This window comes from Akebia trifoliata, chromosome 10 (genome assembly GCF_017979445.1).
Source record: "Akebia trifoliata isolate Shusen 1 chromosome 10, ASM1797944v1, whole genome shotgun sequence".
NCBI classification, from domain to species: domain Eukaryota; kingdom Viridiplantae; phylum Streptophyta; class Magnoliopsida; order Ranunculales; family Lardizabalaceae; genus Akebia; species Akebia trifoliata.
Window position 1 is genome coordinate 19,730,486 of NC_141384.1, and position 72,089 is coordinate 19,802,574.

Below are 72,089 nucleotides of genomic sequence, written 5' to 3' on the forward strand. Positions count from 1 at the left end.
ATTCTCACTCAATCAAAAATTTACTTTTTCATCATAGTCCGACCCAAAAATCAATGTTGTTTCCATTTTTTTTAACGATAATTCAACTTTCTGGACTCCGAAAATGATGAGTAAATACTCAATTTTCTATAACTTCTCGTTGTGGACCCAATGGTATGATCGGATTTTAAAAATTCTTGCTCTAGTAAAAAATCATTTTTTAGTCTGGTCTGACTTGAAAATCGAGGCTTTAGTAACTTTTTCATTTGAACTTGCATTTGAGTGTACTTATAGGCTAAAATATATTTTTCGACCATTTTGAATCCAATGGTGAAGTCAGATTTCATAAAAAATGATCAAATTTTTTTTAAAATTTTACCCTAAATCCCATTTTTAGAATTTTTTCAAAATTCTATTATTTATTTTTTTCCTCAAGATACGAATAAAAAACTCATGGCATTACATGGCATCTTGTATTCTTTGGGACCAAGACCCCAATCTCCAAGGGATTTTGGATCCATTAAGGCCTTTGATGATCAATAACGAGTCCATTTCAGTAAGTAAGTTCACATCTTGTAGCTTAAAACTTTTGAGAGAGCTTTCATTCTGCATAATTGTTAGTGGCTTCGTTAAATAACCAACCTCTATTGCTATCATTTCGCAATTTGTATCTTCAAGGATATCGCCTGCTCTAGCTCGTCCTGTATGTGGGATGCTTCAGCCGTGAGACTACTATTAAAGATTATAGGTGTGACCTGCTTCATTTTTAAATCTACAAGCCGCAACTTACCAGTTTCAACAGAAATGATGAAGACTTGTTGAAACATTGCACTTCCACCAACTTCTATTTCACATCAATCTAATGCATCTTTCAATCAACCTCTTGAACAGTGTACCTTTGGTTTTCAAAAATTATTGCATTTATGGTATAAACCAAATACACCACAGAATGAGCCAAGCCATTATGGATAAACAAATGCACGATTGATTCTTCGTTTCCTTCGCAACACAATCATCTAGATACTAAGTTGGGACCCCCCCTTCTCTTACAATTCAGATTGACTGGATATGCCAGATGGAAGACTTTCCATGGTAATAGCTTTATTTTAGTTCGAGCTAGAGACTTCCAAATCCTCCTCCATTTGGTATCAGGATCCTTTATTCTAATGGATTCCCAAGCATCATCCTTGGAAGAAAAATTTTCAGATTGTGATTTAATCTAGAATTTGTTCTTTCTCCCCATCGGTTCGCTTAGGAACATGAAACTAATTAGATCAATCAAAGACGAGATACTTGTGGCTTCTGAGTCTATGTCTGGTTTAAACTAAGTATTGAACTTGATTATTTGGACTTCTGATATTTCAACTCGGACCGCTCTTAACTTTTCTTCTGTTTTGCTTTGTTGCTCTAACTTTTGCCTAGATCGCCTTTTCAGATTTTCAATCTAGCGAGCTTGCTCTAACTTTTGCCTAGATCGCCTTTTCAGATTTTCAATCTAGCGAACTTTCTTTTTTTTTCTTTGATTGTTGCCAAAGTTGTCCTTTCGGATTTTCAACCTTGCGAGCTTACCCTAATTTTTGCCTAAGTCGCCCTTTTGGGATTTTCAACCTAACAGGCCCTTTTTTTTTCTTTTTTTTCTTTTCTTCCTGTCTGAACTTCTGGAGTTGCTGTCTGATCATGCTTTACTATCTTCCTTGACTTTTTGCATAGTACTTAGGAGGACTTTTATGGGTAAGCTTAGGACTGGATATAAAAAGAAAGGGATTTTGAGGTTCAAAAACCTGAATGCCCCTTGTGTGGCATTTCTTTTATTTTGCTTTGAATTTTCTTCCCCATTTTAAAGATTTTTTTTTCTTTAGAATTGTTTTTTTGGATTTTTTTGTGTGGGAAAATATATTTTTTTATTTTGATGTGGTCGGGCCTGAAGTAACTTCTCAGGTTGCCTACGTACCCCAGAATTTTGGGATCAGACCAAAACGTAGTTCGAATCTTCTCTTCCCTAAGTTAGGTGATCGGGCTGAGAAAGAAAAAGGCATTATTTTTTTTGAAAAGGCTGCAAAAGACTGAGAAAGGAGATATTGAACTAGGTAACAGGAAAATTAATTCAGCCAAATATAGCTTCCTTAAATGCAGTATCGTTTGATTTGGTCACGGTTGGTTGACTCTAGTAGTTCAATCATGATTTTGAAATCTGACGATTTTTTAAGGCAGTATTTTCTTAATGAATGAATCTCTCCAATTAGGTTTGAACTTCCCTATAAGGTAAAAAATAAGTACTCGATTCTCTTTGAAATCTGATGATTTTCCAAAGTAGTGTTTCCTTGTTAATGGATGAATCTATCCAATTAAGTTTAGACTTCCTCCTATGGTCGAGGAGGGATAGTCAATTTTCTTTGAAGTCTGATGGTTCAATCCTTGACTTGTAAGTAGTGAACTTTGACTTTCGTGCGGGTGACTCTTCTCTGATAAGTTTGCACGTGGTACAAAATTCTAAGTTGTTTTTTTTAAATCAATTTTAACTTTTTATACCCAATGACGAACCTAATCTATTTCTAACAATTGATTTTCCATCAAGACCTTGATATATGGGACTTCCTTTTCAATTGGTAAGACTGTTTCTGTACCCCCATAGTGTGAATAGTAGCTTCTCTGACTAATCATGGTGCAATTGACACATTTTCACAATAGTTATTTTGAGACTCTTATTAGTTGCTGGCTTCAACCGCTCTATTAATCTGAGGACGATAGGGAGATGATGCCAAATCTTGAACTTTGAACATAGAGTAATAATCTCGACTTTTAAGTATGACCCGTTATCAGAGATCAATTTCGCTTCAACCATTTCATTAGTCTGTGAATGTAATCTATTCTGGGAGCCCTACCATTTTGAGAAGTGTAGCACTGATACATTTTGTAACATCTTTCTTATCTCATTTTCTCAAGCCAGTATCTATTCCGTGTCAGACAACACCCAAGCTTGCACCTAACATATCCTCATCAGACCACACGAACAAGTCTTTTGAAATTTCTGGGTAAATTCATTATCCCCGTCGTATTCCTCTAGGGATATGATAGTTTTTATCTGAATTTCTCTAGGAATTATTTTCTGCTTCGAGGTCAATGACCTTTGCTTTCTAATTGAAAGTTGTTGAGTCCGACCCTTATCTTCTTGTTCAGGAGAAAAATATATCCTTGAAACCAGATTATTAGTTAATTTGTTAATGCGCTCGAGGTATTCAAAAATTTTCTTTATCCAATCAAATTCAGAAGGGGCGACAGATACCTCTATGACTCGACAAACTAACTCGACTCAACAGAAAAAAGAGTCAACTCGAAAAGAAGACATGACCTTGCTGAAAAAAAGGGACTCGAGCTAATCCAAATGACTCATGAAAACTTAAGACTACCCACAACAGGCTTGATTAAGACTGATGACTGAGACATTGCTTACAACTGGCATGACGGAGGCACTGTGATCTTTAAAGAACAACTGGAAAATGTTGAGATATTATAAAGGATTTCTGATGATTGATTTGGCGTTGACAATCGTTCTAACTGATCGTACTAGTAACCCTAACAAAACGGTGAACGATTGAGCTTAGGTGCAATGATAACCTTGAGACCCCATCAAATGTGAATCTGATCAATTTTAGTGTTATCCCATTAATAACATTTTAAATGAACCCTAAGATTTTATTGAATTTTGTGCACCAAGCCATTAAATAATTCATTTATGCAATGATCATTTCAAAAGGAAAAATAATCTTACTGAATTATCAAATATCTGATTTAAATTATTTTTTCCTTTAAAAAAGCATATTTCAGTAATTTTCCAAATTCCATGCAAAAAAATAAATCTTTTGTAAAAATCCTTTTCTTTTCTTTTGGAAAAATATTTTTTTTTTAAATGAGTTGATACTCAAATTTAGAAAAAACTTTGATTTCTTTTTTGATTTAAATGGCCCGACCCATCATGATCGTTGGATCAAGATGGATTGGGTCATTATGAATTATTGCTACATTTTGAATGGATTCTTTATTGGGTCAGTGCACCCAGTAATACAGTAGATTCAAATCGGGTTTAAACAAAAAGATTTGACCATTGAGGACAAAACCGTACATTCACATACATTTTGATCTCATCATTCACATACATTCATAGACATTCATCAATCACAAAGTCTCATTTAATGAACAACCTGGGAACACCCACGATAAATTCGAATGGTGACCTACAGGAAAGGTTTCTAAACTCTAAGCTTACTACGTGCAATGCATTTTTATTTGACCACCCTTACCCAGGTACACCTATATACCTTTCGAGCATACTTAATCAGACGGTAAGTAGTGACTTAGTTTGATATACCGTATAGGTGATAATCTAAAACTCCGACTCACTTCTCTGAAGTCAAAAACAGCCAGTTTGATCCCCAGTTGAGAGGTGGCGCACGATGTTGAGCAAGGACCCACTTAAATACCTCTTGTCTAGAATAGACGTAGTCTATCCCCCTCATACAGTAGGGTACAGCGGAGCAGGATCTCGTTTAGGCACTGGTTTTGACTAAGAAGTGCAATTGATGTACTTGGATCATCTTTGATATACTTATGAGTACGGGTCAAAAGTTGTAGCTTTCATAAATGGTTTGGCATCCCACGAGGGGATCGACCACGTACTAGTACTACGTTGGCAATCGGGACATGTGACTGTGTGGCTCACAATAGGTCAAAGGCTCAGGTCGCTCCAGCCTGGGTGCATCGATATACCTTTCAGAGTCACCTGATCAGATGGTACTGATGCCCCAGTTTGATATACCCTAAGGTACGTGACTGGAGTTGTGGTTTTCATGAATGACGTCGCATCTCCGAAGAGACCGGACCACGCACTAGTACCACGTTGGCTATATTGGGATATGCAAGCGTGCAAAACAGTAAACGTGCATGTGGTGTGTGCAAAACAGGGTGGGGTGTGCCCAGGGCGTTTTTCGGATAAATGGGCCCGTGGGCCAACTCAAGCTATTAAAACATGGACATCTGATATATATATTGATCAAAACAATTCAAAGCCCATCACATCAACATTAATATCAAACACATTAAAATGGACAATCAATGAATATAACAAAAGAATAATCAATTTGATCCAACATTGAAACAAGTACAAAGATTTTTTTATTATATATTTTTTTTACGGTCCAATCAAGGATCGCTTTGGGCGACTCAAAACAAATCAAGATTCCAAAGAATATTGAACTAAGTATGGAATGATAATTGTTGGAGATAGGGAGTTATGAATTTTTTTTTTTTTTTTAAAGAAAATTTATCGTAGGGTTTCAAATTTTACTAAGGTCATTTCACTAACGTGGTCACCTCATTGATAATCCAATTTCATAGCTTTTTTAGATTTGATAAAAAAAAGTTTGGACCTAAGAATAAAATTCAATTTTAAAAAAAAATTAATACTTAGATCCAAGGTTTAAAATAGGTGACTATGAAATCATATTAAACAATGAAAAAAAAATTGGTGATAGATAACTATATTGAAAGGAAAAAGAACTTGTTTCATAAATCATGTTCAATACGAGCTCGAAGACCCTTACCAAAATATAAATCCTACTAGATTAATGAGTTAGTCATATTTGCTTGAAACCACACACAAAAAAAAAATTTATGGTAAACAACAAGGAAGTCGTTATTGCCACATCGATTATTATGTAAATCATTAAAAGGATTGCAACCAATTGACGTAGAGTTAGTAAAAATTGGTGTGGTGATAAGAGTTCTCAAACAAAAACAAAAAATTGTTCTTCTGGCACAAAGCAGCAAACATAGTTCCATGGATTTCAAAGCGTTGGGGCTTCGGATGATTATTGAAGAAATCAACCAAATCGATCTCCGAAAAGGGTTAAAGGGTGTCAAAATCCCCGGTAAATTCAATCTTCATGATCAAATTTTTTACTTCATTAGCACATTGAAGGATGGTGCTCACAGCATCCCAACACCATTGAACCCCCCTCTAATGGACAAAAACTTTAGAGCCTCAAGTTTCCCAAAATCAACATTGTAAACTCCACCTGTATTATTGGCTATGTAGAGATTTTTTAAGCAATGGGTCTGATTTTATTTCTATCAATTTCACTCTTTTCTTTCGAATCGAAGCCCAATTTGTTTCCACGAAGGATCGTTGTTACTCATCCCATCCTCTTTTTTATGAACAATAGAGCAGCCGAAAGGTCCCCTATCCTTAGCCATCCTACCATAAAATTTTAAAGTTCTCTCATGTTTTCTGAATCTAACAAAGCCATTAATCAAGATATTGTTACAAAATTACACTAGGTTTTCCCCCAATTAATTTTTTCATATTTTCAAAGGTGATCAAGACCTCGTCCAATCGATCAACTCTTCAACAAGAATTGATGGCAAATCTGAATATGGGCTCAGTTCTAGGGCAAAAGAAAATTTCGTTTGAACAAGAACAGGGATTGGAGATCATACCTTCGAGGACCGAATGAAGATTGGAGAATCGATCAGTGATTGCTAGGGTTCTAATAATCCATTCATAGGTGAAATGATTATGGCGGAATGAAACAATCTCGGAAGTCCATCGAAATGTGCAGATTAAATCGAGTGAATTTGGGATGGTGACGGAGTTTCTTTGTGAGGAAAGTAAGGAGATGTTGAGAAGTGAATGGGAATTTTAGATATGTTTTGAGAAATTGAAGGAGTTGATCTTGAGAAGTGAAAGAGAGAGAGAGATACGTCTCTCTGTCTCTGTTTGCTGTTTTTCCGTTTTTTAAACATTGGAGAAGGAGATAAAAATAACAAAAACTATTTTCTGCTAATGGCACACCATGTGTAAAAAGAATTTTATTTTACGATTTTTTTCTGATTTTTTTTTTTTGGAATTCTCTCCTCATCACGAACAACATTAAAAAAGCCATTTTTTTTTCTTAGCGCATTACTCACAAATAATTTATTTTTACAACTCGCTGCATATGCCTAGTAACGCAATAAAAAATTCATCCAAGATTATTTTTTTTAAAAATCCATAACTCACATCTCAACCACCATCATTCCATCATCAATTTATGTCAATTTGAATCTTTCATTATTTAAGGTCATCCTAAAATGACTCTAGATTGAATCATAAAAAGTGATATTCCAAAATGACATACCCAAAATCAATCCAAATAATGCCAAGAAACAATAATACGACAAAAAAAAATATAAAATAAACCAAGTAATGAGAATGGTTCAACAACCATTTTTTCCACACTATTATCCTCTTGACAATCAACATTATTTAGGGTCGTTCCAAATGATCATAGATTGAACCATGAAAATGTGCCAAAATAAAGTATTCGGAATCCAAACAAATGATCCATAATTAAGCAAAAAAGAATGATAAAAAAATAAAATAAAAAAATAAAAAAATAAACAAATAACTAAAAATGAAATAAAAAAAAAGGTCCTACTGGCAATGCATCCCATACTTGGGTTTTTCAAGTCTGATCCTCAATGGTCCCCAGTGGAGTCACCATTGAAAGCGTCCTCGATCCGCGGGGTGCGTGGATCCGCTTTTGACTCTTGAGGTTTGGGAGTCACCACCTAGTTATTACGGTCTAGGAACCAAATATTAACTTTAAAAGGTAAAAAAAAACTAATCTACGAAAAATAAGAAACTAAGTCCAGGGATCACGTTACGGAGTTGGAAGGTGTTAGGCACCAACCCCGTCCGGCAAACGCCGATCTCTACTAATTCCCAAATAAATTACATTGCTAAAAGATCTAAGTAATAAAAAAATAAAATAAATTTATATCTTTCCGAAAACAACAGTCTTGTTCCCTCAGATCTGATAGAACCGCTCCTTGTACGGTGCTCCTCGCTTCGTTCTGTCACTGGATCTGATTTCTGATCTTCGAGGCGAGGTATCTCTTTCTTAGATGTGGATTCTTTGAATTTATTTATGGATTTCTAGATGTTTGAAACGTTTCTAAGTGTTTTTCGAGCTAAAATCGAAGTATGGGTGTTAGGTAAAGAGTTGGGACTTCAAAATTAGGGTTTATGGGAGGCTAGGGAAGCTTTTTGACCTCATTCTCTTAGGATTTATTATTTGATACGAAAATAGGTTGTAGAGGCTCTTATTTATAAATTTTAAGTACCTTTTAGATAGAGTTAAGGTTTAATTATAATTCTTTTAGAGAGAATTATTGTTTAATTATAATTCTTTTAGAAATAGTTATTATTTAATTAGGATTCTATTAAATAGAGTTATTATTTAGTTAGAATTCTATTAAATAGAGTTATTATTTAATTAGGATTGCTTAGAATTATTATTTAATTAGAACTCTTTTAGGGTTTTGACTTTTAGTCTCATTTGATTGACTTTAAGATTTTGACTTTAGTCTTACTTGGTTGACTTTTAATATCTTGACTTTAGTCTTACTTGAGTGCATTTAAGATTGACTTTAGTCTTACTTGATTGAATTTAATTTTTTGGAGAACCCCCTTTATTATATCTTTAATTCTTTGGGCCCTAGATGGATGGGTCCTTGAATAAATATCTTGGCAACCATCAACAATTTTGTCTGAGAGTCTAATTGATCGATTTTTTGGTTCAAAAATTTTAAATTAATTTTATTAATATTTCACTTTACATTATTTAATGTTTTATTTATTAATTTGAGAATTTTTAATTATTAAAATTATAAAATTATCGTTTTACCCTCGGAGAGGATTTTTTGCATTTTAAGTCATTTTTCAATGTTTCAGGTTGTTTTGGAATCGATTTTTTGTAAGGAATTCAATGAGAATATTGGTTTGTGTCATTTATAAAAAAATTTGTACGAAATGGTCGTGAACTTTATGAGGGGCATTTTCGTAGTTTTATCAAATTCTGTGAAAATTGGCAAAATGATTTAATTGGTTTTGATTTGTTGTTTTATGTGTTTGAAAAGGGTTTTCTTAAGGGTAATGTGGGCTCTAGGGATGTTTTAAGGTTAGGGTTATTTTGGTAATTTGCTTATTTTTTAGTGATTGTTATCGTGAAGTTTCTTTTTGTCTGCAAAATGATAATTTCTATGTTTCAGGGGTCATATTTTCCTAGCATAGCGTGGTTTCTATAGTTTTGTCAGTTAAAGATACCTCATCCGGATTTCTGAAACATATCTAGTAACAAATAAAGCATTGGAATAAACATCCATCATTGGGAACCATTGTAATCCGGTTAACGAGTTGATTAATTAGGCGAGTGCAAAAATGGGGTGTCTACAGACATCATCTAATTTTTATAGTTTAATTCAAAGTAATACAAAAGATATTTGATTTTAAAATTTTGACGAAAATGTCAAAATTTATGTTTTGTTTTGAAACCAAAAATTGGATTTTGATCTTTTAGGATTTGGATTTTGAAACCATTCCCATCATTTCGAAATGGGGTGGTAAAACCATAATTTCATTAAAGAACTTAAAGTAAATGGAGATATTTACTTAAATGTTTTAATGAAATAAATGGTGGAAAAATACATATAAGTTGTTAGGAGAATAAAACCAGAACCAAAATTCAAGTTTGAGCAAAATTTGTTTTTGACGGTGGCGTCATTAACAACTCGCAAGTTACTCAAAAATTTGGTTTTTCGACCAAATTTTTTGGGTTTCTTCGATAAATAATCCCACCCCCATATAACTTTGTAAAATATGATTAAAACACATCAATTATGTCGGTCTTGGCATGAATTTGAAACAAATGAAAATAAATCTATATTTTGAAAGAAGATCACAATTTCGATAAAAGTCCTAAATGTAATCTAAATCTACGCTACTAATAAGAATTGAGAGTCCCCTACCAAAGATCATGGTTGTCAAAGGTGATAAGCTAGCACGAAAGTCAAGGATCGATAATGAGAAACTCGAAGTTGGACGGACTTGGGTGTTAAACGATTGGGTTGGTTGTGGATGGAGGTGTTTTCCCTCTTTTTAGGACAAAGAACGACTCTTCCTCTAATTAGATGAAACTCCGAGTAGGTGGTATCAAAACCGACTTGCTGATTTTTGACGAGAAACAAAAGAGAAATGAAGATTGAATGTGATAGAAATGTAGTACTTGCTGACACCGACAACTTCTTCTTCGTCGAGGCTCAACGATCTCTCGTTCACAACGGAACTTGAGGTGAAGAGAGTAAAATCTCTTGAGTGTTCAATTGACCGGGGTTTAAGTCATTGAATAGAAGAGAAAATGAAATGAAAGAATATGTTTATTCTTTTATAAAGAGTTGGAGGGGCATTTTTGGTATTTTCATTTGTTTCTACTTTTGGTGGTAACTTGACTTTTTGGACACAAAAATTGGTGAATGAATAGTCTATTCTTAATAATTTTTCATTGTAGATCTAATGGTGTAATTGGATTTTATTAATTCTCACTCTAACAAAAATTCATATTTTTATATCTCACCTAACATGAAATTCGAGGATTTTATAACTTTTCCATCCAAACTCCAATTCGAGCGTGTTTACAGGCTAAAATATGTTTTTCAACCATTTTGAATCTGATGGTAGAGTCAGTTTTCATTAAAAATAAATAAAATCAAATCCGAGAGTTTTACCCTAAGTCCATTTTTCAGAATTTTCTCAAAATTTCACTATTTTATTTTCTCGAGATACGAGTTAAAAACTCGGGGTATTACATGTAACTTGGTGTCATATTCCATTAAGGTTTAAGATTCACTTTACATACCAATGTCATCTTAAAGATAATGATTGCCAATTTATTGAGATGGCTCATAATTTATGAATCTAAACTTTTTATAGAGGAATGTTAGTTTGTTATATAAATAGTTAATTAACTCACAATCACAAAGGTTGAGTGATATGATTTGGTTATGACACCAAATTTTTGTGTTTTGTGAGTAACAGTTGTAGTCATTCACTATTTCCTTTCTTTTCCCCTTATACGATCCATGTTTTTCTTATGTAGTTGATGAACCCTACTTTAAAGGGTGAGTTTCTTGATAAGGAAGTTGGTTGATTCTTGAAGGTGGGCTTACTTTATGTGCAAGAGACTTCAACCCTAAAACCACAAAAGTGAAAGGTTTTGAAGATAATGATAACATCATATGAGATCAATGACATGAAAATCACACACAACCTGGGCTCAATATTGATTTCATGAATGTGAAAAAAACCTCTAGACAAATCACACAAATGCAAAACTCTCAATCCCATAGTTTCTATAAAAAAAACGTTGTTACGTTGTGATAACTTCTTTTCATTGTTGTGGGTCTATCCGTGGCCAATAAGAGATTGCCATCTGTACATTGCATATAGGGACCCACATCACTTTAATAGAGTCATTTTTCTAGCATTATGTGATTGGTAGGAGGATTTTGATTTTGATTCGTTAGGCAAAAAAAAAAAATCACCACATTCACATCAAATTACTTGTGTTCGCCAATTTTTTTTTTTTTATTATTTACAATTTTTATTGGATCTGAACTTGTATATAATTTCAATTATATGATATAGATATTTATGACTTGTTTTTCTTGCTTAGGTACATATTTTAATTTTTTGTTAGCATCTCATGTGTGGTTGAATATATTACAATTTAACTCATATATGAAATTAATTATTAGATATATTGGGTTTCAACATTATGACTTAAAATAGAGTTGTGCTACTTGCGCCCCCCCATTAAGTTAAAAAATAAAAAAACAAATAGGAAGCTATATTTTTACCCTTCTTCTTACACCCACTGTAGACACCCAAATTTGACAGGGCCTTCGATGCAAAATGCCCCAAAATCCATAAAAATTAAAATGGGCCCTCTAAGCCAAAACCTTCAAAAATTCCTTTCTTTTTCAATAAATGGCTTAAGGCCCTTCTCACATGGCCCATGGGCTAAAGATTCCTCACCACTCCTCTACACTTATTCAACCCACCCCACCGCCCAAACAATATACTCAAGCCCAATCATCCTACCCAAGCCTAAAGATCATAACCAATCACCCAAGATCATCAACGTGGGACACATGTCACCACTACAACTCACCTCCCTTATTAAACCAACATACTCCCATCACATTTTCTTTAAAAAATCATCTACCCACATCTCAAACCTATACCTTTCTCTAACCTACCCTCATCATTCCCTACAAACCCATCTTCACAAATCAAACACTACTCCTCTTCACCTCATCTAACATTCAACCCAAATGGGTTGAAGGATCCAATCCATTTGGGTTACAAATGACTTACTTAAACCCCCTTCCACAAATGCCCTTCCATCACCCTTAATTCACACAAACCCCCTTTCACAAATTTCTAAGGGTGTAACTTAATCCGATTCAAACCAAGAACCGAACCAAATCGTGAATTTTGGACTGATTTGATTCAATTTAAACTAAGTAACGGTTCGATTTCAGATTAAAAAAAGGAATAACCGATGGGTTCGGTTTGGTTCTCGGTTTAGACTTTGTAAATAATCGAACCAAATTGAGAATTGAACCAAGATGAAATTTTAAAATAAAATATATAAAAATTCAAAATAAAAAAAACCCTAAGAGTAAGACGTCTCTTTACTCTCTTGCAAATTTCCCTCTACTCTCTCGTCTCTTCATTCTTGCAGTTGAGGTGCGGTTGAGACCTGCAAGTTGCTTCTCAACTCCGATGGCCGGTGGTTTGTCTCTTTCTTTCTCTCTTACAACTTGGACGGCTGAGTTGTAGCTGTGGGCTGCTTCTCAACTCCGGCGGTTGGCGGGTCATCTCTCTCTCTCTCTTTCTCGTCTCTTGCAAGGTTGAGGTGCAACTCTCTCTCTTTCAATGTTTGATTAATTTAGGTTTCTACTGTAAAATTAAAAAAGAATTTTCTACCATTTTGAAATTTTCAAAATATAAAAATTTTTAATTAAATGAAAAAAAAGTTTTGGAAAAGATTTGGGAAAAAATAATTTGTAAAGCTTCTGTACAATGGTGGTGGCATGGCTCACTTGACTTGGCAATATGCTTGACTCCATCACTGCATGTAGTATTTCTTTTTTGTTTTTTCTTTGTATGTAGTATCAACAGATCAACTTCTAGTTAATCTAGACCTGACCTGATTAGTAAAGTGTCATAAAATGGATTTGAATCTGACCCAATCAAGTTGACCCCATAGGTAGTCGAGTATCGTAGTAAGGTAATAAATGTCATTTGGTAGTTAGATCTAAACCCAAATAATCGAGTTCTAATGTAATGTAGATTGCGCATTTTATGGGAAAATCCATTTTTTCGCAACCCATGGAACCAAACCGAACCAAATCGAATTAAGGTCGTTTTGGGTTGGCTCGATTATAGACCAATTCGGTTTGGTTATAGTTCTGAAAGCGCCCTCGATCTGTAGGGTGCGCGGATCCACTTTTGATTTTTGAGATTTGGGAGTCGCCAACTAGTTATTACGGTCTAGGAACCGAACATCGACTCGAAACAGATAAAAATAACTAATCTACTTAAAAAAATACTGAGTCTGAGGATCACGTTACGTGGTTGGAAGGTGTTAGGCACCAACCCCGCCCGGCAAACACCGGTCTCTACTTTTCTCAAATAAAACTACATTGCTAAAAGACCTAACCACTAAAAAAAAAATATTTACCTTTACGAATACAACGGTTTTGTTCCCTCAGATCTGATAGAACAGTTCCTCGTACAGCAATCCTCACTTTGTTCTGTCACCGGATTCGCTTCAGATCTCCAAGACGAAGTACCTCCTTCTTAGATCTGAATTTTTCTAATTTTTTATCAATTTCTAGGTGTTTTTTGAAGGGTTTCTAGGTTTTTTTGAGTTAAAGTTGGGGTACGGATGTTAGGTAAGGAGTTAGGACTTCAAAATTAGGGTTTATGGGAGGTTAGGAAAATTTTTTGACTTACTTTTTTTAGGGTTTATTTTTTCATACGAAAATAGTTGTAGAGACCCTTATTTATAGATTTTTTTAAGTGCTTGTTTTGATAGAGTTAATGTTTAATTAGAATTATTTTAGATAGAGTTAGAGTTTAATTAGAATTATTTTATTAGATAGTTTTAGTATTTAATTAGAATTACATTAGATAGTTTTATAGTTTGATTAAAATTCTTTTTTAGAGTTTAATTAGAATTATATTAGACAGTTTTAGAATTTAATTAGAATTCTATTAGGGTTTTGACTTAAGTCTTACTTGATTGACTTTAATTTAGGATTTTGACTTAAGTCTTACTTGATTGACTTTAATTTTAATTAGGATTTCACTTTACATTAATTAATATTTTAATTATTAATTTTAGAATTTTTAATTATTAAAATTATAAAATTATCGTTTTGCCGTCAAAGAGGACTTTTGTGTTTTAAGTCATTTTTCAATGTTTCAAGATGTTTTGTAAGAAATTCAATGGGAATATTGGTTTTTGTCATTTATGAAAATTTTTGTGTGAAATGGTCATGAACTTTATGAGGAGCATTTTCATAATTTTATCAAATTTTGTGAAAATTGGCGAAATGATTTATTTGATTTCGATTTGTTGTTTTATGTGTTTGAAAGGATTTTCTTAAGCGTAATGTAGGCTCTAGGGATGTATTAGAATAACCATCCATCATTGAAAATCGTTGTAATCGGGTTGACGAGTTGATTAATCAGGCGAATGCAAAAATGGAATGTCTACAGATGCCCCTCTTTGGTAGAGGGTTGAAGCAAACTAGATAGCAAATCTATTCTGGTAGATAGTGCGATATCCGAATGCCAAAGCTAGTGACAGTTCATTTTACAGCCTGATTTAGTAATTCGTCGGGGCGTTCGGATCCTTGAGGGTAAAACTCTCCCCGAACTAAAATATGTCAGGTCCTTAAGCACGAGCTCTCACTGATAGTGTCAGATCCTTGAATTTTAAAAAATTCTCCTTGACTAATGAAACAAATGTGCAAGTGTGTGTACTTAAAATCTAAGATAAATCTCAGAGGGTTTAAGTGAAAATTGAATAAAATCTGAGCATAAAATGAGTATAAACTGAGCATAATCTGAGCATAAACTGGGCATAAACTGAGCATAATTCTGAGAAAATTCTCGATGGCAACTGAGCATAATTTCGAGAAAACTCTCGGTGGCAACTGAGCATAATTCTAAGAAAACTCTCGGTGACATCTGAGCATAATTCCGAAAAAACCCTTGGCGGCATCTGAGCATAATTTCAAGAAAACCCTCGGTGACATCTGAGCATAATTCTAAGAAAATCCTCGGCGGCAACTGAACATAATTCCTAGAAAACCCTCGGCGGCATCTGAGCATAATTTCAAGAAACCCTCGGCGGCAACTGAGTATAATTTCGAGAAAACCCTCGGCGGCATCTGAGCATAGTTCCAAGAAAGCCCTCAACGGCATCTGAGCATAATTCTGAGAAAGCCCTCGATGGCATCTAAGTAAAATCCAAGTTAACCCTTGACGGCAACTGAGCATAATTCTGAGAAAACCCTCGGCGACATCTGAGCATAATTTCGAGAAAACCCTCGACAACAACTGAGCATAATTTTGAGAAAACCATCGACGACAGCAAATGAGCATAATTTCGAGAAAACCCTGGACGGCATCTAAGCATAATTTCGAGAAAACCCTCGGCGGCAACTGAGCATAATTTCGAGAAAACCCTCGGCGGCATCTGAGCATAATTCCTAGAAAACCCTTAGCGACAACTGAATAAAATCCAAGTTAACCCTTGGCGGCATCTGAGCAAAATCCAAGATAACCATTGGTGGCAACTGAGCAAAATCCAAGATAACTCTTGGTGGCAACTGAGTAAAATCCAAGTTAACCCTTGGCGGCAACTGAGCAAAATCTAAGTTAACCCTTGACGGCATCTAAGTAAAATCCAAGATAACCCTTAGCGACAACTGAGCAAAATTCAAGCTAACCCTTGGCAGCATCTGAGCAAAATCCAAGAACCCTTGGCGGCAACTGAGCAAAATTCAAGATAACCCTTGGCGGCATCTGAGAAAAATCCAAGATAACCCTTGGTGGCAACTAAGTAAAATCCAAGTTAACCCTTGGCGGCAACTGAGCAAAATCCAAGTTAATCCTTGGTGGCAACTGAGTAAATCCAAGTTAACCCTTGGCAGCATCTGAGCAAAATCCAAGATAACCCTTAGCGGCATCTGACTGAGTAAAACTGGCTGAGGAATGAATGAATCTTGGGAAAGAATGAATGAATCTGGAGAAGAATGATTAAAATGAATCTAGATGATATTGAAAATGAATCTGGAGAATAACGATTGAATCGGGGAACGAATGATTAAAAATAAATCTGGAAGTTAATGAATCTGGAAGAGAATGATCGAATCTAGGAATGAATAAATTTGGAAAAGGATTAATGAATCTGGGAACGAAAGAATGCCCTATCTCCTGCTCTAGGTAAATGAGTTATTCTCTGGGCAAAAATCAAAATATGAAATCAAAAACGTTTTTGTTTGAACATCAAGGTTTTTTCCAAAAAAATTTATGAATTGAAAATCTAAATTTTAACTTCCTTTGAACCTTAGGGGTTTTTGAAAAATTATTGTCAAGATGGTAACCTTAAGTTTGAGATTCATTTTATCTTTTAGGATTAACATTGTTCTACCTTAAAAATAAAATGCCCATAGTTTGACAAGAAACATGGCAGTGGAGATAATTGAACACATTATGTAAAAATTAAAAAAAAAATGCCCCTGGTATAAGGGGAAAAAGCTACATATTAAAGAAGAAAGAAAATGCCCCTTGTATGAAGGTTTGAAATATTTGATTACCAAAAGCGCAATACATAACCAACTTTTAATTTTGATTAATTTTATTGAAGATTTTGAGTCAGGCTCAAGAGAACAAAATATTTCCTTTTGAGACTCATCATAGAATTCACCCTTATCCTCCTCAGTTCATTTGGGAAAGCAAAAATTTTCAGATCAATCGCAGACAAGATATTTGTGGCTTTTGAGTCTGTGCCTGGTTTAAGCTAAGTATTGAACTTGATTATTCGAACTTCTGATGTTTCATCTCGGACCGCTCTTAGCTTTTCAACTCGATGGATATTTTCTTCTATTTTTCTTTGTTGTTCTAACTTTTGCCTAGATTGTCCTTTCAGGTTTTCAATCTAGCGAGCATGCTCTAGCTTTTGCTTAGATCACCTTTTTAAGTTTTCAATCTAGCGAGCTTAAATTCTTCTCTTGCTCTGATTGTTGCCAAAGCCGTCCTTTCGAATTTTCAGCCTTGCGAGTTTGCCTTAATTTTTGTCTAAGCTGCCCTTTCAAGTTTTCAACCTAGCAGGCTTTATTCTTTATTCTTTTTCTTTTTCTTCTGAACTTCTAGAGTTACTGTCTGGTCATGCTTTGCTACCTTCCTTGACTTTTTCATACGGTATTTAGGAGGACTTTTATAGGTAGGCTTAGTACTGGGGATAAAAAGAAAGGAATTTTGAGGCTAAAAAACCCAAATGCCCCTTGTGTGACATTTCTTTTAAAAAATTTCTTTTTTTTTTAATTTTCTTCCCCACTTTGACAATATTTCTTTTTTTGAATTTTTTAGGGGAATCTATTTTTTCATTTTGATGTGGTCGGGCCTGAAGTAACTTCTCAGGTTGCCTACGTACCCCAGAATTTTGGGATCAGACCAAAACGTAGTTCGGATTTTCCCTCCCCTAGGTTGGGTGATCAGGCTGAGAAAGAAAACGGCTTGTTTTTTTTTTTTCAAAAAAGGCTGCAAAGGGCTGAGAAATGAGATATTAAACTGGGTAACAGGAAATTGATTCGGCTGAAAATGGCTTCCTTAAATTTAGTACCGTTTGATCTGGTTAAGGTTGGTTGGTTCTAGTAGTTCGATTCCATCATGATCCTGAAGTCTGACGACTTTTCCAGAAAATATTTCCTTAATGAATTAATTTCTCCAATTGGGTTCAGACTTCTTCCTATAGTCGAGGAAGGGTGTTCAATTTTGAAGTTTGATGGCTTTCCAATGCAGTGTTTCCCTTACTGATGAATGAATCTCTCCATTTAGGTTCAGGCTTCCTCCTATGGTAGATGAGGGGTGCTCAATTTTTTGTGAAGTCTGATGGTTAAATCCCTGACTTGTAGGTGACAAACTTTGACTTCCTTGTCAAACATTGAATTTTCTTTTTGATAAGTTTGCATGTGGTACAGAACTCTAAGTTGTTTTTCTTCAATTAAGTTTAGTTCGTCGTACTCATGACGGACCTAGTCTGCTTTTAACAATTGACTTTCCATCAAGACCTTGAGATACGGGATTTCCATTTCAATTGGTAAGATTACTTCCATATGAAAAAATGTATTGAAGTACGATACACCCAAAGTGTGAATGATAGCTTCTCTGACCAATTCCGGTGCGATTGTCACATTTTCACGATGATTGTTTTGAGATTCTTATTGGTTACTTGCTTCAACCACTTCATTAATCTGAGAACTGTAGGGAGATGATGTCGGATCTTGAACTCTTAACACGGAGTAAGGACCATTATCAGAGATCAACTCAAAAGGTACCCCCATATCTGTTGATAATATGAACTTTGCAACTCGAGCTGTAGTGAGGATAATGCTAATATATTTTGTAACATCTTCTTTGATTCCATCGATATAGACGAGTATTTATTCCGTGTTAAACAACACCCAAGCTTGTACCTAACATATCCTCATAGGACTACGTGAACCAGTCTTTTGAAATTTCTGAGTAAATTTATTATCCCCTCGTGTTCCTCTAGGGATAAGATGGTTTCTATTTGAATTTCTTGGGAATTTTTTGTTCCGAGGTCAATGACCTTTATTTTCTGATTAAAGGTTGAACCCGACCCTTATCTTCTTGTTCAGGAGAGAAATCTATCCTTAAAGCCAGATTATTAGTTAATCCGTTAATGCACTTGAGGTATTCAAAAAATTCCTTTATTCAAATTAGGTGACAGACACCGTTCTGGACTTGGCAAACGAACTCAACTCCTAGAAATAAAAGGGATAGACTCAACCTAAAGAAGACATAACCTTACTAAAAAAAATGGGCTCGAGCTAACCCAAATGACTCAAGACAAAGTACTCACAATGGGCTTGATTAGGACTAAAGACTGAGATATTGCTTACAACTGGCAGGACTGAGGTACTGTGATCTTCAGAGAACAACTGTGTAATTTTGAAAGATTTTGGGGTCATTTCTAACAACTCACTTGGTGCTGACTTACGACCCTAGTTAGACGATGGACGATTGAGCTTAGGCATAATGATAACCCTGAAACCTAACTGAAGGTGAATTTAATCAATTTCAGTGTTACCCCTTTGATAACATTTTAAATGAACCCTAAGATTTTATTGAATTCTGTGCACCAATCCATTAAACAATTCATTCATGCAATGATTATTTTAAAAGGAAAAATGATTTTATTGAAAATTATTGACAAATAATATTTTTATAACAACTTTCAACCAATCTGATTTAAATTATTTTTTGTAAGTCATTTTTTTAGAAAAACATATTTCAACAATTTTCTAATGTTCATGCAAAAAATAGATCTTTTGTAAAAATCATTTTCTTTTCATTTGGAAAACATTTTTTCTGGAAACATTTTTTTTTTGAAAATATTTTTCCTTTGGAAAACATTTTTCTTCTGAAAAACATTTTTTTCTTTTACAATGGACTGAAACCCGAATTAGGAAGGAGTTTGAATTCCATTTTGATTCAAATAGCTCGGCCCATAATGATCGTTGGATCGAGATGGACTGGGTCATTATGAATCATTGCCGAGTTTAAAATGGATTCTTTATTGAGTTGGTGCACCCAGCGACATGGTAGCTCTGAATCAAGTTAAAAAAATTAATCCTTGAGGACAAAATCGTAATTCCTTGATCTCAACAATTGACAGGGTACATTTTCAAAAAGTAAGCAACCCGGGAACACCCACGATAAGTTCGAGTTGTGACCTATAGGGAAGTTTTTAGGCTTTAGGTTTACTACGTGCAATGCAATTTATCTAGCCACCCTAGCCCCAAGTGTACCTATATACCTTTCGAGCGTACTCAATCAGACGGTACGTGGAGACTTGGTTTGATATACCGTATATGTGATAATCTAAGACTCCAACCCACATCTCTGAAGTCAAAAAGCAGCCAGTTTAATCCCCAGTTGAGAGGTGGCGCACGATGCTTAGCAAGGGCCCTCTTAAATACCTCTCGTCTAGAATAGATGTAGTCTATCCCCCTCGTATAGTAGGGTACAGAGAGGCAGGATTTCGCCTAGACACTGGTTTTGACCAAGAAGTACAATTGGTGAACTTTAGATTACCTTTGATATATTGTATAGGTACGAGTCTAGGGTTGTAACGTTCATAGATGGTTTAGCATCCCACGAGGGGACCGACCACATACTAGTACTACGTTGGCAATCGGGACATGTGACTGTGCGATTTACAATAGGACAAAGGCTCAGGTCGCCCCAGCTTTAATGCATCGATATACCTTTTCAGAGTCACTTGATCCAACGGTATTGATGTCCTAATTTTATATACCCTAAGATACGTGACTGGACTTGTGGTTTTCATGAGTGACGTCGCATCTCCGAAGAGACCGGGCCACCCATTAGTGCCACGTTGGCTATATTGGGACATGCAAGCGTGCAAAACAGTAAACATGATTGTGGTGTGTGTAATATAGGGTGGGGTGTACCCGGGGCCTTTTCAAACAAATGGGCCCATGGGCCTGATCATACTAATCAAAACATGGACATCACATAAAATCCATAGCATCGAGATCCACATCAAGACATGCACATCAAAGTGTAGAACAATCAAGATCATGACATATCTAATAGCAATCAATCAAGGAAGTGAAACAAAAAGCAATGATGATCAATCAATTAGAATAGTATGGAAATAATATCAATCATTAATCAAACATTGAGATAGGCAAAAAAAATTTCCTTATGGTCCAATCGGGGATCACTTTGAGTGACTCAAAATAATTTGAGATTTCTGTGAACATTGAATTGAGGGTAGATTGATAATTGTAGAGATAAGTAGTGATGATTCATTTATTTATTTATTTTTTTTTGAAGGAAAAAAGAAAAAAAAACTACTATTAAGGGAACCTAAAAAAAACTGTCCAATAAACATAAGATTCTATTGCCATACCAACTTATACATTTGCGATCAAAGAAAGAATTAACCAATGTTGTGATGTGCTCCATGTAAAAATTGGCGTGACAATAGTAATTCAAAATAAATTAACAAATAAATAATAAAATAAAAAACATTCTCAACATCCCAACAGAGAGGGCTGCCAGTAAGTCTCTAAAAAATTGGGGTTCAAATCGATGACAAGCCAACTGTCCACCTTTTTATTACCCATTTTTTGATTATTCAAAGCTTCCAAATTCCCAATTCTGTCATTAGAAAATAAAAATCAAGTACAGCAATGGCTCACTTGATCTTTTCCTTGGGCCCTTTCCAATTAAAATGACCACATTCTTCTACAATTCACAACCCTTGGATGTAAGCGAACGTAACACATGAAATACATAAAAAAATTGGATCTGTGAATTTACATAAAAAAAATTGATTCGATTGATGGCTCTATACCGATTGGGCTGATTTTGTATCGAAAGGACAAAGAGACAGAATCGGTCTCTGTTGAAAGATCAATGGAATTGGGTGTATAAAATCAATGAAGAAGATGGTGTGTAAATTTTAAAGGAATGGTTTTATTTTTGGCACACCAAACACATCATCATGTATTGCTATTAAGGTGGTGTAAAATAAAAAAAATCTTATTTCGTGGCACACCAATCCCGCCAACACGTCGTTGCTGTTAACAATGTTAAAAACCTTTATTTGAGGGCTGTCCATGAACAACACGACTAAAATACATACCTACCAACAAATCAAACACTTACTTAAGAAAAAAAAATTTCTTTTTATTTTTAAAATAAATAAATAAATAAAATGTTGCTGAAAAATAGATCGCACCCACCTAAAAAAGAAATTTTTCTTAAAAAAAAAAATCTACACATGTTTCTTAAGAAATAAATAAAAAAAGAAAAAAAATAAATAATTCATTGTCCGACCATTGTCATCCCATCTGCAATAAAACCATCCCTTTGAAATCTCACATTATTTAGGGTCATTCCGAATGACCCTTGATTAAATCATAGAAAATAATATGTTGGATCACATACTCTAAGTAGAACCGAATGATTAATGATTGGACCAACAAGAATAATAAGTAAAAAACCGATAATCAAACAATAAAAAGAAACTAACTAACAAATTAATTGAAAAAAAAACTAGGTCATTGGCAATGTTCCCATATTTGGGACTTTTCAAGTTTGATCCTTAATAGTCCCCAGTGGAGTCGCCACTGAAAGTGCCCTCGATCCGCGGGATGCACGGATCCGCTTTTGATTTTTGAGGTTTGGTAGTCGCCACCTAATTATTATGGTCTAGGAACGAACATCAACTCGAAACGGATAAAAATAACTAATCTACTTAAAACAATACTGAGTCCGAGGATCACGTTACGGGGTTGGAACATGTTAGGCACCAACCCCGTCCGGCAAGCACTGATCTCTACATTTCCCAAATAAAACTACATTGTTAAAAGACCTAACCACTAAAAAAATAAAAAAATATTTATCTTTACGAACGCAACGGTTTTGTTCCCTCAGATATGATAGAATAGTTCCTCGTACAGTACTCCTCGATTTGTTCTGTCATTGGATTCGCTTCAGATCTCCAAGACGAAGTACCTCCTTCTTAGATCTGAATAATTCTAATTTGTTATCGATTTCTAGGTGTTTTTGAAAGGTTTTTAGGTGTTTTTTGAGCTAAAGTTGGGGTATGGATGTTAGGTAAGGAGTTAGGATTTCAAAATTAGGGTTTATGGGAGGTTAGGGAAGCTTTTTGACCTACTTTTTTTAGGATTTATTTTTTCATACGAAAATAGGTTGTATAGACCCTTATTTATAGATTTTTTTAAGTGCTTGTTTTGATAGAGTTAGTGTTTAATTATAATTATTTTAGATAGAGTTAGAGTTTAATTAGAATTATTTTATTAGATAGTTTTAGTGTTTAATTAGAATTACATTAGATAATTTTATAGTTTAATTAGAATTCTTTTTTAGAGTTTAATTAGAATTCTATTAGATAGTTTTAGAGTTTAATTGAAGTCTTACTTATTGACTTTAATTTAGGATTTTGACTTAAGTCTTACTTGATTGACTTTAATTTTAATTAGGATTTCACTTTACATTAATTAATATTTTAATTATTAATTTCAAAATTTTTAATTATTAAAATTGTAAAATTACCGTTTTGCCTTCAAAGAGGACTTTTGTGTTTTAAGTCGTTTTTCAATGTTCCAGGATGTTTTGGAATCGATTTTTCATAAGGAATTCAATGAAAATATTAGTTTTTGTCATTTATGAAATTTTTTGTGTGAAATGGTCATGAACTTTATGAGAGGCATTTTCATAATTTTTTCAAATTTTGTGAAAATTGACGAAATGATTTATTTAGTTTCGATTTGTTGTTTTATGTGTTTGAAAGAATTTTCTTAAGCGTAATGTAGGCTTTAGGGATGTTTTGAGCTTAGGGGAATTTTGGTATTTAGTCATTTTTCCAATGATTTTTATCTTGAATATTTTTTTTTGTCTGAAAAATGATGATTTCTAGACTTTTGGAGTTATATTTTCCTAGCGTAGTGTAATTTCTATAACTTTGTTAGTTTGAGATACCTTATCCGAATTTCTGAAACATATCTGGTAACAAACAGAGCATTGGAATAACCATCCATCATTGAGAACTGTTGCAATCGGGTTGACGAGTTGATTAATCAGGCGAATGCAAAAATGGGGTGTTTACAAGTTCATATATAATGGAACCGAACTTGGTCGGTTCGATTATGATTTTGTTCTAAATCGAACCAACCCGAACCAAGTTGCACCCCTACAAATCTCAAACCATTCTACTCATTTTCATTATTTCACCCAATTCTACCCCTAAAAATAACCTCCAAACTCTTATAAAATTCCCTCATTCTCAACACAAAAACCCCTAATGAAAAAATGCAAAAATACCCACTAAAAGAATAAATACTTAAGCTTTCCCTCTTAATTCTCTTTACTCTCAACTCACTACTCACTCTAAAGAAAACTAAGATCAAGTTAAGGAAGCACATCTTTTGAAGGTCAAAGAAGGTTAAGAAGATCAATGTGGACTTTGGATAAAAGGGAAACACTCTCCTTCCCCCTTCTCTCCCCTCCAACTTCTCCCCTTTCTCTACATTTATGCATACACCACAAAAGGTTTGAGTCATAGAAGGGCCTATTTTTCAATAAGGAGGCCCTCAACGGTATAAACCAATATCAAAGTCCCTCACACTTGAGGGCACAAATCAAATTTTTTTGACTTTTTTTTAATTTTCAAATTGAGAATCCGAGATTACTACCAATGGTGGAGGGAAGGAGTGCCTAACACCTTCCTTACTCCCTAATATGGACCCCTTATTTAGATCTAAGGTGGACCAATAGACTTTATCCGTACGAGAGTTACTAGATGCCAAAAAATAATTTAAAAAAAAAAAAAACATCATGGGTGACCATTCACACCTTTTTGCAAAAATAATGGTGGCAACTCCAACACCCCAAGTGGGAGAGATATTCGGAAATGAGAATCTCGTGTTCACACCCACCATCTTCTCCATCTATCGATCGAAAAACTCAAGCTATATTCTCTATCCATTCTCTTTTTCTTCTTTACCATCTAGCTCCTCCCTCTCTTTCTCTCTTCCGTCAATCTTTTTCAAATTAATCTTCTTTTGACTTTATGAGAGGTTGAATTAATGGAGATTAGGTTTTATGATTTTTTTTTCTTTCAAAAATCTTTTTTCTTTTTTAATCATCAAAGAAGGTGGAAAAACCACCTTAAAATCTTCAAAAATAACAATTTCGAATCGAAGAATTTGAATTTTTTTTTTTTTTTTTAACAGTTTTGTTCGGTAGCTTTAGACCAAACTTGTTCTAGCAAATTTGATAGGTTCCCATCGAAACAATTTTGTAATGATTGGTAGAAAGTTATGTTTGATAGGTGCCTATTGAATTTTCTAAAATAAGTTTAGACCTATCGAATATAACTATAACAAAAAAACTTCGAGTTCTTAGATTCGAAATCTTAGTTTTTGGAGATTTTAATGTTGAATTTTCCATATTCTTTGATGATTAAATGCAAAAGGAAAAAAAAAATTTTAAAAGATAAAAACCTTAAAACCTAATCTCCATTGATCAATTTCTCACAAAACTCAAAAGAAGATTAATATGAAAAGAGAGAGAAGAGAGGAGGAGAAGGAGTTTTTTGTTCGATGGGTGTGAAAAGTAATAGATGAGAGTATTTGTAAAGTACATGTGGCTGTCGAAAGTAATTTGATGTGTGTGGAAAGTAAGTGCATCAAAAAAAAGTAAATTACAATTTGCTTATTAAACTACCACCCAAAATTAGGAGGTATTTAGAAACAAATCCCTATCGTAGGGATCATTAATTAATTTTTCCCTCTTTCTTTAAACCCTGCAGAGAATTTTAAGTTGAAACATTTGGGAAGCTGTGTGTTTCTCTGAAGACTGAAGAGAGTTACTTGCTGTTACCCTTATTTCTAATTCTTCCATATTTCTCGCATTTGGTTCCATTAAAGTTCTAATGGAGGGTCCCCGCAACGATTCCAAGGTAAACACCCTAATCTCATTTATCCAGCATTCAACGAAACAGCTCATCTGTCCGACTCTATCGATTCGTTTAGAACATTTTTTAGTTCCCATTTTTTGCGCCAAAAATATTTTTATTTTGGTTCTGATCTTAGGTTCTGTTTGGTTCCCATCTTTGCGCCAAATATATATAGTTTAGAACATTTTTGTTTAATGAACTGTAATCTTAATTGTGAAAATTACTCAAAATCTCGTCCGGTTAAGAATTTCAGTGGGAAATGACTGCTGGGTACTTTCGATTTTTATTTATTTATTATAGCTACTTTAGATTCCTATTTCAAGAATTTGGAAAATTGTGTTCAGCTCTTGTGAGGAAAAGAAAATAAAAGAATCTATATTTTTTGTTTAATTAGTGTGTTTGTTTCTTCTTCTTTATTTGTTGATTAATGATTCACCCAGTTAATTAGAAGATAAAATAGAATAGAATCTCAACTGGGTCAAGAAATTAGTTGGAAAACCCATTCATTTGTTATACTGTAATCCCTTTAAAAAGAATAAAAATAAAAAAAATAAAAAAATAAAAAAGCATGGTGAAACAGATAAACTCTCAAAACTTAGGAGTTCATTGGTGTTTGGGTGAGGGAATAACTCTGCTCGTGATAGACGGAGTACATGGTAAGGGTTTAATTATATACCATCTTTTGCATAAATGGAATATGTGTAGTTTCCAAGGATAAGCATTCTAAATGGTATATAGACAGATGGCTTGCCAAAATCTAGTAATTGAACTTTCAAAATAGTTAATTTTGCAAATGCAATATTAATCATGTTCATCAAAACCATCTGCTTTTTGAGATTTTACCTTATTATTTCTTTGGTATAATTTCATTTCTAGTTTCTAACCCCATAAGCACATGTCAAGAAATTCTACGAACAACTAGTATCTGAAATGAAAGAATGTTATGAAATTATAAAAATATCTCCTTTTGAATCTGTAAGGTCACTGGCATTGCAATTTTATTTGAAAGGTTATATTGATCTTTCAATTATTACTATTATTATTCTTTTTAATTTTAAAACAAGGCATGCGAGAACCTGCAATACTGATGAAATTTGTTTTATGGCAGTTAAATTTACCTTTGGCGAACATGGAGAGCACCTGTGATTTTTGTTTGTGTCTTACACTCTCTGAACAAGACCCTTTGTATGAGAAAAAGAAGGTGGGTGCACTTGCTAATGTTGGAGAATCCTTTTTTTTTTTTTTCTATTTTCTTTTTTGATTAAAATTATTTTATTGCTCCTTCTGAAAGAGAGGAGAAAAAGAATTGGTGAATCGGAAACAATAATTAAGAATTAAGAAAAATTGATCTTCTTATGGAACTTACATATCAATATGCTTGGATCATATCTTTTGTTCTACTTGTAGTTCCTATAGCAATAGGAGTGTCAAGTTTATGTGTATACAGTTGCACTTCTTAAGTCTTTATGAAAGGTTGAAATCGGCCTAATAAGAGATGTGTAGCATAAAGTGAAATGTGTTTTGGTGACAATAATGGAACTTAAAACATTATTTGATGAGCTTCTCAGATTATGCGGCCACTTGAAGAATGAATGACTGAAATTAGCCAGATAACCGGGACACTTTTTAGAAAACTAACTATGGAAAACTGAAAAGGAAAGAGTATGTAATTGAATTTTTATGATAATCAGGGAAAAATAAAAGCTAAGAGTAAGAGAAGATGAAAACTAAGAACTTTATTATAAAAGTTCCGAATAAAGGAGGGGTGATGTTTAATATTGGAAGTAGGGGTGCAACACCCCTGCACATACCCCATCGTAGCCCAGTGGATTAAACCCTACTTATAGGTTAGGTCTTGGGTTCGACTCTTGCTACATTAACTTTGACTTGAGCTGAAATTTCTAAGCCTGACTCAGTCGATTTGCGCTTGAGCTGAGGCCTTTTGCAAACCGACTAAATTTGAGCTCACCTAATTTAGGCAAATACATAACTTTTTATTTTTTTGTTGATACTTTGGCTATCAAATATATTACTTTAAGTTAAAAAGGAAGGAATGATAAAGGTATTTTTCTTGTCAAACATAGAAAGGATGTCATAGGGTTTCCGACAATTTTCTATCTTCCCCTTCTCTTCTTTACTCCTGTTGTCGCCATGGATTGATCATCTATCACCATTGACCGTCGAACCAAAACTAAAAATGTAGATCCCATGTATTCTGTCAACAACAAATCAGGACCTCTGTTTTCTTTCTTTCCATGCACTTTTCTTCTTCCCCCATCGGGTATGTTTTTTTAATTTTCTTTTCTCTTATCTTCTGCCTTCTCTTCCCTTTCTTATCGTTTTTTCTGATTTCCTTCTCCTTTTTCTCTTTTCTTACCTCATCTATTTATTTTCTCATCTCTCTTTCTCTTCAAATCTAATAGAGCTTGAGCTCTTTTTCCAGAGTTGAATATTGTTCTTTAGTGCTAACAATACTGAATTCCACATTTCTTTCAAAACCAATCCACTTAACATGACACATCTTATTTATTGCTCGATTATACTTGTGTTGAGCAGCCTAGGCCCAAACTTCTGTTCCACCGAGGTTGGGTTTAGCCATTTGAGAAATAGGTTGACCTCAACACGATCCTACCTACTGAAGTTGTAACTCTAATTAGAGGATTATGTTTGGGACAAGATTTGTTTTGTAGACCCCAAATAGTTGGAATAAGGCACAATTAGTGATGATTATCATGGTTACTTACATAATTTCTTCTTTATTGATCTTTTATTGCCTTGTTAAGTGAAATTAATTGCTTAATTTATTTAGCAAGTACTTATTTTCTTAAATTTGTTCGTCAGCTTTCATGTTTTCTCTCGTTTCACAGAAGTTATTACATGCAAGGGGCTTTGGTCCCATTGTACAAGTGTACTTGTCATCCTATGAATCTCCACACCTTGCCTTGAAAGTAATGGTTGAAGCTGCCAGAATCATACACTTGGACGAGGTAAGCTACAATGCTACTTTATAACTTTGTGTAAGTCTAGACGTTAAAGTTCGTATTCAGTTGGGAAATCTTATTGATGAATTGAAGGCAGGCTCATTATTGTTGTAGACAGAACTTTACTTTGGTGGAGTTGATGTGTTTCCTCTGGTGGATTTCTTCAGTCCGAGGAATGAGTTGGGATCTCTCAATTCTGTTCTGTCACTCATTGATAACTCTATTGAGAGTGCTACACATGATAATATGGAAATTCTGCAAGTGTTACGGGATGAAACTATTGAGATGATTAGAGCCTTTGGGGACAGGAATAGCGATGAAAAACGATTTGAGGAGTGTCCTTGTCATGATGAAGAGCTTTTATTACAGTGGGGAGAATCCCATGGTTTGAGAACAAAGTTGCGGATTGCCTGTAAGTCTCCACTTGCATATGAAATTTTCTTGCTATATCTTGGCTTTTCTTAAAGCAGTTGATTTACTTTCAAGAAGAAAATAAAAAGTAAAAATAACAGAATAGAAAAATGTTACTTTCTGATCTTTTCATTTCCATGATACATTAATTATATAGATGTGGAAGGAGCGGGAAGAGGAGGTGTGGCAGCACAAGATTTAGAAACTGGGGATGTTGTGTTGGAAATCCCTGAATCTATAATCATCTGTGAGGAGCTTGTTTATGATTCTGATATGGTACGTTTCTATTCTGTTTTGTTTTCTCTCTTTTCTTGTTTAATGTATCTCTTATTCTTATAAAAAGGAATTCTAGCAGTCAGTTTAACTAACTTAAACTGTAGTTGAAGTACTATGGTCTGAATAAAGATGAGATTGGGAGGAAGGATGAATGACCCTCATCTGAATATTAATTAAGGAGAAGAAATTTTATCACAAACTATAAGAAGATGTGTTTAGACAGCCAGGGCATTATGACATTGACACCTAAGCATGTTTTCAGAAGCTAAGGTGTGAGGTGAACCAGTTGGCTGGCCGGCGTCTCAAGATGTAGGCCTTGAGGCATAAGGTGTAATCCTCACATGAATGAGATTTTTTAAGTAAATAATATGTTGATATAAATAATTGATTATTAATGTAGAATAAATGGAAATACCATTCATGGATGATAAGCCTAAATGTTATCTTATTAATGATATTGATGCTGACGACATTGATGATAGTGACGATATCAATTATGAGCCTTGATATGGCTTTACTAACTATGAATAATGTGGTAACTATTTACATGTACGCCTCTGCATAATCCCTGGGTGTGGTGCACTGGGATACTGGGCAAACGGCTCCGGATTGGTTCTTCAGCACTACGAATCACTCATTGATTGAGGGAAGAAGAGGCAGAGTGAGCGGAAAAAAGGCTAGTGAGATTCAATTTCTCTGTTTTTGTAGTCCCGTCTTAGGGGTATTGGCGGGCTATACAGCCGCTCTAACACCTGGTTTATGTTACCAGGTCTCGATACAGTAACATAAATTGAGATCATATAATAATTGAGAAATTGCAATAGAAAAGAGAAAATGGGGGGTTGTGATAATTTTGATTTCTTCTTGGTAATCAATTATCCTCATGCATGAAGGTAATCAGTTCGTTCGTTGAGTTTGGACTCTATTATTGATTTCTAAACAAAAATCTCTATAGGCCCTTTTATCTCTTTCCTTGTCCAAGCCGGGGTTATCGAAGAAGGAACCAAGGTTGCCACCACGTTTCCAAATTTCAAGTTTGAATCCACATAATGGAGCTCCAAGTTTTTATTGCCCTAGATTAATAGTAATTAGAAGGTGGCATGTGTAGACACACATGTATTATAAGGGCTTATTTGTAATTTAAAGTATTAATAAAAGGGTATTGAAAACTAACCATTTATAGGATTGTGGGATTGTATTTTTTTTTTTGGTTTTTGACCAAAATGACCCTGATTATATTAAGTTTAACATGTAAAGGTGGGGGCATTTGTGAGATCCAAATTTTGGTGTCACACCGCTTCTACTTACCCTTCCCTCATTATAATAGTAAAGATATAAACTATTACTATTTTTATATTTTAGTAAGAAATAAATATAATTGGAATAATTGGAAGTTTCTACAGTAAATCACTATTAACACTTAATATAACTAAATATTTTTTTTCAATAATTTTCTCTGCATAATACTAGATTATTTATGAATCAAATAAATTCAACAACTTTCTTTGCATATATTACTTTTTATATTCAAATGTATTTCTACATGATCCAATTATGCTGAATGCCAGTATCGCCAGGTAAATGTAAGCTAAGATAAGAAAGAAAATATATGAAACCATTTTTCTGACTAATATCAACTCCTTGGGGAAGACACGCTGGTCTGGGAGGCTAGCAAAGATGACGTCTTTTCTGTTAGATCGTATATAGGCCATTGATCCCCCTCAACCAAACTCTTTTCCGGAGATCACCCTTTGGGTCCTAGAAGTTCCTTCCAAGGTCTTCTTCTTTTTAATTAGCTTCCCTTAGAAAAGTAACTTTGGATAATCTCATGATAAGAGGAATCTCTTTAACTTCTTGACCTTCTATGTGAGTGGAATATAGTGTTTTTTCATGTTTTCTAACCCATCAACTGGCTTCTAGGGAAACTATGGGATTTTATCTTACGTTATCACACTTTTTATTCTTTTTTCTTACATGGAGGTAGAACGACCACATTGGCAATCAGGCTAATTTTGTCATTTAGAGGAAACTTTATGTAGTTGGCATTCTTCACATTTGTTTGACACTCGTTATGGGTTTTGTCTTCTGATGAAATATAGTCAGTGGCCCATCCCTTGAACATTGCATGTCCCAAACTCAAAATGTTAACGCAGAATATAAATACTTATTTCCCTTTTTGCAGTTTCATGCACTGAACGAGATAGATGGTATCTCCACTGAGACGATGTTGTTATTGTGGAGCATGAAGGAGAGGTACAACCCTGATTCCAAATTCAAGATCTACTTTGATACATTGCCAGAAGCATTTAATACGGGTATGCTGTTTTCAAATAAGGTGCTCCTTTATGAACATTTGCCAACTTTTAGTAACTAGTTAGCGCCCCCCCCCCCCACCCTTTTTGTTTAATTTTAAAAAGATGGGTAAGCTGGACTTGAACCTATGGCCCTTTGCTTTCTTGTTTGTAGGAAAGTATTACATATGGATTCTTGATTTATCAGTAGTTATATACTAATTAGAATAAGCCCTTATCGTGCATGGGTAATGAGTATGTATTTCTTCTCATTTGAATTATTAATAAACGTTTTATACCCATTTAAAGGTAATGCACCCCTCCTGTTATGTTGTCATATAACAGACTATAATGTAATGTCTGTTTTACAATTTGTAATGACCATTATAATGACTTTTTAACTGTATTTTAGTATAATATTATTCAATATGGCTTTTATTTTAAAGATTTTTGAATAGCAATGTTGTAAATTAAAACCTACTTAAACATTAAAATTAAATATCATTTCACTTCATTTCCTTTTTTCCTTGAAACAAGTTTTTTTCTTCTTTTATTTTGGTAACGTTATGTAACATGCTAATGTTATAGCATAACACCATTATGACCATGGTCTTGGGAACTGGATTGTCCCAGGCCAAAGTTCAAGTTGACTCAGTACATCTGGAAGATCCAGGCCCAAGTCATCTGAGTCAGGGCTGTCAGGTTGATCCAGTTTTTTGCAAGACAGAGTTGACTTAGGCTAGTCAACCTTGTCTTGCCTGAGATTTAAAACCTTGGTTATAACGGTGACACCTTCCTACCTTTATGCTATTAGAGTGGGATCCTTTCAATCGTTGCATGCATTTTCATGTCTGGTGGCATTATGATTGATGCATTTAAGCTTTTCAGTTTAAGGAACAATAGGATGTTACACTATTATTATATTAAGGGATCTTTACCATGTCCACGTCATGCATGATCACTGATCTAGAATGTTCCATTGTAGGATATTTCTTATCCATTTTGAGCTTCTTGTTTTTCTGGGTGAACTCTTCAAAGAAATTCAAGGGTGACTCCTTTGAGGACTTTGTTGTAAGGTGGGATTATATTTGTAACTTAGAGGCTGCCTAGAAGGAGTTGTATTCCATGCTATTTTGATAACTTGTTCTTGTCCCCTTTTTTATATTAATAAAAAATATATATATTTCTTACCCATAAATTAGCCTGATCGAATCATCGCAATCAGTTATTTACAATTTGACTGGAAAAAGAATTCATTTATGAAATTGTGGATCATGGAATTTGTGTATCTTTTTCTGCTGGGTGGTCTACCTTGTCTTCTTATGTGTACACAACCTTTGGTATTATTATACTTATTAGAGTTTGCCCGTGCCTATGGCACGGTCATCCTCTTTGGGGTTAAAGGGTTAATTATTAAAAAGGGGGAGGGGGGAGGAGAGGAAAGACAATAAAGTTGAAGGGAAAGATAATAAAATGTGGGGTAGTGTGGACCCCACTCCACTGTAGCTGGAGTGAGAAGTTTATGCTCCACAAAAATGTAGCTGAGTGAGGTCCACCCGTAGTGTTTTATTATAGAGATTATACGACAGTGAAATCCTGTTTTTCATGTAAGGTTTATATTTTATCTATGATATAATTTTTTATTAATCATGACAACTTGGTAAAGAATGCCAAATGACCAATATACATTTCTAGACGTTGTACTTGATAAATGGTCTTCATTACCAGTTCAGATGTCACAAAGTAGTTGATTTTTTTCCTTAACATCTGTTTCTCTACATTTTGAATTGGGTGAAAATTGTTCTTTGCTATTCATTGAAAATGCATTCCCACATCTTTTCCTGTTTCTTTGTTAAATAATTGATGGTTCTGAAGAGTTTCTCTCTGACTAATTTGACTTTTATTTTCTCACCTTTACTCAATTTGACTTTTGTTTTCATTTTCCAGGGTTGAACTTTGGAATTGAGGCACTTACTGCGTTAGAGGGAACCTTATTGTTTGAGGAGATAATCCAAGTGAAAGAGGTTACCAAGCTTTCCATTTTATTGTTTACTAAAGTGCTCCCAATGTGATGAATGGCTAGGCAAAGAGATATTAGTATCCTTGAATGGTACAAATATTTTTGAGAAAATATATGAACAAATTCATTTTTCTCCATTTGATACTAGTCCAAAATATTTTTGAATAAGGATGAAGCTGGGCTTGGCCTGATTATCCCCCAAGGAATTAGATTAGATCAAGTTTCCAATATGAATCTCATACACAATTTTATCTATGAATATTGCTGTCAAGGAAGACTGATGAACTTCTATATGTGACATATATTTGTTCTTGCATTTCAGCACTTGCGCACGCAATATGATGTGTTATGTCCTGCACTGTGCAGTAACCATCCTGATATATTTCAACCAGAGCTATATACATGGGACTGCTTCTTGTGGGCCTGTGAGCTTTGGTATTCTAATAGCATGAAAGTTATTTTCACAGATGGAAAGCTGAGGACTTGCTTGGTTCCTATTGCGGGTTTTCTTAATCATTCGGTATGCTATCTATTCATGTTTTATTTATTATTGTTATGCTGATGATTATTATGTTTTAATTATTATCTTCTAAAGAGGAAACCCGAGTTAATAGAATTTTATACCATAGGTCCATGGTTTAAATTCTCTATTTAAGGAAGTGAATAGGATAAATGGAGTGGGAGTGGAGTGGAGTGGCACTTAGGTTGGACGTTTCTTAATTTTAAGCTCTGGGTTTTGTTTGAGAAAAGAAAGATTTGCTTCTGTAAAAACTTCCATGGTTCCCTTCAAATGGTGCACCATCACATGCACTAATAATTATGATTGAGCCAGAATTGTACCTCGGATTTATTCTTATCCAAATTTATATGTTTGAGCCAAGTATACTAGTTAGTACTTGCTAATGTGTTCTGACTTCCTTCTCTTTGCAGCTTTGCCCGCATATTCTGCACTATGGTAGAATAGATTCAGCAACAAATTCCTTAAAATTCTCTCTATCAAGACCGTGCCAAGAAGGACAACAATGCTATCTTAGCTATGGGAACTTTTCTAGCTCTCATCTAATTACCTTCTATGGTTTCTTACCAAAAGGAGACAACCTCTATGATGTCATTCCACTCGGTACTTTCTTGTTGTTTCTGCATCTTTCCATGCATTCATTGATGTTTTGATATGCTAAGCCTTGTGATTTGTTTGGTGCTTTTGGTTGTGTGATTGGTTGTGAGCATTGATTAAGCTTTATGCTCTTCAGTTATCAGTTAGTGCTATTATAAGAGAGCTTCTATTGCCACACTAACTTTTGCTAACATCACCCCAAGATGTGTGCTAATTCTTTGGTGATTTACATATGAATTGGGGTGGCATTAGCAAAAGTTGGTGTGGCAATATAATCTCTCTATTATAATGTTTCTGGCTCTTTTCCAGAGATTTGGTAATAATTCATGGATCTCATTCAATTTTGTTTCTGATAAATAACTAGAAAAAGTTTATTAAATCAAAAGAGGATTAGAAAAAAATGAAAAAAAAAATATTTAAATAACAAAAGTCACAATCGGTGTTACCTTGGCACTTCTACTTTGCAAAATTTTGTTGTGCTAACATTGTTGGCACTTAGACACTCTTCCACATAGCACAATACTTCTAAACATGCATGAAAATGCACCATATGATATCATCAAAATGTGTCTTATTGGCAGGTAAAATGAATTTTCATTTAAGAATTTTTTTGTTAAGTATCTTAACTTATAAATAAAAATACTTGGGAGTCCTTAAAAACTGTTTATATGATATCTAATAATTCAAGTTAGGTGCTGACATACATAGTTTAACTTTTCATCTGTTAGTCTAGTTGATTTTTCAAACATCCCCATAAGATTTCCATGTAATTTGGTTTCATTAAAAATGCTCCTATCTACTGAATCAAATAGTTTGCATATCTTATTCTTTGTCTTCTTACATTATGCTCTTTATTTTTAAGGGAGTAATACAAGCATGCATGATCTCTAAAATAATTTTTGGATTGTATTCATCCAATTTTTTTGGGTAATTAGTAATCCCCCCCCCCCCCCCCCCCCCCCCTCACCCCCTGGCAAGATGCAAGATTACTTTCACTCCCCTTGACGGAAGTCAACTTCTTAATTTCTTGTAAAAACTTGTCCTGTATGCAAATCTTACTTTTACCCTTTGCAGATATTGATGCTCCCCAGGCTGTTGATTCTGAATTTGATTGGACTATGCACATGGTGCGAGGAACATGGCTCTCAAGCAATCATGAGATCTTTTATTATGGCTTGCCATCCCCATTATTACATTGTCTCCGTGCAGCTCTAAATGATGCTGAGTTCTCTATGGTAGCCTTTGTAACTCTCCAATAGTTCGTCACCAAATGCATTTTGCGCTTCTTTTTTTTTTTTAAACTTTACATCTGATATTCTCAGTCTCTCTTCCTACCTTTGTACTAATTTTATGCATCTACAGACAAACACCGAGAATGAGAGGGCTTTGCTAGAAACTCTCTGCTCCATTTTCAATCCCATGATGGAGGGACTTGGTGACTCAGAAAATTTTCCTAGGTAAGCAAATCTTGATTCATTTATTTATTTATTTTTTTTAATTTTGATTGGCTTAAACATGAAGGTGGGATTTTACGGAGACTTAACCACCTCGTTGAGGTGTGGTATCTTCAACATTTATTATGTTATTTCTAGTTGAATAATAGGATAATGCCTCAAGTAAGACTATTCATCGGTACAGGGAAAATCTTAGTTGGGATGTGAAGCTAGCGACGGACTTTAAAGATCTACAAAGGAGGATTGTCTCTTCAGTTTTAGCTTCATGTGAAGCTGGTCTTGAAATGTCGCTAAGCATTGGATCAAAGAATATTCGCAAGGAAGCGGAAATTATTGAGGATGAAAACTAGAAAATAGTATTCCTGGTGCAACCCGCTGTGTTATGACCATCTTTCCTAGTCTTACTTTTCACTTGTTCTATGAGCATATTTTGTTGATTATCTCCCAATATTTAACTCCTGTAAATTCTATCAAATGTATGAATACCACTTTTAGTGCTAAATAGGTATAGTAGGAAATAATCGGTTGGGTAGGTTATTGAATAGAGTGCTGATTTTCTAATTCAAATCTGACAGAATAACTCAAAAACTCACTTATGTGGCATGTGCAAGAGCCGTAGAATTTCTCTTGAGAGACAACTCCACATGTTTTATGGGGATGTGCAGTTGTGTATCCCAAGGGAAAAATCTACTGTTCTTGCACATGCCGCGTCAGTGAGTTTTTAAGTTAGTCTGTCAGTTGAGTTAGAAATCATTACACTATTGAATATTTGGAGATTAACACCATGGTTACACCTTAGCAATCATACAAACATATTTTACAGGAACTCCCCAAACCTCTAATTGCTTCATGTTTGGGAGGTGGTTGGCCGGGCCGTCTCTTGTCCAGTATACAAATTCTAAGTGGAGACGGTTTTTAGGGAAATAATGAGATGCATTCTCGAACTAAACACTTTTTGAAACATAAGAGTTCTCGGTACGAGAAGGCGATCACTGACAGTAAGCAATTGGTGGTTCGATGAAGGCCTACTGTCGTCTCAATCCCAAAAGTGGGTATCCTCCGCTGAAAGTCCGAGTGTGGAGCAATTGGGGCATGCCATACTTTACTGTGACGTTGGCTCCTTAAGGGGAGAATGGAGTGTGAAGAGGAAAGAAACTCATTGTGTGATCTTCTCATTTCAGGTAAGAAACACGTTTTGAGCTAAAAGGATCGGATTTTTTTTTTTCTTTTAAGTCGGTCACTACTTTATTCCATCCGAAAGGAATAGTGGACCAAGAGCTCAGTAGCTCAGGTGTGAGCTTGCTCCCCTCGAGGGGGTGGAGCTAGAAAATAGCTTTCTTTGCCAGCCAAGAGCAACAGGCCCTTGAGTGTACCTACTTTATTGACATTCCGGTTGTCTGTCAGGCAAATTGAAGGGATTTAAAGCCTCTCCATACTCCTCCCCCTCTCCCTTCCACCCTCCACCAACAAAGCTGAAAGGTGGCCCTCGGTCCTGGGGAAGACAGATACGTAACATGCTATGTCTACTAGAAGTAGTAATACACTAAACTACTACTTCACACGCTTCCAAGTTACTGCTCACCAGCCTATATCTTATCTCACTCTTGACAGCTTACACGTTAGAATAAACCGTTTACTATCTTTTGTTATTTGAAGTAGTGGATATGAAAATTTTCAGTGACATTCATAGTTTATTTTCACTGATTAACAATGATATATTCCATAGTATTGTGTTGTTTTGGTTGGAGTTATCCTTCTATTTCATTATAAATTGGTCGCATCTTTTTATTATTTTTATTGTTTTGATCGGTCCTTACATTCACAATTGGGTCACATCTTCAATCAAACATTTATCCTTAATACCAAATTACTTTGGGGGCATTTTGGTTCATAATCTAGAATCCGATTTTAAATTTGGCTCATATTGTAATGGTGATCCTCACATAATCAAAATCACTACAATCATATATTAATTTTCAGAAACAGTGCCATCAAACAAGATTCTGGATGTAAAAAATAATGCAACTTAACAGTCTAACAATCTGAATGCCCCTCACTTATGACAGTTGTTATTAGTTTTTATATGTAACCGTTAGCAAACGACATTTTTTTTAAATAATTTATTTTTAGAGCTGCTATTGGCACACCAACTTTTACTTATTACACCTCAATTTCTTAAATTATTTATCACACCCCAATTAAAAATTAAAAACACTCTTCAAACATTAAAAAGGTTTGGCTCAAATTACAATCTCAATATGTTCAAACAATTTTAGTAGTTGTTTAGGATTATGATAAGGCGGCTCATATAAAATCCTAAACACCAAAAAATAGAAATCTAGCAAAAAAATAAAAATAAAATAAAAATGTGAGAGCTTCTATTGGTACCCCAGCTTTTACGTATTCTCAACCATTCACTTACTTTCTTTATTTTTAATTTGGTTGCAATAAGTAAAAGTTGGGGTGCCAATAGCAGCTCTCTTATTGTTATTATTTTGAAGTTTTCTTTAAATTTTATATATCATCGTTTTTGTGGGAATTAGGTGAGGTGAGGTTGGTTACCCTCAAAGTAATCTCTACTGATTCAAAATAGCTAAGAAGTAGAAATTCCCTGACATAAGTGGGTTGGATGGATCATTCAGGATTGATTTGGCTCAGCCCTATAAAAGGCAGATTTTACCTTAAGACAAGCCCTATAATCTTTGGGCCTAATGGAGGTTGATTTACAAATGTATTAAACTCTTTCACCTTTTGAAGCTGGTTGGAGACTTTAGTTAGTGTTTTTTCATCAAAATGAGGATAAACTTGTTATTTTATATTATTAGAGCTTGCCCGTGGAACCTTCTTTGGGGTTTAGGGAATTGGAGAGGAAAGGCAATAACTTTTTGGAGGGATACTATCGGACAAAGAGAAGTAGCCGAAACACAATAAAATTGGAGGTATATTCTTGAATAAAGAGGGATAGAAGAGGAAAAATAATAAAATTAGGAAGGTATTCTTGAGAAGTAATAGAAGAAGATAGATAATAACTTTAAAAATTATCCACAAGATTGGTAACTAGATTAAATCCACCCCTTTGTATTGGATAGATGTTTAGTTATTTTTATTATAAAATCATACATTTAATTATGTACGGTACATAAATATATTAAATATAATAATGGGTAGAATCAGGCTGACCTGTGCACTATCAGGTCCTAGCCCCCCCGCAGCCCCTACATTTTTAGACTTAAAATCAAAGCCTTAAAACTTGTTTTGTTTTAGGACGGTGAAGATAGGGATAATCCAAAAATATATATTTCAACCTATTAAATTTGAGTTGGGTTAGTGCCTTATAAGGTTTTGCATGACCTAATCTGATTTGCTATAATATTGTATTTACATATTATGTATAATTTTATAATAAAAAAAATAAAAATTGTAGAGGAGAATAATCATGCAGTTATCTAAACTGTACACGTGTCCAAGCCAATTAAGTGGTACCAGGCACAAATTAACATATGGGCGCTGCTCTTCGAGCAGGGTAGGTCAAAGTAGAGATCCCTACCCTGGCTAGAAGGGCAACACAACATTGAGTGAGACTTGGTCCCGCTAGGCAGGGTAGACCTGGTCATAGAATAACTGTAAGTCTGATATGCGCACGTCAATCCTAGAGATCTCTGCAGTATAGTATGATCAATTCAGAAGATCCTCGTTCGGTAAAATGATTCAGAGGATCAGGAATATCCTAGGATCATCGCCCGAAAAAAGGGAAACCCTGATTTGCAGTCAAGATCTATAAATGGCACAGTAAGCACTAGTCAAAGGATCTTTTGGAGGGATTGGAGGTCTAAGCAGTACTTTAAACTATTCATCTACTTTTTTAACTTGAGCATAGGAGTGATTTTGACAAGTACTACACCAGCACGAGGAGAAAGGTAATAAAAGCGACTTCAGATCAGTATGGCAGGGTCCATCAGAGCCGTCCATCGGATTCTGACTGCATAAAACTGGTGCCGTCTATGGGAACACCAGTAGCATATTGATTTCAATCGAAACAATGATGAGATCCATAAGAACTACCGAAGTCAATGCACCCCCACCTGTGGCACTAGCCACAGAGGTTCAACTCTTGGCAATGCTAGAGGCCATGAGTAAGTAGCAAGAAGAGATGCAGAAGAAGATGAATGATCTAGTTGAATAGAATCGTAATTTGAGTCAACGTCTTGATAACCAACAACCGACGAAACAGGTCCCCTCACAACTGTTGATCCTTACGGGAGAAGGCAAAACAGAAATTGCTACTACGACTACTTGTGCAGAGCCCGCAATGGGTTTAACATGGGAGAAAATCAGAGAGATGATCAGAAAGGAGAAGAAGACGATGAAGAGTGTTAATACATGCACGACGGCAACACAAGCTGTCAGGGAGATTCAGAAGTCTCCCTTTACAATGGATATTGTAGGAGAGGAAATTTCGAAGAAGTTCATGCTGCCACACTTCACTCCTTACTAGGGAACGAAAGATCCGGTAGAGCATCTTTTCCACTTTTTGCAGATGCATGTCTCGTGGGAAGGAAACAAAGGACTGATGTGCAAGTTGTTCCCTTCGAATTTGCAAGGGAACGTGTTAACATGGTTCCACAAGTTACCATGTGGTTCCATAGTTTCTTTCGAGGAAGTCTGTACCACCTTTGCAACACTTTACATTGGCAACAGGAATAGCGATGGAGACATTAATTTGCTGCTCAGTATGAGAATGTAGTATGGGGAGAGCTTTATAGAGTTTACAAGGAGATTCAAGGAAGAAACAATGTCCTTGAAGAGCTACGATGAGAGAATAGCTGTAGTGGCGTTCAAGAACTCCTTGCCGTCTAAGTTAAGAAAATTTACAAAGAATGCGAGATATCGAGTTGAGTTGGATGTTTCACTCCTAGAAGTGATCAAAGGCTTTACTTCTTCAGTTCCCCTCGAAACTTGCGACGAGCCGATCGATTCTCTCTTCTACATTGAATCCTAATGGAACATCTAAGTAGATGAAAAATCTACAATTTCTCTTAAGTTTGGTATTTATAGAGTCTTAGGGATGTAAGGGTTATTTTGGGATTTATTTTCTTTTGTTTAAAAATTATTTTAATATGGACCTAATGGTGTCATTGGATTTATTAAAATCAACTTCTGTATAAATTTTTTTCCTATTTAGTTAATCTTAATGTAAAATATTCTCAATATACGCATTAAAAATTTTAAGTCACAACCGAAATTTTGCTTATTGAATGACTCTTGAATAAGCCAAGATACAACCTCTTACAATCATGTATATTAGGGAAGATTCCCTACAACAACTAGCTTTCCTAATACAACCACACTACTACCAGAGTTTCTAAAATAAATCGACCAAAAGATATACATGATTTCCTTCCTTCTCCAACAAATAACTTCAACTTTATATATTGTTTTTCATATTTTCCCCATTTTCTAATAATACCCTTCAAACTCTATATCTTTCTACTTTTACTTCTTAACACCATTCGACACAGGCAAGCTTTAGTATAAATATGGGTACAACTTGGTTAGTTTGGATTCAAATTGGAACCGAACCGAACCAGGATACACAGGTTGGTTCCACTAAATAAAAACCAAAATCGAACCAAATGCCAATAGAACCGAACAAAAAGTCATATGGGTTGCCAATATCTTATAAAACTTGCTTGGAGAAAACATATATTTAAAGAAAAAAATAATAATAACCAACTAGCGTTGGGTGCAGTGGCCAAGGCATCCCTCTAAAAAAGGGAGAGGTCTTGAGTTCAAGCTCCCTCGTAGGCCACCAACATGGATTTATCACTGCTTACATGGTCTGCGTGGTTTGTGGGGTATTGTATGCCTATGGATATGGAACTCCCATCATAAAAACGAAGAAGAAAATAATAATAATAAACATGAAATTTCATATAATTAACGAGTCATTAATTTATCCATTATCCATGAAGAAGTCATTAATTTATGTCCTAACTTATAAAATAATCCATAATAAACTAATATATATTTATTTATTATATAGGGGTTTGGTTTATACAAACCTTGAATCGAAGACCGAATCAAATTCATCAATTCTCCATTTTATTAACCTAAAATCTAATTGCATCTTGTTTCAAAGAAAGCCAAACCAACCGAAAGCTATCGGTTTGGTTCAATTCTCGGTTTAAATCATACCAAGTTGCTCTCGAATATAATAAAACTACAATTCCCCCTATTTGTCTCAATCTTATCCCCAAATAACATATCTCGAGAAAACTTTCAACTATGGTTTAAAATTTTATTTCGTCCCGATGTTTTGATTTTTTCAAAAACCAAAATAATTCCAAAACATGCCGGAAACATTAATAATATATAAAAAATAAAGTTTTCCTCACGAGGCCATGGTCAAGGGTCATGTCGTCAGTTTTAAAACATGAGGGTATATATGCCAAATATTTACCAAAGATGGGGGTTGGTCTAAATGATTACGTCTTCAATAGGAGACTAGGGTCAAGGCCATCTCATTCATTTGAAAAGCGCATGAGATGTACAGAAATCCCTAACCTGAAACAAAGAGAAAATGGGAGAGATCACCCACCACCCAGGTACACCCCCTTTTTTTCCTCTCCTCCTCTCTATCATATTTCTCTTGCTCTTAGATATCTTATTTCCCCATGAATTTTCTTTCACATATGTCTCTTTCTCCCCCAGATTTCTTTATCTCACTCTCAGATCTGTCTTTTTCCCTATGATCTGTCGCATAGATTTGTGGATTAGAAAAAATCATAGAAAAAAGGATGGAATCTTTGAAAATTTCGGATTTAAGAGTGTTTCATCTCGGTTAACTGAAAAACCGATGTGTTACGTAAGAAACAGTACGAAACGAAACGAATCTTTAAACCATGCTTTCGACTTTACTCTCCTTTCTCTTTTCTCTATTTTCTAGAATACACGTTCAACTTTATATATTGCATTTTCTCTTCTTTCCTTTTCCAATAAAATCCCTCCAATTTTAATATCTTTCCTCTTTTACCCCTTGAACTACAATCTAGTGTGCATGTGTGCATAATGTGAAAAAAACCTATATTTGATGGCCTGAAATTAGATGATCTAAGACATCGAATTTTTCATTGTAATTTATTTTTTCGACGGATCAAAATCATCAAATTAATGGAAGATGGGAGAAATTTGATAGCTCTAAGTCGTTGAATTGGAGAACATAAATTTTTTTAATGGCAATGAACAGTCAAAATTTGATTTCTAAAATTTGTGGGCCTCGGCCAGTGGATTTTTCTTATAAATATTTTCAATTTTCACATGGGGGTGAATATCCTTTTAATGGGTATTCCTAACACTCAACCTGCAAAGTCTCTCAAGTATGATATTTCTTCTTCAACGCTCAACGCAGAAGTGAAAGAAACATCATTTAGAGTAATATTTTATACCTTGACCGGGTCACTTATCACTTCATATGGGTGTCTTACTTTATTGTTCGAGGAAGTTCTCTCAATGAAATAAGAGGGCTGTAACATGAATAGAAGTATCTAAACGGAAATTAATTCTGACTCTCGCATAATGAAAAATAAGTAAAAGATCACAAAATGAAAATGGTCATATTTGACCAATATAGATTGTTAACATAAAGAATTTAGCTGTTAAAATAGCTAAACTAGTGATTAATACTGTTAAGTAAAATGAATCCTATGGAAAGTCCACCAATTCTTAGTTTATAGTGAAAATAAAAAGATATTTATCAATTTATTTTTATTTTTTGCATTTAGGATAATATATGAACAGAGCCTAATCATAACTGCAAATAATAACTGAAATTGTTTAAAGGGGAGTTATAATGTTTTGAAATGTTAAGATTATAATTTGAGTCAAATCTTTGTAATATTTGAAGAATGTGTCTTATAATTTATGTGATGTGTGATAATTAATTTAAGAAATTAGAATGTAATAAGTAAAATTTGAGGTGCCGATAGCAGCTCTAAAAAAAACACATATAATAGAGAACCCCAAAACCTCGATTGAGGTTAGAGAAGTCCTTTATTCATCTCAAGCTATCAATTCATTTGCTCATCTGTACTTTCATCTCGTTTCCCCGCGCGTTTTGTGGGTGATTTTCCAAACACTCTCTCAGTCATCCCGAAACTCAAAACCCACTGAAATATCGGGCGGTACCGGCACGCCTCACTTTAATGGAGAAAAAGAGCACAGAAAAAAAAAAAAAAAAACACAGAAAATTAACAAAGGAATGAAACAGACTTGGAAATCGTAATTTCAAGGACAAAAAAAACTTCACTATAAGATTTCACATTTACGTATTTAAGATGAAACGTATGAGATTCAAGATTTCAAGATATGAGCTCATGACTTTTTAGTAACAGTGGTCTTGAAATCTTCTTCATTAGGACTGAAGAGGTGAGCAATGGAGGTAACAACGGCGCATTTTTTGCTAATATGTGCCCTGGACTTACTACACAAACCCAATCTTTTATCTAACAAAGGTGATGATGAAGAGATAGGGAGAGGTATAACTGAAGATGGGATTGAGAAATTAGTTCGAGCTTTCGACCCTCTGAGTCGCCTCGCTGCTGAGTCATAAGCTCTTGCGGCTTCTTCTGCCATGTCGAACGTACCGAGCCAATGACGACACCTCCCTACACGGTCACGTATCTCTGCCGACCATCTCCCCCAAGGCCTCTTTCGAACCCCTCTGAAGCTCTTTTCACCCGAAACGTTACAAAAACTTCGTTTCTCACCTACAGTCTTTGAATTCTCCGGACCGTTACATTCCGAAACCGAAATTGAATCCAAACTTCTATTAGTACTACTGTTGTTATTGTTCCCAAAGAGGACGTGTTGTCCAACAACAGCAGCGATTCCATCAAGAACAGCTAGTGGGTTTTCCTTCTTGTCATCTTCGAACGAAACGTGCTGCAAACTGCAGTCGTGAGTTAGTGGTTCGGAGCGGGTTGTGATTGAGAGATTAGTAACAGGTGAGAAGGAGAGATGGGTATCCAAAACAGACCCATAATTGAACGAATGAGCTTCAGTCACTAACCGAAACATTTCGGACGTATCGGGTGTCTCAGCTAGTTTGATAAACAACGGAAACGTTTCGTTGATCATCATCATGTTTGTTGTGTTTTTTTATCAACAAAAGATGGCACGAGAGAAGAAAAACAAGTACAGAACAACTGGGTTTCAAAAAGTAGGTTGTGATTTATAAAGCCGAAAAGCTCTTATTTATTTAAGAGATTTACCTATCTGTTGCAATTTTATTACAAAAACTCCCCTACTTTGTCAAGTTTGTTGGATGTACAAACCTTACCTTATGAATCATGCTACCACGACTAATTTAGTAAGATTTCAAATCTTACTAAGGATGATGGGGCCCACATGGACAATCAAATTAGCAATCTAACAACACAGACTTCTAGATTGCATGTAAAAACTCAGATTCCACAAAAACAATTAAAAGAAAAAAATATTGTTTTGATCTTCATAATAGATGTTGAAAATGGATGGATATTGAACTCTTAAATTTAAAATTAAAATTCAACGGTAAAAATTAGTTTTTTTTATAAGTTCTTAGAATTTTATCCTTGATAATCTTGCACGTCAAATCATATTTTTAGAATGTCACAAATTAATTTGATTAGAATCCACTCCAAGGTATGTCAAGTAACAAATTAACTGCAAAAAAATTTAGAAATTTGTGACGTGGATCTACTCCAAGGTTTGCTTGATATCGAAATTGATAAAATGAGGTTCAATGGGTAATGAACTTCATAGAGCAAGGCTACCTTCGAGTTGTCAGAATTCCAAGGAAGTTTTTGTAATAAAAGTGCAACATTTAGGTTTGTAGGTAAATCTCTCTATTTATTTTTAGTTATATATTAGGTAGAAAAATTAATAAATATTTATATATTAAAAAAAGTGACAACATTTATAAGAATTTAAGATATTCTAGTAATTTTTGATGCGACTGTATCCTTCGTATGAGCTTTGCTTGTATATTTCTTTTTGCAGAGCATGTACAGAGGGCTGTACGATTGTGGTCGGTCAATGGATATCACTATTTTCCATATATTACATCAACAATCTTTTTAATTAATTTATTTATTTATTATTGTACCAATTTTCTAAATTAATTAAGAGAGATTCATGGGAGAGACCTCACAGTTGCATTTTTATTATAAAATCTCTCTTGAAATTCTAAGAACTCTATCTTAAGACAATTTTAGCCGATCATCTAACCTTAAAATCGATCAAGGGTGAGTGTGGGTTAGCGCCCCCATTGAACTTCTAGAATTTTTTTTTTTTTTTTGTAATGTAAGTGAGGAAAATTCTTAAGTAGTGGGTGGACCTAAAACTGAAGCTCTTTCGAAAAGAAGACTCGTTATAATATGACTCGCCAGGTGGCATATTCAACGTGAAGTTTTGGTCCGTAGATTTGCATGCCTTGGGATACACGATTGCACTTCCCTATAAAAAAATGTATCCTAAGGGAATCGTGTATCTCGAGGCGTATAAATCTACTGTTCCCGAACTTATCCACATCATAAAGTCATTTAGGTATGCCACCTGGCGAGTCATATTATCAAGACTTTAAAAGAAATTTATGTAGTTGGATAATTTTTTAGATAGGAGATTTATCCGACAAACGTATATGTGGCAATTTTATAGCAAAAACTCTCTTAGTTCATCCATTTTGTTGTTGAAAGAATCTTACTTGATGGAAAATCTAAGAATTAAAAGAAAAAAATTCAAAAAACAAAAAAAAATTCATTTTTGAGCTTGATCTAAGTTGTTGAAGATGAATGGCTATCACACTCAAGAATTTAAAACTAAAATTAAACAGTGAAAATTAGTTTCTTATTTTTTTTTTCAAAGTTCCTAGATTTTTTCCTTTATAACCCTATGGTATTAGAACATGTTTTTGGATGCCACAAATTGGTGAGGTTAAGATCCACTCCAAGTATGTTAAGTAACAAACACTGCATTTTGATAGAACTTTTTGAGGACTTTTGCTCCTGTGGGGAGCTAGCAAACATTTGGATAGGTTTTTGGTCTTGTGCGGAAAGGTGTATCCACAAAGGCCCCAAATACTGTATTAATTTGAATTTTATGACGTGGATCCCTACTCCAAAATTTGTTGGGTAACAAACTTGAAAAAAGTAAGGTTACTTCATAAAGTAAGGTTCCCGGAGAGTTGTCAAAACTTTAAGAGAGTTTTTGTAATAAAAATGGAATGATTATGTATGCCAAGTAAATCTCTCTTTTTAGATAGTTGTGAGCCCAAAACTGAAGCAAAACAAAACCCTCTTTCTCCTTTTTGTAAGGAGTTGTGTTGGAGTGACATTAAAATTTACATCGTTTCACCCATTGTTGACTTGGAGGTGCACACAAAATCATAAAAGCTTTTAACTCATATCTTGATAAAAAGCATCTATGGTTCAATACATACATCCATGTCAGTAATGTGTGAAACGATGTAAACTTTAAAGTCATTTTAGCATTTTCCTTTCGTAAGTCTTCTCTTCTCTCCCAAATGCTCTTTTCTCTCTCAATTTCAAAGTCATTTCTCTTTTTCTCAAAATCTCTATTCTACTAGTGCAGCTCACGAAATCATCACTTACCATCATTGTCCATTTGAGTTCACCCCATACTCCCATCTTTCAATATGAGATGCTTTATTCTCTCTCACAAATAACATCTATTGATTAGAAACTTTCTATTGGAGCTTGATTCAAATCTAGTTGAAAACAAATGTTATATTATTTTTTTCATTATAAATGAAAATAGAGCATAAAATACAATTATTGAGATTATAGGACAATCATTGTTTGTGGTGACGAGCCGAACTTGTCATTGAAGGAAATTAGGATTATCGAGTGTGTTAGAACCCACATGACAAGGTGGTCTCATTGACCCCCACGATTCTTAGTTTCTTAAATGCACAAGGATTCTATAATATAATAGAATATCAATATTATTAGAAATCCAATAAAATTAGAACTATTATATTCTTTAAAAATTAGTAGGAAAGCTACTAAAATAATGATTCTAGACCCTCAACCTTCATCTATAAAAGGGATCGGCTACCCCATATTAAAACGTTGAATAGAGAATGATTTGTGTAGAATGCACAAAATAAAAGAGTTATAAAAGAAGTGATATCCATCAATCACTAATCCAACCAAGCCACAGAGAGAGAAAGGGGAAGGTGAGTCTAGCAAGAAAAGATCAACTTAATTGGGGTTCGAAGGTTACAAGAAACGTGGATCGTTAGACACACCTCCAACATATTAAATCAACGGTTCAGTGATAGCACAAGGTAAGTAACTATGACTTGTTTTAATTTAATGTGAATGGTATGTTTGAGATATGCGATTAATTAGATTCTATTGGGACAATTGAAAGTCATGTTTAAGATTTGAATGCATAAATTTTACAGCATGTGGTAGCAGAGCATAGGTTTTTAATTTCCATATCTTGGCTACTGTTAATGAATAAAATATTTCCATAATTTATAATAAAATTCTTGTGTCAATTTCTTGATTTCATTGTATAACCTTAATTGTTGAATTCTCATGTATGTACATGATTTCAATTCTAGTATTTGGGCAATCCTGATTTTCATGTATATTCAATTGGTATTTGAAATTTCTATTTTCACACACACACACACACACACACATATGTATATACGTATTTGAAATTTCTGATTTGATATTGTAGAGGGAAATTACTACGTAGTTATCTATACCGTATACGTGTTCAGGCCGGTTGAGTGGTACCATGTGTAGATCAACATACGGAGGCGCTGCCCAGCAACAGGATAGGCCAGGGTAGTAAGTTTTTGCCTGATTAGAAAGGTAGTACAACACTGAATGAGATCTGGTCTACCAAGCATAGCAGACCTTGTCGAAGAATATCTGTAATATTGGTTTGCGCACGTCAAGTCCAGAGATCTCGAAAGAGATCTCCCAAGTATAGCATATCCAATCCAAAAGATCCCCATTTCGTTTAGGATCTATAAATAACACAATTTTCGTAATATTGGTTTACACACGTCAAGCTTAGAGAAGGAAAAACCCTTATTTAGAAAAAAGATTTATAAATATCACAATTTGCATAAAACAAAGGATCTTTTGGCGGATTAGAGGTCTAACCAATATATTTAATTTTTCATTTACTTTTCTAACTTGAGTGTCAAAAAATTTTTAGTAGGTACCATGTCGACACTAGTAAGGAGGTGGCAGGAGTGACTTCAGATCTGTAAGGTAGAGTCTATCAACACTGTTCAATGGAATTTAACCCCACAAATCTGGCGTCTTCTATGGGAGCCCAATTACATATTGTTTTCAATAGAAACAATGGGGAGATCCATTAGAACCACGGAAGTTAACATACCTTCACCCACAGTACCTACTACAGATGCTAAACTCTTGTGCGATGTTAAAAACCATGAGGAAGCAGCAAGAAGAAATACAAAAGAAGATGGATAACTTGGCTGAACAAAATCGGAACCTAAGCCAACATCTTGAGAATCAACAATCAACAAGACACGATTTTCCACCAAGAGATCCTCAGCCTCTTGTTGGAGATGGTCGCGTCTCGAATGTAGAAGGAAGTTCTCAATAGTTGATCCCAACGGGAAATGTAACACCCCGGATTTTCAACTCATATCTCGAGGAAATTAAATGGCGAGATTTGGAAGAAAATATCGAAGGAGAGACTTAGAGTAAAATACTCGAATCTTGTTACGATTAATTTTAAGGAAAACCAACTTTGCCATTATTTTCAAAACGATCGTAATATATACTTTAGTCTGTAAGCAAGTTTGAATTTGAGTTCGGATGAAAAAGTTATAAAATCCTCAAATGTCGTGTTAAGTGGGACCCAAAATAGTGGAATTTTGTTAGAGCAAGAATCAGAAAGATTTGATAATACCGTTAGGTCAGCAACGAAAAATTATTCGGAATGGTATAATCGTTTGTCATTTTTCGAGTCCGAATAATCGAGTTATCACAAAAATTATAAACCATGAAGGGAAATTACAAGTTTACCCTCAAGTCTATTAGTTAAAGGAAAGTAGAGTTTCTTTTATTTCATTTCTTTTCTCCTCCAAGGGACCAAACGACAGTCACTTCTCCACCCTAGGGTTTCGACCCATTGCCATCAAGTTTGTGCGCGAACGAAGCCGAGTTGAACCTCGACGAAGAAGGCAAAGTTGTCGGCCACGACGAGGGCTACAACTTCACCACCTTTGGTTGTTCATTCTCGTTCGTTTTCTCCATCCTCCATCAAAACCAGTCGGGTAGCTCGAGTAAACCTCAACACATTCCATCCGAGGGCTTCATCGAGTTAGGAGCTAGGTCTATACTTCATTATAGAGGAGAAAGAGAACGTCATTGTCGGATACCTTGCAAACCCTCGCTCGTTTCGCATCCAAGTCAACCCAACCTCGACTCTCGAGCCATCCAACCTTGAGTTGTAGTGCTAACTTGTATCCTTGGCGTTCACAACCAGGTAGGGGACTTTTAATTCCTATTGGTAACTTTAGATTTCTAAAAATATGCATTTAGGTTGTTTCAACAAAACTTATTGTTTGTTTTAAATTGTAGAAATCTTCGTTTTAAATTGAAATTCATGCTAGGAATCGAGATTTAATGTGTTTTATTCATTTTTAAACATTGAATTCGTTGGTGGGTTGAATGGTTTGAAGAACGGAACAAAAATTCAAAGAAGGGATCGAAAAACCCAAAAACCGCGAATGAGGTTCAGGCTGTAGGCAGGAGGGGTCGGTGCCACCGGCACCTGCCGAAGGCATTCTATTGGTCCCACCGACAGAATGAAGCTTCTACCATCGACGAAAAACGAGAAAATTTTATGCTGTCGACAGGACAGTCGGTCCCACCGACATTTGTCGATGACCAATCTGTCGGTTCCACCGACAACACAATGGTTTAGCCACCGACAGACACAGTTTTCTTCAGAACAGTGTTCTGACTCTTGGCTTGACCTCCTCACACCTTATACACTATTTCTCACCCTTCATTTCATTAAAAAACATTTAAGTAATTTACTTTAAGTTCTTTAATGAAATTAAGGTTTTACCCCCCATTTCGGAACAATGGGAATGGTTTCGAGATCCGAATCTCAAAGGATCAAAATCCAAATTTTGGTTTCAAGAACAAAACCTATTTTTTGACGTTTTCGGCAAGTTTTCAAAATGTAATAACTTTCGCATAACTTTGAATTAGATTACAAAAATTATATGGTGTCGAATCTCATGATCGAGACTTTCATTTCGAAAAATTCGTTTTCCATTTCGAGAACTTTGAAAAATTGAGTTTCCGACACTTAGCCAAAATTTCACCAGCTTTCCTTATTTTTAATAGCTTTGGTCTCGTGAATCGTCGGGACCTTGTTTTTTAATAAACTTTGATGGTTTTCAATGGAAAGACCAAAAGAATGACTTTAAAAGATTAGAAATGGATGGTTGATTTGAAAGGATGAAAAGTGAGAATGACGAGAGAATGGGAAAATGGAATGAACGGTAAAATGTCATAATCACACCTGATGGGTGATGTCTGCATTTTACATTGTATGTTGTATGTAGGTTGGTGAAAGGATATCCAGGTTATTAATGAAAGGGTTGCATGTTTATTTTCGATTATGTTAGCGCGTGCGCTGAGTACTGTTATTTATTTTATGCCGGGTGGCCACAGTTGCATGGTAGGAACTGGATAGCCATTCTCAACGCTATTTTGTTAATTTCTCTTTTGTTTTAAATGAAAAATTATATATATACGTAACTATTTTGTGAGTTGTTAAAGGGTTTGTGAATGCTTGAAGGGATAGTGTGTCACATCATCCGGAGGGGTGCACTATCCTAGGATGTATGGTAGGGACTACCAAATTCATACGTGGTATGGGACGCGTATGAGAGTGGAGTCACAACTGGAATCCAGGTTCATTCCTTTCTTATCTTTACCAGTGAACGTGTATTGTAAAGGTGGTCGTATACGAGTGGAGTGTCTTTGGGAATCACATGCACGCCTGATAGGCATAGACGAAGATGATTAGTCAGTGATCACTAACAATCTAGTAATAGTCGAACGTTCTGACACATCGAAAAAAGACCCATTGCTTACGATCACGTCAAACGACCAGCCTGAGCCGGATAAATGGTCCTGCAAGCGTGGTAGACACGACCAGCCACAAAATCAGGAACTATGATGTTATTGAGGAATATCATGTCCTGACTGGGAGCGATCTAGTCGTGAATCCCAACTCTTTAATTCCAATACTCCACCACTTGTATTATGTATCTGTTGTTATATTTCGAATTATAAACTAAAAAGCATGTCTATTACTTCAATGTTGTCAACTGTATTTGCATAAAAGGACAAATGTATAATGAGTATGCATGATTGATGTTATGTGGAACTTTTAAACTGTTTAGTTGCTCATCCTTGGCTATATGTACCAATTGATCATATGTTATTCTGTAAAACCTTGCATGTGTTAAAATGTTCAGTATGCTTTATTCAATCATGTTTAGGGAGGGTTATTAGTGGGAATTGCTTGTCGACCTACTGTGTAACTATTGTTACTCACCCTTTCCTTCCTATTTTTTTAGTTTCAGCACTTGCGGCTATCAAGGCAGGCGTAGAGTCAGTAATTGAGGAGTATCTGGTCGATCAGATCGACGATCAGAGTTTGTTAACTATTTTAGGGTTAGAAGTTGTAACTTCAAGAAGTTCTATCGGTCGAACACCTCACGTCCTCGTCCTCATCGTTTTCAACGATTACTTCTCTGACAGCGGCTTAGCTCTTCCTCTTCATCGTTGCCTCGCTTCACGACCTCCACCCCTCACGATCACGACCTCATCGGTTCAGCCCCTCATCGCCTCACGGCCTCACCCCGTCCTCACGACTTCAACCCCTTTCTATTTTTGACTCACCTTGGGTCTATTTTCGGCTCTGTTTTCGGTCTCCTCTTCCGATCATCGACATCAGCGTCGGCTCACCTTCGGTCTCCTCATTTGGTGATGTTAAGGATTTACTAGATTGAAAATTTATCGGCTCAATCCATTATGGTGTCAATATCAATGTTTGGCTGTTTTGTTGGTCACAAAGATTTTTATTATGTTCTTCGCTTCTTAGTCACTGTTGAGTTGGTTATGAGTCAAGAGTTAAGCTCTATTGAAAAATGATTAATTGGGCTATACATTTTGCAGAGGTTAAGGCCCACCTTGCTGTATTAAGTGCGGAGATTGATAAGTATTCTCCACCAGAACTCGTGAAACAATTTGAGGAGATTTTATCTGCCAAACCAGAGGTGAGAGACTCAGAATTTTGATGGTTTTTCTTGGTATTTACTCTCATAATTTGATTATTGGTGTCTACTTAACATCCTTTCTAGGCATTGACATTATTTTGTATTTAATGTGTTGTAATAATTTATCAATTGCAACATAATCTTTAAATTTTTTAGGTTGATAGCTATGTGAAGATATTTCCTGGGGTCACACATGAATGGATTGTGTGATACAATCTTGATGATGAATCAGCTGTGAAGTCTGCTGAAGAGTCCCATGAGAGCATGCTGGATTCGTTCACTAAGGATGTCAAGTAATCGAATATCTCCGAAAAAGTATGCCGAGTCTAGTAGTAATTCAATATAAATTGTATTAGCTTGACATAGTATTATTATCATATTAGTGAGAACAATGGGACCTTTAATAATTGATCTTACAATCTTTAAAATGGTTCTAAGATGTTTGGATTTTCATGCCTTCCAAGCACTTACTGCATTTAGGGGAAAATGAGGAACGTTTACGTGACTCATGTGGCGTGGCGCACTTACATGGGAGAATTTTTCTTCCCTCTGAATTTGTCTTAAAAATTTGGGGTTAGCGAAACAAAATCCTATTCTTTCATTTATTCTATTAAGAGTCACATGTTTTGTTATTGAAATCTTTTGTAGTGAAGACATTGTCATAGTATTTACTGGCATGTAAATGCAGACAAAATGTAAGTACAGACATTCTCATAGTATTTGGTGGAAACTTCCCTTTGAGCTTATAAAATTCTTTGTTTTCAGGATTAACCCTGTTTGGACCTTCTCCATTGTCGCTGCCATGATGGGGTTTGTTATTCTGAGGAGGAGATTGTATAAGGCGAAACGAAAGAGCCGGAGCATTCCACTTAAGATTATTGTCGAAGATAAAATCATTTCTTGCAGATGTCTCACCATTTTTTGTTGTTGACCTTTCCATATAAAACTGGTAGATTTATGTCTGTTTTTAAATGTATATCTTATTTCTGTCTTCACTTTAAGAAGTTTCTTGCTTTATTTCCATTTATTAGTAGTGAGATCCTTATCGCCTTGATACAAATTGATAGAATTATGGTTTCACGATGTTGAGTACTTATAGTCGCTTAGTTGATTTTTTGGTATTTGAAAAACAATAGAATCTTGATATTTCATACTCCTTGAAGTATTGCCATACTTCATAAATAAGTAATGGATCATAATAATGAAATAAAACTTCGTAACCAAGTATCTATTTAATGTGTTGGTGAGTAAAGGAACATGCAACTAAGCTTTGTGTATCACTTTCTATTTTATAATTCTTTTACTTCCAAAATTTTCCCAAGTTGGAATCATTTGCAGCCATTCCTTTTTGTTTTCTTGTTTGTAAAATGTGTCATAACCACTCATCCATATTGTCTAGGAAATGTGGAGTGAATCTTTCTAAAATGTATCATAACTCTCACATGTGGAGTGAATCTTTATATAACTGATCTCTATCAGTATATTGTATAGGAGATATTAGTATTAGCCATCTCAAACACTGCTGGGCTCTTGTTACCGTGGTTAAAGTGTACACATGAAATATATTATATACAGAGTCGTACAATAGTGAGTGATACATTTACAATTTTAAATAACCTTCAATCCAGTATGATCCTTCTTGTCATTTTATTTTTAGAACTACAATAGTGAGTCATACATTTGTACTCTTTTATTTTTATTTTTATGGGTAAGCTAGACCTGAACCCACTACGGCACTACCTCAAAGTTGCTTTGCAATGTGTCAAACCAACTGAGCTATGGTTCTCAGCCATTGATGTTTGTACCCAGTTTTCCACCTCTTCCAAGGAAGATTTTATATGACTTCTCTGATGAGTTTTCATCTCCTGATGGATTTAAACCAACAATATATGATTGTGTTTAATTTTTTTTATTTTATTTTATTTTATCTTATTTCCTTGAATATGCTGTGGTATTAAACACCCATGAATGAGGAGTCTCTACACGGTAGTTAAAAGAGTGATAATTCTGTTAGAACTTCAACGAATTGATGGGCACATGTGTACTATTTACATTGTTCTGTTATTGATGCTTTTTGTTATTGAAAAAGTAGTTGTGATTCTTGTTATTGAGAAAGTAGTTTTGATTCGTTGCAGGTTCTGTTCTTTGCATAAAGAAGGAATTTGAATTAGAAAGTGTGCCTACTTTAGAAGGGCTAATTGTAGCCATGTCAGTCATTGGAGCCACAATTATTACATCATGCTTTGGACCCATATCAGATTGACTTGGTCGGCGTCCGATGTTGATAATCTCATCAGTTCTATATTTTCTTAGTTGCCTCGTAATGTACTAATGTTATGGTTTCCTAATGTTTATGTACTTCTCTTAGCAAGGCTTCTAGATGGATTTGGAATTGGGCTTTCAGTTACCCTTGTTCCAGTTTATATATCTGAGATAGCCCACCAGAAATAAGGGGATGTCATATTGTATGGTTTTCGGAATGTTGTTGTGGCAATAAAAATTTTCTAAATAAAATTCGGATAGTTTTCGAATAGTAAATAAGTTTCAGATTATTTTCGGATTATTTTTTAATGGTAAATTTCGATTTCGAATTGGATAATATCAGATATCCGATAATTTATTTGGATACGAATTCGAATATTCGTTAGTGATATCCGATCGGATTCGGATATCATTAAAAAATTTTAGATTCGGATTCAGATATAGCATTATTCGATCGGATATCTATCCATTGACAGTCCTAAGTAGAACATCTATTCCACTTCCGACAGATGGTTGCACTGTGGGAAGGGAACGAGGGCTTAATGTGTAGGCTGTTCCTTTTTAGTTTACAGGGAACCACATGAACCTGGTTCCACAAATTGTCGTGTGGATTAGTAGCTTCTTTTGATGAGCTTTGTATTGCCTTTATAACATGATACATTGGAAATAGAAGAGTGGCGGAGACATAGACGTTTTGCTCAGCATGAGAATGCAGTATGGAAAAAGCCTTAGAGAGTTCACAAGGAGGTTCAGGGAAAATGCAATGTCCCTAGAAAGTTGCGATGAGAGAATGGTAGTAGTGGCGTTAAAAAACTCTTTGCCATCTGCCTCAGGGTTGTATAGGTCTCTTGTGAGAGGAGATCCGAGACACTAAGTGAACTATTTGAAAAAGTAAAAAAAAGGTAATACACGCTATGGTGAAACCTAGAAAGCAACATTAACTACAACAATAGAACAAGAGAGACCGCTCGAACAGGATAGGGAACGGAGGAAAGAGGAGACATATTTCTCTATTCCCCCTAACGAAATCTTACCACTCATCGCGAATGAGCCTTACTTTGAGTGGCCAGCACCACTTTCTCGAGATTAGATAAATTGAGATAAGCAATATTGTGAGTATCACAAGGTGCGGGCACATACCACCAATAGGTGCCAAGCTTTGAGAAAGTTTTTGTAGAGTAGGGTAGACTGAGGGACCCGCCCAGAAGGTAGAGAGAGAATCCGCCCCAAAACAGGAATTAGAAGCCTGATCAGCCACCTATTGAAGGACATGATGGAAGGGTAGCAGTTATAAACATTGTCCTTAAGTAAGAGACTAGAAGGTCAGGCCTGAATAAGGCTAACGAAAGACCCAAGAGATGGTGAGCAGCGCACCTTTCTCATGTCTATATAACAAGAAGTGGGCCCATAGAGCAGACAGAGCCATACAGAGGGCAGACCGTGGGTTTCACGAAAAAAAATTTAGAGGGGGTAGTAATTCCATGGGTTTCACAGAAAGAGGGTGTTGATTGACAACGGTAGTTCAGTCAACATCTTGTACACTTTGACTTTTTTGAAGATGGTTCTTAGCATAAATGTGCTCACTCAAGTTGGAGACCCTTTGATTGGGTTTGATGGAAGAATGAGCTAACCATCGGGGGAAACAGTCTTGCCTATGCAGGCATGACCAATAATCTTGATGGCTAGGTTTATGGTTGACGAAGCAAGTTCCCCATACAATACCATACTAGGCAGGTGGTGGACCCATGAGATGAGGTCTATACCTTCAACGTACTACTAGGTCCTGAGATTCCCAATGTCGCAAAGGATGTGTGATATAGGAAGGGATTAGGTAGCAACCCTAGTGTGTACACTTGACAATGAAAAGCTTTTTGAAGAGAATGTTCAGCAATAGCAATTACAGTGGGGGGGAAATCACATCTGGGAAATCCCCATGCTTGAAAAACATCCAAATGGTGGATGTAGGGGAAGGTAGGTTGATTGGGATAGGGGCATAATTGTGTCAGAAGAACTAAAAGAGTTAACAAATTGCCTGAGGAAGAACCAGGATATTTTTCCCTGGTCCATAGAAAAAATGCTGGGGATCAGTCTCGAAGTAATCTACCACCTTTTTAACATGGAGCCAGCTGTCAAGCTAGTGACACAAAAGCCAAGGAGATTAGCACCTCATTTCAGAGAAGTAGTAAATGAAGATGTGAGTAAGTTGATCAGAGTAGGGTTTATTAGGGAAGTGCAGTTCCTTGATTGGATAGCAAATATAGTAGTAGTGCCAAAGAAGAATGGGAAAGTTAGGGTTTGTATCGATTTTACAAACTTAAATAAGGCCTTTCCTAAGGATAGCTTTCCTATGCCAAGGATAGACCAGTTAGTAAATACGACTTCAGGTCACAAAATGCTATCTTTCATGGATGGCTATTCAGGCAATAATCATATACAACTTAGCTCGGTAGACCAAGAGAAGACATTCTTCATCACTAAGCAAGGCTTTATTGCTACAAAGTTATACCCTTTGGGTTGAAGAATATAGGAGCAACTTATCAAAGGATGGTAACAGAGCTTTTCAGATATATGTTGGGGAAGACCGTGGAAGTCTATATTGATGACTTGTTGGTGAAGAGCAAGAAAAAAAAAGACCATGTTGATGATTTTGAGGAGGTTTTTTCATGAGTAAGGAAGATTGGGATGAAGCTTAACCCGGAGAAATACATATTTGCATTAACTTCAGGGAACTTCATGGGCTACTTGGTTACGAAGAGAGGTATAGAAGCTAACCCGGACTAGATTAGAGCACTGCTAGAGATGCCTTCCTAAAAAACATAGAAAGAAGTCCAGAAGTTGACAGGAAAGGTCGCAGCCTTTAACATATTCATATCCAGGTCTTTAGATAAATGTGGCCTTTGTACCAGCTATTGCGGAAGAACACCAAGTTTGAATGGACAAAGGTGCAACCTTTCAAAGAACTGAAGAAGTACCTAAGCCGATTACCTATACTCTCCAAATCAAAAGTTGGAGAGGAACTTGGATTGTACCTAGCAATTTTTGAATGCACGCTCAATTCAGTCTTGGTCAGGATTGGGATAGCAGCAGAGCAGCCCATCTACTTCCTGAGCAATACCATTATCGATGCAGAAACATGTTATTCTAGAATCAAGAAGATGGGACTTGCTTTAGTTTACACGGCTCTACACTTGAGACCATATTTCCAGGCACATCAAGTACAGGTCATCACAGAGTACCCCTTGAAGTTTGTCTTAGGAAAGATGGAGGGATCAAGCAGAATGGCAAAGTAAGCTGTACAGCTAGCATAATTTGGGTTTGAGTACAAGCCTAGAGTTTCTCTAAAAGACCAAGCAATGGCAGACTTTTCGGTAGAAAAAAGAGAAGATCTGTTGGTAGAAGAGCTAGAAAATACGGAAGAAGGATAAGAAGTAAACAACCATCCAAGATGAAGAGTCTATGTGGACGGGTCTTCAAACTTGGAAGGGTTAGGAATCAGGGTAGTACTAATCACTCTTGACGATTCTAGGATAAAAAAATAGGTTAAACTGGGATTCAGAGCATCAAACAATGAAGCAAAATATGAGGCAATATTGCTCAACCTCAATTCATTGGCAGGGTTGGGGGTAATAGATGTTACAATCTATAGTGATTCATAGCTAATAGTTAACCATGTCATCGTAACATTTGAGGCACGAGATCCTAGGATGCAACTCTATCTGGAGAAAATCAGGTCTGCCATGCTTTGAACTAGAGAAGTGAGAGTAAAACACATACCAAGGATAGATAACAGACATGTAAACGTTCTAGCCTTCATAGCCTTAATGTTAACAAGACAAGACAAAAGAGAATTGCTCCTAGGTTACTAGGAAAGACATGCGATAGACGAGCCAGAAATGGTCACTGTGGTAGTTACAATTGGGGATCAAGGGTAGATGAGTCCTATTTTTACCTTCTTATAGTGAGGAACATTGCATGATGATCCAAAGAACGCAAGACACGTGAAGAGCAGGGCAAAGAGATACACCATCCTAGATGGAAAGTTGTACAAGAAGTCAATAGGAGGGCTACTCCTACATTGTCTAATGCTAGGAGAAGTAAATGACGTGACGTGCTAAGCGAAATCCACAAAGAAGATTGCTGAAATCATTCAGGGACTGGTCCATAAAGTATTCTCCCAGGGGGATTTTTGGCCATACTTACAGAAGGACACGACTTTGTATGTCAAGTATTGCAATAATTGCCAAAGACATGGGAGAATAATTTGTCAACCAGTAGTGCAACTTAATTCCCTTATTAGCATTTGATCGTTTACAAAATGGGGGATTGATCTAGTAGGCCTGCTGCCCAGGGCACCAAGTAACCTAACATTCTTGTTAGTAGCAACAAACTACTTTACCAAGTGGGCAGAAGCACTCATTTTTACCAGAATTCTCTAGTAAGAAGTCTAGAAATTTATATGGGAAAATATAATCTACTAATTTGGTCTGCCACGCACTATAATATCAAACAATGGGAGGCAATTCGTAGGAGAGCAGGTTAAAGACTTTTGCAAAGCGCATGGGATAACACAGTTATTCTCCACGCTATAATATCCGCAGGGCAATGGACAAACTGAAGCTACAAACAAAATACTAGTAGACATGCTAAAAAAAAAGGCTGAGAAAAGCAAAGGGAAGCTGGACAGCGGTCTTGCACAGAGTACTATGGGCCTATAAGACAATTGCCAGAACCTCGACAGGAATGTCTCCATTCTCTATGGCCTATAGAATGGAGGTAGTAATACCAACAGAGAACATCTTCCCCATAATAAAGTCAAGAGTAGTGTAGGCTGACCAGAACAACTAGTAGATAATAGTAGAATTGGATTTATTAGAAGAGAAACGAGAAGTAGCATTGATAAGGCTAGAAAGTTATCATCAAAAACTGTAAAATTACGTCAATAAGAGAGTTCATCATAGACAATTCAAAGAAGAAGACCTGGTGCTGCGTATAATATTCCAAAATACAAAAGAATATAATAGTAAAAAACTAGGTCCCAATTGGAAAAGGCCATATAGAGTAGTAAAAGTAGGCTAGAAGGGAATGTATTATTTGGTGACAATGATTAGTCAAGAGTTGCCTAGATCGTGGAACACTTGTAACCTCAAAATATATAATCAATAAAAGAAAGCTCATTTGAATGCCAATAGCTTGCATTCAAAAATAGCCGAATGGGGCCCCACTTGGGTCCATGCCTACATTGTGGCGCCTCGAAATTTCAGCATGGTCCCTTCTTTTTATGTTAGCATTCCAAGGGGTTCAACCTGTACCTGATAAGCGACATACAATCCTGCATATATACATACAAAATATCACAATATCGAAAGCCTACATACATCTAATAACGTACGATAGATCAAAGTGCTGAAGGATAACAAAATATGGAATTATACAACTATTTCCTCATTCTAACAAAAGTCCTAACACTCGATAAAAAAAACCCATAATACTCCTAAACGAATCTAACACCATTAGGGGTATAGCCCCAATACTCAACAAGTGACGGACTCTGGCTGTCTTTCTTTCTACACCTGCCTCACCAAGCTTCGGATATGAAACTAAAGAATAGAGAAGGAAAGGGTAAATAACAATGGTTACCCAGTAAGGAAGTAAACAATTTCTGCCAATAACCTCTCCTAACATGAACGAATAAACGTACTAAATCATTTTAAAATAAGTAAAATTTTACAGAAGAAACTATGATTAACTGGTACATATAGCTAGGGATGAGTAACTAAACGTTTTAAAACTCACATTACATCGATTAGTAGTACTCAGTCTAACATTTTCATTTTATACAAGACTAATTGATCAAGTGAAAATATTAAACATGCATTTCATTTTATATATCAAAATAAGACAACAGATACATAATACACAATGGTGGAGTAGTGAAATTAGAGAGTTGGGATTCACGACTGGATCGCTCCCAGTTGGGACATGGTGTTTCATAATAAAGTATTAGTTCCTGATTTTGTGGCTGGTTGCTGTTTACCACACTTGCATGACCATTTATCCGGCTCAGGCTAACTGTTTGACGTGACTGTAAGCAATTGATCTCTTTTCGATGTGTTAGAACTTTCGACTACTATAGATTGTTAGTGATCACTGAGTAATCATCTTCGTCTATGCCTATCAGGTGTGTATGTGATTCCCAAATATACAAATCATTCGTATACGACCACCTTTACATTACAAGTTCACTAGTAAAGATAGAGAGGAATAACCCAGATTCCATTTGTGACTCCACTCTCATATGCGTCCCATACCATGTATAAGCTTGGTGGTCCCTACCGTACATCCCAGGATAGTACATCACTCCGGATGATATGACGTACTATCCCTTTAAGCATTCACAGACTCTTTAATAACTCACAAAATAGCTACATATGTATATATATATATATATATATATATATATATATATATATATATATATATATATATATATATATATATATATACAATATTGAGAATGGATATCCATTTTCCTACCATGCAAGTGTGGCCACCCAGCCTAAAATAAATAACAGAACGGAAAAGTAAACATCACCTCGCGTTAACAGAAAGTAAATAAACATACAACCAGTAACATTATCCCTGGATATCCGTTCATCAACCTACACACAACACAACAATGTAAAATGCAGACATCACCCTTCGGGTATGACTGACATTTTACCGTTTTATACATTTTTTCCCTTTTTTTTCAATTTTTACCATTTTCAATCTTTCAAACAAAAATATCCACTTTCTGATATTCATCAACTCAATTTGAGTTCATTGAATATTAAATCATTTTTTTAATTATGAAATTCATTTTTATCAATAACATTGAAAAAGTACCAAAACTTAGATTAAAACGGGGTCGGAGCGGTGCACAGGACCCAATTGAGGAAAATAACCTAGTGAGATATCTTACCCACGTATCTTGTGTTATAAAATACAGTTAAACATACCAAACATTCAAGTTCTGATGTGAATTTGAAATAATAAAAAGAATTATATATTTTTGAAAACACATCACAAATTTTTAATAAAATTCTAAATGCAATTTTCACGATCTATGATTACTAATAGAAATTGAAAGTTCCTTACAATCTCTAGGTGACGAAATTGAAACACGTGCGTGAAAATCGAGACGATCGATGTGAAAATCAAGACGGTTTGAACTTCAAGACGGTTAATTTTCTAATCTAATCTGGTGGTTTCGAAGATCTCGACGCCGTCTTTTTTCTCTTTTCTGCGACGAATGACAATTTGACCTCGAAATAGGCGAAATCTGAGGTCAAAGTTTTGAAACCCCCGTATATAAATATGACTGATTTTTGATGATAAGAGACAAAAGAGAAGATGAAACGAAGAGATCTTGAGTGGGTTTTGTAAAGAACGAAGCTGAGGATGTTTCACCCTTCTATGTTGGAAGTCGACAACGAGCTGTTTGTAATAAATCTGGGGTAGAAGATCAGTAAAAAAAATAAAATTTTGTTTCAAATGTCGCGGTTGTTTGGATGAGTTGGGGAAGATGATGAAAAAAAATTAAAAAATTTATTTATATAAATCTTGGGACGAAATCAGTATTTTGCCTATTGTTTCGATCGACGATAACTTGACCATCTGGACTCCAAAACTAACGAATGAATTCTCTATTTCTTCTAATTTTTCGTTTTGGATCTAATGGTGTGGTCAATTTCTAAAAATTCTATCCCTAACAAAAATTTACATTTTTGGCCTGATGTGACCTTAAAATTGACTTCGTTTTCGTTTTTGACGATAATTCCACTTTTTGATTTCAAAAAATGATAAATAACTAGTCTATTTTCTATAATTTTTCATTATGAATCTAATGGTATGATCGAATTTTAAAATTATTACTCTAGCAAAAATTCATTATTTTAGTCAGATTTGACTCGATAATCGAGGATTTTAAAATATTTCTATTTGGATCGCATTTGAGCATCCTTACAGGCTAAATTATATTTTTCAATCATTTTAAATCCAATGGTAAGGTTAGATTCCATTAAAAATGATCAGAAACATCCTAAAGTTTTATCCCTAAGTCCCACTTTCAAGATTTTCTCAAAATTTATTATTTATTATTTATTTTTTCCTCGAGATACGAGTAAAAAACTTGGGATTTTACATACGTGGTTCTACTCAGCCTTAATTAGTAGGATATGGAGTTGGTCGGGGCCTTACTCTATCAAGAGTAATATAATACTAAAGATGGATCTTGCCTGGATCCGACCCAACGTGGATTTTCTCTACTTTAATTGGCAGAGTAAGAAGCTAGTCGGGGCCTTACTCTAACACAAGTAATATAGTACTAAAGATGGATCCCACTTAGGTTCAGGCCTACGTGGATTTTCCCTGCCTTAACTGGCAAGGTAAAAAACTAGTTGGGGCCCTACTTTGTCATGAGTCCAAGAGCCCTAAAGATGGATCCCACCTGGATCTGGGCCTACGTGGGCCTTCTCTACCTTAATTGATATAGTAAAAAGCTGATCAGGATCCTACTTTGCCACGAGTACAATAACACTAAAGATGGACCCCACCTGGATCTGGGCCTATATGGGTTTTTTTCTACCTTAACTAGCAGGGTAAGAAGCTAATTAGGGCCCTACTCTAGCATGAGTAATATAACACTAAGTTGGACTTTTTCGAGAGTCTGATTCTCACAATTCTCTTTTGTTTTAACAAATAAAGTGGAGAATTAAAAGACCATGCTCTGTCTTGAGTGACAAAACATAAAGATTTGTTCAACTGAGAAGCAGATCCTGACAACCATCCTCTACCTATAGTGAAAAAGAAGAATATTGGACGACTGCAGTTTGCCTTAGAATGACAAAAGTACTATAAACAGACGATGCCAGTTTTGTGTGGTCAGAATTCAATAGACGACTCTGATGGATTCTGCCTCATTGATCCGAAGTCGTCCCGATCACTTCCTTCCTTGTGGCGGTATGGTACCTGTCAAAATCACTTCGATGTTCAAGTTAGAGAAGTATATGAATAGTCTAAGAAAACTGATTAGACCTCCAACCCCTCCAAAAGTTCCTTTCACCAGTGCTTACTGTGCTATTTATAGATCCTGGCTGCGAATCAAGGTTTTTCCTTTTTCAGACGACGATCTTGGGATACTCACTGATTCTATGGATCCGCTTACAATTCTAATTAATCTTGATTTAAACCAAACTTAATAGACTGGAAAATTTTGACTCGACCCTACCTTTGTGGACTCCAGAACAATCAAGATCCTAAACTTGTTTTTTCAGGTGGGTTTCCCAAGTGGTAATCCATTTTAGTCAAATGATCCTTACTAACTTGCTAAGACTTAAAACCTTACTAAAGGTTCCTTGATTTTAAGAATTACAAAATCCACAATCCAACACCACATCCTTCTACATTTTATGAAAAAATTAGATTAAAAAAAATATTTTAATTTGGTCTTGATCCAAGGTTTTGAAAATGGACATGTGTTGAGCTCCTACCAAACTCCCAAATTTTAATGGTGAAAAATAACCCTTTCATGTTTTTTTTTTCTTTTAAAGCTCATAGAATTTTTTTCTACTACATTCATGTGGCATCAGATCATGTTTTTGGATGCTACAAGGTGAGCTTGAGAACCTTACCATATCAACAATCGATCCAAAAAAAAAAAATAATAATAATAATCTACAAGCAAACGAGCAAGATTAAAATTGTTATGACAAACATTTTTCGTAATAACTTAATAAGATTTTAAGCCTTACTAAGGGTCATTTTTCTCAAATGGATTACCTCGTTAGCAATCCAACACTACACCCCTCTAAATTTCATCGAAAAACTCAGATACGAAAAAAAAGGCTTTATCCAAGGTTTTAAAAATTGATGGTCACTAAACTTCCACTTAAATCTAAAATTCAATAGTGAAAAATAACTTATTTTTTTTCAAAGTTCATAGAATTTTGTCCTCTACAACCCGAAGCATCTGATCGTGTTTTTTTGATGTCACAAGATGAATCCAAGGACCCTTAGTAAGGGTGAAAATCCTACTTCATAGGGCTAGTCAAACTCAATTATTATAAGAGAAACATTTTCCTTACTTAGAAAAGATTTTAAGCTCTATTAAGGGCTGTTTTGCTCAAATGGATAACCACATTAGGATTGCAACACCACAACCCTCTAACTTTCATAGAAAAGCTAAGATAAAAAAAAATTAATGTTTTTTTTTAGGATTGATCCAAGGTTTTGAACCTGACTCCAAAATTTAAAATTATTATTCAACAGTGATAAATAAATTTTTTTAATTGTTTTTCAAAGTTCATAGAATCTTGTCCTCTACAACCTTGAAGCATCAGATCTTGCTTTTTAATGTTATAAGGTGAGCCCAAGGACCCTTAGTAAGGCTAGTCAGAATTTTATTATACCAACAACCAACTAGGGGTGTCAATGAGTCAATTCCGGTTTGATTCCTATGAATATTAGAACCATAACCACTATATTTTATCGGTTCTGATTTCGATTTTAAAATAAGTGGAACTGGAACGAGAACCGTCAAAAATCACAGGTATCTGTCGGTTCCAATTCTCAAGAATCGAATGAGAAAAATTATTTCAAAATCATTATAAAAAAAAATTCCTTCTAAAAAATAACATATTATTTGTAAAGTATCAACTTAATAATAATTGTTTCCACTATAAAGATGATTTAATGACTTTTATTCTCAAAAATTAAAATTTATCTCCTTTACAAGTAATAAATTTAAAAAGAACTAACCCATTTTAATCTCAAATATTTAGTTTATATGAAATTTGAAGAACTTTATATCATATATGTTAATTTTAAAATATAGGATAACCTTCAATCATATATAATGTAAAAAATAAATGACAAAATTGACTTGACCCTTCCTCACTAAATAGTGCGTAGGGGTCCGATTAGTAAATGTGTGATTTTTTGATAACTGGGAGTCGCCACCTAGTTTAGGTCTAGGAATAAAAAAATAAATCCAAAAATGAATCAGGATCGGTCCACGGATAAGAGAAATGGGTAAGGGGTCAGATTACGATTTCGGAAGGTGTTAGGCATCGAACCCACCCGATTGAGGTGACTGATTTTTACTACGATCCAAAACTATCATATGGTCAACATACAAAGACAAAAGTCAAACTAGAGTCTATCATCATCAATTTATATCGGATATGCTAAACGAATCTTACGACTGACATTCTCCCAAATATTACATAATTTCTCAAATTTCGCATAAGAATGCAAATATTGAAAAAACCTTAATGCCATGTTCTAAAATCCACGTGGTAACATTTCAATTAATAAATCCACATATGCAATCATCTTTCGAATCAACTAAAATAGGAACTTATTAAAATTTTCCAAATTAAGAAATCATGAATGTAAAATTGTTAAATAGGCAACTTAGAAAGTTTTTTAAATTAGAAACTTGAAATTTCCTAAATTAGAAATAGATGAATAAGTGATGAGTTCCCAAATAAAAAATTCACAAATATAGATTTTTCAAAATAAAAAATTATGAATATGAAATTTTAAACATAGAAATTATTAATATTAGATATCCCAAATACGCAATTTACAAATAAGAAATTTCCATAATAGAAAATTATGACTTTAGAAAAGTCCTCCAAGTCAATAAAAATTTTGAATTCACATGAATCTCCCAACTTGGCAATTATGATTTTCAAAGTTTAATTTTGTCACATGAATTCTTCAAATTTCACATGTTGAGATCCTATGATTGATAAGGCTTACATGGCACCAAATATTAGTGAGTTGATTTATTAAAAAATAATGCAATCGATCCACTAATACAAAAAATCACTGAGTCAACTCATTAACTTTGTGTATAAAAAATTAATTGGAACAATCTATAAATACCAAAAATCATTGAGTTGATTAATATCAAAATTAGTGAGTCGATCTATTAATATCACAAATTAGTGAGTTGATCCGATAATGTTAAAAATCAATGAGTTGGCTCACTAACTTTGTATATAAAAATTAATTTGATCAATCTATCAACATCAAAAGTCAGTGAATCGATCCACTAATATTTTGAAAAATCAATGATTGTTATTAGTGCCATGTGTACAAAAATCGACAAGTTAATTTAGGTGTATAAAAAAAATTAAGAAATCAAGAATAAACGAAAACAGCTAACCTTCACCAAATAATTTCGGTTGCTTGGATCCCTTAAAAAATTGAAACTTGGATGGCCCTCACCGATGTTCGAAATGAGACGTTGTGAGATTAAGTTGTTTGGCTAAATTGAGTCGGATAAAAAGAGGTAGAATGAGAGTTGTGAGGACTGAAACGAAGTTGCTGTTGGGTTGCAAATAAATAAATAAAAAGATGATGATTTCCAAATGCTATTGCTGTGCTTTGACAATAAAAAAGAAAAGAATGCAGACGTTTGTATTGGGTTGTCAATCAAAAGAAAGAAAAAAATGACTGACTGTGTAGCTGGTTACAGTTGTGATGGCTGGAATGGGGATGGCCTGGGACTGTTTTAATGGCTGAAATGGAGGTATTTTTTAGACGATTTTAATGATTGAAACGAAGGTATTTTTTTAAATGGTTTTAATGGATAAAATGAGAGTGTGGTTTGGGGATTGGTTTAATGGTTGAAATGGAGGTGGTTTTGGGACGGTTTTAATGACTGAAATGGAGGCAGTTTGGGACTGGCAGAAGGAGAAGAGGTGGCTGGGGCGTTGGCAAAGGAAGGAGATGTAGTTGATTAGTTTTTTTTTTTTCTTATTCTTCTTCCTCTTCTTCTTTTACCTCTTCTTCCTTTTTATTCTGTTTTTTTGTTTGCTATGTTAGTCCCTCTCAAAAGATTTTCTTTTTGATTCTCTTTCTTAATCCATTTCCTTTTTATTTTTTATTTTCTTTATTTTACTGAAAGAAATGACTAATTATTTTTCTATTTTGAGTTTAAATGATAGGGAGTAGGATCCCATGCTTTGTGGTCGATTCGTTGGTTGATTTGGTGGGCGTAGATTGATTGGTTAAAATGACTTTTAATTCAATTCGATGAGTTGATTAAATTTTAATTTCAATTTGATTGGTCGATTAAATTTTAATTTCAATTTGAGTAATCAATAAAATTTCAATTTGAATTTGGGAAGGTGGACTGAATGGTAATTTCAATTTGATTAGTCTATTAAATTTTAATTTCAAGTTGATTGATCAATTAAATTTTAATTTCAATTTAAGTGATCGATTAAATTTCAATTTGATTAGTCTATTAAATTTTAATTTCAATTTGATTGATCGATTAAATTTTAATTTTAATTTGATTGGATTGGTTGATTGAATTTAACTTTGATTTGATTGGTTGATTGCATTTTAATTCTGATTTGATTGATCGATTAATTTTTAATTTTAATTTGATTGGATTGGTTGATTGAATTTAATTTTGATTTTATTGGTTGATTGCATTTTAATTTTGATTAGTCGATTGAATTTTTATTTCTATTTGAATAGGTCAGTCGACCTTTGATTGGTTGGTTGCATTTTTTTTTTTAATTTTGATTTAAAATTTTCAAGTTGGTCATACCATTGAAGTTAAAATATTTTATTTTGATTTTCCTAAGAGTCAAGGTTTCTATGTAAAAGTCAGACATCGAGGGGTATTTCGATCATTTTGTGATTTTTTGTGAATTTCTCCATTTTCTCCAATTTGGGTCCCGTTAGACTCGAAATCATATTCTGAAGGCAATGAACGTACTTTGGAGACTTTTCGGAGGTCCGAACTTCATGTGCTGTATTTTCATTATTTTATTGATTTTTGTCAATTTTTCAAATTTTGGCGTGAGGTTTCTTTTAGTCCCAATGTGATTGTTTTTAAGCCTCAAGATCCTATTTTCCTAGTGTTGCAAGGTCTCTAAGTTATCGAAATGCGTAGTGAACCTAAACGTACATACTTACTAAATTAAGTGTATGGTATAGCGATCCTAAGCGTGTGTAATTCTATGTCGTGTGACAAAGAGAAAGAAGAGAGTGGAATTAGAAGGGTTGGCAGGAAAACAGAGGGAATTGAAAGAAGGACTCTCCCAATCTTTCAAGTTCTTTACGTTCATTATTTAGAATCCACAACAACCGGATAACGGATCATCAAGTCAGGCGGATGCAAAAATGGGGTGCTATAGTACTCATTAGATAGAACCTAATGGTTCTGTTTCCTATCAGTTCAGTTCCATATTAGACCCGACTCTAATCGATTCCAATAAAAAGAGAACCAGAATTGAGATTTTCAATTTTGGTTCTGGTTCGATTTCGGGTAAATAGATACCCATTGATACCCCTACAACCAACAACTCAACAAAATCAACATGTTTGAAACAACAAGTAATGTGTAAATTACAAACAATTGTGCAAATGATTTTCCTTGGAAAGTTGAAGGTAAGAAATTATTTTCTACTTGTGATGGCAAATCCTATGCGTGAGGTAATCTTTTTCTCGGTCTATTTCAACTTATTTTGTTGTCAAACACAAAAAAATAAGGATTTTCCGTGACCAATAATTTGTAGTGCAATCAAACACGTCCTTAGAATCTAAAAGTTAGAAGTTGAATATTTACCAACAATATTTCAAATTAAAATATATCTAAAGGTCTTGAAACGTAAGTTGGAACCCCAAACCCATATGCAACCTCTTTTTTCTACTGAAAATGTGAATTCCCCAACAACTGCTCTTTCGAAAACTGTATTTTATCTTAAATCCCAACGGCCCCAACCTTAACTTAGATCTGAACTAACGACTTTGATGTTGAATTGCAATATGCCAATCAGATGAACTATCTGTCAAGCCCCTTTTGTCAGGATGATAAAGGGTGGCGATGTAAACTTTATCCTTATAATCTGACAATCGTATGGTCCAAATTAATTAATCAAATCCTATCAGGTGTGGGTCACCACTACTTTTATTAAAATTGTTATGGTCAACGAATCTTCATAATGAGACAAATGGAAGAATAAAGAATGTCGGTCTGCGGAAAATATTTGAAGAGTTTCACACCCTTCTGTCGTGTGGTGAAAAGAAAAAAGGAAAATGCTGAAATGACAAAAAAAAAAAAAATTTACTGCGATTCTCACAAATCTGACGTGGGATGTGCACATAACCATAGATGAATGTGTCACCCCAGCATGACTCAAGAAAAAAAGAGCAGTGAATTGTTCCCAAGAAGGAAGGGAGCCCTAAGCACGCAGGATTTTTAGTGTTTTTCACCTTTTTGGACTTAACCCTCTCTCTCTCTCTCTCTCTCTCTCTCTCTCTCTTATATTATAGGCTCTTTCTTATGTGTTAGGGTCTTTGGGGTTGGGAACAGTTCTTGGGGTTTGAGAAAGATGGAGAGAAAATCCCAAAATCAATGCAAAAGAAGTAGATTATGATGAGACCTAATGATATTGTACTTAAGTAGTAAATATCTGACCCTCTTTCCAAATTCTAAGTTTTCTTTGTCATATATATATAGTTAATAATGTCATCTAAATATTGTGCCCTTTTGTTGCTTTCTTTCTCGTTCAGTAGAGTAGTCCACTTTTAGAAATTAAAAGTTTCATGTTTCAATCTTACTTAATTTTCATTAAAAAATAATAATTACTATTAAAAATGTTTTCGAAATTCAGAAGAAATATAGATAGGGATATATGGACCCACTAAACCCACACGGCATATTCAGTTTATTTTACATGAAGGAAAATGCTAGTCTTTTTCTTTTATGTTTAAGTCGGACTTGAGCCACGATCTCAAAGTTATGTCGTTTTGCCATATGTCAAATCAACTAAGCTATGAGTCTAAGCTCAGAAATATGCTAGTCTCAACCTATGGATGATGCTCTGTATCAACATGACCATTGGGATATTAGGGATTTCCAAGTAAAAAGTATCTCTAAAACAGAGTGTGTTAATCTCTAGAAGATCCTAATTAATCTCTTGGACTACTTTTTTCCTTAAATTCTAACTGTCGTGTTGATGGAAAGCCTCAACCATGGGTTGTGACCAGACATGTCCTTACATGGAATATGCTAGTCTTAACCAACGGGTTTAGGCTCTCCATCATCATGACTATCAAGATGTTAGGCATTCCCAAGAGAAAGGCATCCCTAGGAAAATATGTATCCTTAGGAATTGATCTCAAAGAAATTTGTCTTTTTTCTCAAATCCC

At 34.9% G+C, this 72,089-nt stretch overlaps 3 protein-coding genes across 4 annotated transcripts; 2 read left to right on the top strand and 1 right to left on the bottom strand.

The window, feature by feature from the left end:
- Window positions 1-25,561: 25,561 nt before the first annotated feature.
- Window positions 25,562-36,746, top strand: LOC147393227 (SET domain-containing protein). 2 transcript variants are annotated; one of them, XM_086456605.1, is made up of 12 exons: window positions 25,562-25,700; window positions 26,806-26,898; window positions 28,565-28,684; window positions 28,793-29,090; window positions 29,247-29,365; window positions 31,548-31,680; window positions 33,604-33,680; window positions 33,999-34,196; window positions 34,607-34,796; window positions 35,865-36,025; window positions 36,153-36,247; window positions 36,429-36,746. In XM_086456605.1, exons 1-12 carry the CDS (start codon window positions 25,674-25,676, stop codon window positions 36,592-36,594), a joined length of 1,677 nt encoding a protein of 558 aa, XP_086312731.1. In that variant the 5' UTR covers window positions 25,562-25,673; the 3' UTR covers window positions 36,595-36,746. The 2 variants fall into 2 exon arrangements, with proteins under 2 accessions (XP_086312731.1, XP_086312732.1); XM_086456606.1 differs by lacking the exon at window positions 25,562-25,700 and having other exon boundaries at window positions 28,539-28,684.
- Window positions 36,747-44,614: 7,868 nt separating this feature from the next.
- On the bottom strand, window positions 44,615-45,415 carry LOC147393228 (ethylene-responsive transcription factor ERF084-like). The gene has a single exon (XM_086455086.1). It carries the CDS (start codon window positions 45,383-45,385, stop codon window positions 44,615-44,617), a length of 771 nt encoding a protein of 256 aa, XP_086311212.1. The 5' UTR covers window positions 45,386-45,415.
- A 13,341-nt stretch (window positions 45,416-58,756) lies between these two features.
- On the top strand, window positions 58,757-59,158 carry LOC147393229 (uncharacterized). The gene has a single exon (XM_086455087.1). The coding sequence runs from the start codon at window positions 58,757-58,759 to the stop codon at window positions 59,156-59,158; it is 402 nt and encodes a 133-aa protein (XP_086311213.1).
- Window positions 59,159-72,089: the final 12,931 nt, after the last annotated feature.

Coding starts and splice junctions, on each gene's coding strand:
- LOC147393228 (XM_086455086.1), bottom strand. CDS start 45,385: ATGATGATGATCAACGAAACGTTTCCGTTGTTTATCAAACTAGCTGAG.
- LOC147393229 (XM_086455087.1), top strand. CDS start 58,757: ATGTGGCCTTTGTACCAGCTATTGCGGAAGAACACCAAGTTTGAATGG.
- LOC147393227 (XM_086456605.1), top strand. CDS start 25,674: ATGGAGGGTCCCCGCAACGATTCCAAG. Junction 25,701..26,805: donor GTCCCCGCAACGATTCCAAG/GTAAACACCCTA, acceptor GTTTTATGGCAG/TTAAATTTACCTTTGGCGAA. Junction 26,899..28,564: donor CTTTGTATGAGAAAAAGAAG/GTGGGTGCACTT, acceptor CTCGTTTCACAG/AAGTTATTACATGCAAGGGG.